This window comes from Miscanthus floridulus, chromosome 10 (assembly GCF_019320115.1).
Source record: "Miscanthus floridulus cultivar M001 chromosome 10, ASM1932011v1, whole genome shotgun sequence".
Classification (NCBI taxonomy): Eukaryota; Viridiplantae; Streptophyta; class Magnoliopsida; order Poales; family Poaceae; genus Miscanthus; species Miscanthus floridulus.
The window spans coordinates 107,865,401-107,937,489 of record NC_089589.1 but is presented as its reverse complement, the minus strand read 5'-3'; the positions used below and the strand labels follow the sequence as shown (position 1 = coordinate 107,937,489).

At 43.7% G+C, this 72,089-nt stretch overlaps 1 protein-coding gene and 2 long non-coding RNA genes across 5 annotated transcripts; 1 reads left to right on the top strand and 2 right to left on the bottom strand.

Moving 5' to 3' along the window:
- The first annotated feature begins 25,224 nt into the window (after nt 1-25,224).
- On the top strand, nt 25,225-29,044 carry LOC136485273 (uncharacterized). Of its 2 annotated transcripts, none has more exons than XR_010766385.1 (5): nt 25,225-25,546; nt 26,675-26,735; nt 27,176-27,228; nt 27,669-27,769; nt 28,767-29,044. It is a non-coding gene; the product is annotated as an uncharacterized lncRNA (long non-coding RNA). The 2 variants fall into 2 exon arrangements; XR_010766386.1 differs by having other exon boundaries at nt 28,764-29,044.
- Nucleotides 29,045-34,000: 4,956 nt separating this feature from the next.
- LOC136485491 (uncharacterized) lies at nt 34,001-35,575 on the bottom strand. 2 transcript variants are annotated; one of them, XR_010766461.1, is made up of 4 exons: nt 35,177-35,575; nt 34,694-35,009; nt 34,223-34,562; nt 34,001-34,128 (listed from the first exon to the last, which is right to left on the bottom strand). It is a non-coding gene; the product is annotated as an uncharacterized lncRNA (long non-coding RNA). The 2 variants fall into 2 exon arrangements; XR_010766460.1 differs by having other exon boundaries at nt 34,694-35,575.
- Nucleotides 35,576-45,358: 9,783 nt separating this feature from the next.
- Nucleotides 45,359-45,757, bottom strand: LOC136489234 (3-ketoacyl-CoA synthase 6-like). The gene has a single exon (XM_066485930.1). It carries the CDS (start codon nt 45,755-45,757, stop codon nt 45,359-45,361), a length of 399 nt encoding a protein of 132 aa, XP_066342027.1.
- Nucleotides 45,758-72,089: the final 26,332 nt, after the last annotated feature.

Here is a 72,089-nt window from a genome sequence, read left to right as displayed (position 1 = left end):
TCATCGAGAACGTTGAGCCGACAGAGTCAGCTACTACATTTACCACTCACTCAGCAGACTCAGACCATACAATATTGTTATCAAAGGAAGAGCACTGCGCACATGGAACATTATGTAGCTTTCCATCAGTTGACATCTGAGTGATTGCACCGCTACAACCAGTTTGGATATTGGTTAACTAGCTTGTCATACCCTCAAAGGACGTTTACCGTTTATGATCACCTCCTTTACGAGAAGTTGTGCTCAAGCCACTTTAATAGAGAACTGCTTTTCGAACCTTGGGAGCAAATATAGCACCGTTGCAAGGAATATCCGTCAACCGACTGTGGTCTAGTGCAAAGTCCATAGGTCTATGCTATATCCACTAGGGAAGTAGATGTTACAAGTATTTAGTCTATGCTGGTATCACTCTTTGTACATCGAGGACGAAGTACGTAGGACAGTGCTATCTTGGATTCCTTCCAATATAACAATGCTTTCTGGACGCCAACGAAGGAGATTCTTTAGACAACAGCTTACGACGAAGAGCAAGTATCAGAAAGTGTCGTGACCAAATTAGCCTCTCTGATACTCCGAAGTTAAGTAGCCTAATGCTATCACTGATGTTGGAAACTGGTTGACATGTTTCTCTTCCCTTAAAAGTCTATTGCACCGAATCTCGGGACGCGATTCCTTTAAGGGGGGAGGGCTGTAACACCCGAGGTGTTTGCCACCAATTAAGCAATGGGTTGAGCTCAAACATGACATGTTAAGTGGTGATGACGGTGTCAAGATCAATTCTACAAGAGCGAGCTCCAACTTAAACTTGGGCAACACACCTTTGCTTGCTTATTGGCCCTTTTTAGATATATACCTAAGTAATGTTGAAGGTGCTTCTTTCATGTGCCTCACATCAATTTCCACCCACATGGATGATTGGAAAAGTTTCATAAAGTTTGGAATCAAGAAATCACATAAAATGACAAGTTATGTCCTCGCCTGAATTACTTTATTAGGTGAATAAGAACATGTAATGACAAACAAACATTGCAACCTTGCTCAAACAACTCTACTTACACTTGTGAATAAAAGTCATGAAGGGTTCGTGTTGAGCGGAGGACAAGAAAATACCTCCATCGGTCTAAAACTTGGATTTAAGCTTTACCGTGATGCTACTTTGACCTGTGTTGACCAATCACTTATAGTGCTTGCATGGAGTTGCACCTTAAATCAAAGTTGAAGTTTGAGTAGAGTAGAGAAAACTTTGTTTAATGGTCAAGAGCTAGATCAGCTTTGAAGCAAGTCAAACCGAGCCCTCAAGTTGGAATCCATGGTTGTTTTGGAGCTCAAAAATTTGGCTAAGTCCTTAATGGACTGAAACTGAGATTTCAGTTTTCGTTTACCCTTCTTTGGAGCCTTGTATCTCTCCAACCAGGCCGAATCAGACTTTGACGCTTTAAGAAAAGTTGGAGATGTCGCGTAGATCTACAACTTTTATTAATAAAGTTTTTGCTAACTCGTCGTGGTTTAGAATTACGGAGGCACGAAATATGAGTTTCAGTGGTACGTTTGAGGTAGAATTGGAAATTTGAATTTTATGAACATGTCGTCACCATCACCGTGCTGGCTGTTCGCGCCGCGTGGCTCGCCTTTGCTGCCCCCGCTGCCACCTGCCGTGCCCTCGCTGCCACCTTGCCGTGCTTAAGTCCAGGACCAGCACCCTCCTCTCCACTCTCTCCCTCTCCTTTCCCCATCTGCCGCCAGGAGCCAAGCCAGGCAGTCCGGTTGTACGTCTGCTGCTTGTTCGTTCTTGAGCTAGCTCGGTAGTCACCCTACTCCTAACCTCCTCCTTCCTCCAGCTGCTCTGCCAGCCGCTGCTAGCCACACAGGACCGCAGCCAGCCACCACGGCCTTGACTCGTCGCGCCTCGCCGTTCCTTGCACCGAGCCCGGTCGGCCGCAGCAGCTAGCTAGGGGTTGCCGAGCCCAGCCAGCCGTGGCCTGGCCACGGCGTCATCAAGCCGGCTGCCAGCACGCCTCGTCGACCGGTGCACCTCAACCTTGGCCTGCTCCTCGTCGACGAACAGCCCGGCCACCTCCTGGTGACCCCCGACCGCGGCCGTCGTTTCCTGCGTCCAGCGTCCAGAGGAAGAAGAAGATGGGGTGAATCGTAAATAGAAGCTCTTTCATGTGTTCACTTTGCATAAAAGCCAGACACATGTATTTACATATATGAGCTTTGTTGGTTTCTAAGATTTCCAGGGTTCCTAATGCAAAAGTATTTTCCTTTTTTCAGATTAATCTTTTCTTTTGCAGATTTCTGTGCTGAACTTTGGAAAATCGTAATAATTAGTAGAAAAATCGTAAAATAACAAATGTGGACTTTTTGGAATCCTTGTGAAATTCTCTATGCACTAGATCTATAATATGGCATGTTTTAGTTTAAATATTGTGCTGTAAAAATAAATCTATGCAGCTAGGTTCTTGATACTTGCCATGTCTTGTCTTTTTCATAACTGCAGTTTTTATGCTCAAATAAATGTGAAAATTTTGTGGAGTGCTACTAAGGTGCTTGTTGTTTTCTGGTAAAAATTTCAGGGGTTTAGGATTTACAGTTTAAGAGTTATAAAAATAACAAATGTCCTGTTTTGATTTGCTCTTATTCTGAACAGTTCTGCATGTTTGAATTAATTGGCTCAGTTAAGTTATGAATCATGATTTGATGACAATACATGAGTTTTAGTACTTTTCTTAAGCTTTTCAAAAAGATAAATATCATAAATTTTGGTTAAGTAGATCTTGAGTTATAATTGCTTGAATCTCAGTGGCTGTTTTTGCCCAAACCCAGAGAGGGGTTTCCTTGTTCTTACTGTGAGGCATTCTTAATAGTATAATTAGCTTGAGGTGTTTACAACAAAGTTGTTTAGAATTTGACAACCTTTCTAAAAAGTCTAGAACCACATTTATTGGACATATATAACTCCATTTATAGCTGTTTAAAGTGGCATGTCAGTTTCTGTCTATGTTTTGGATAGAGATGCAATTATTGGATTAATTGACCCTTCTAACTGTAGAATCATCTTAATATGAGAATAATAAAGTTGTAGGTAACTTCCTAAGCTTTTCAAAAAGTTATGGTTCATGTTTGTTGGAGGTCTAGAACTCCAGTTATGCTTCTCTGAAGATGCTATCAGTTTTCTATACCACTGCTGTTGGGCTGGATTTGCAGTTTTGCTTGTGCAATTATTTTCGTGGTGTAAATGATGTTTGCTATGGTTGTAGTGAATACAAAAGTTGTAGAAAATTTCATAATCTTACTTGTGTTCAAATTGTAAGACCATAGGCCTGATAGTTTAGGAGTTACATGACTTTTAAGTCTTCTGTCAAGTTTTAATTTTATTCTGAGCAGATCTGAAAGATGCTAGTGTTTGATCTAGTTAGGATTTGAATGAGTTTTTGGTAATAATAACAAAGTTGTATATAATTCATGTATCTATATTCTGTTAAAATTTGGTGGTATTTGGCCAAGTAGTTTGTGAGTTATACCTGTTTAAAGTTGGGTTACAGAATTGATTACTCTCTATCTTGTTTAGACCAGTTTCTGTAAATGGGTATATTTGACTTAGTTAACTTGAGAATCATGCTAAGATGATTAAATATGAATTGTCGAAAATTTCATAAGCTTTCCATAATGTCTTCTTACAAGTCATTTGGATTTGTGTAACTCCAGTTATAGCTAAATCTTGTAGCTGCTGTTTGCATGTCCAGAAATTGACAGATTCCAATTATAGTTGTTTGCTTGTATTTTGCTAAGTGTGGCTCATACCTTTGATGATGGTTGAGTTAGAGTACCTGAGATCTTAGGAAACTTGTGTCATGCTTGGTGTTGTCATCTTCTTTGCTATCATGGCATTATAAATTGTGCGATATTTAAAGTAAGCAATGCGAAGTGCTTATGCATGTTAACGTAACCTTGTGCTTGTCTTACTTACTGCATGCGCTGCATTATCTATTGCACTTCCATGTATTCATACACCTGCATCTTGCATCTCATTTAGGTACGCTAGATAAACCACGTGAAGGATGTGATGTGGAGCCGAACTCGAAGATTGGGTTTGGTGGATCTATCCCGAAGATGGAAGGACTAAGCAAGTGCTAGGACCGGAGATGTCACCAAGTCGGTGCAAGCTAATTGAATTGACTTGTGTCGGATCCCAGGCAAGCCCCAGAGCATTTTAAGTCTCCCAGTATTTTACAAATGATTACTTAAGTACTTATGATTGATGCATTAGGTTATAAGAGTTGAATGGAACCACTTGATGCATATAAATTCCTTGTCCAGATATTACACCTTTAACCGGTATAGGTCCAGGATCGAATATATGCTTAGCCATGCTTAGACCGGTAGAAGTCGGGTGATATCCTGTCACCTGCGAGATATAGGTGGATACCGGAGCACGGTTGGCTATATTTGCTATCGTGGAACAGAACCATGGGGTAAAAGAAAATCGAGGCCGGGCGGAGTCTATGCGTAGGATGACTCATGTGATTCCGTCTGTGCCGATCAAGGACCGTACCGTTGTTGGAACTTCTGACAAGATTGAACGCATGCCTATCACTTAGCTGGCCGGATAACTCGTTCCGACCGTGAAGCCGAGTAGCTCAACTCAGGCCGGGACCTGTTTTGTTGTGCGCTCCTTGCGAAGGGCGATCAGACTGAGCCCAAGGGCAGGCTAGGCCTAAACGTCCTGGCATCTGGTGTCCTAGATTGTGCGGCGCAGTACGGACCCGCAAAATGTGTACCTGAGTTGTACCAAAGGTGACCTAAGGCTATCGTGGCTGGTAGACCTGGGTTTGTGTTAGGAATAAATTCCCAGCTGGTTGAAATCGATTCGAATCGCCGTCTCTCCCGGATAGTGAGAAACTTGGCTAGCTCCAACATCGTAGTAACTGTGTTATGGAATATGATGGTTCGAATGAATTTGGAATTTCAATACCTGCTATGGTTACTATTGTATGCTCTAAAAAGATATACCACATGTTTGGCACAGGATAGTTGCTAATCTAGAGATGGATAGTTATAATTAACTTGATGATAGAATTATAATTGTATAATTGAGTTAATCGCTTTTTATGCAAATTGTTGTCAAGCTACCTCCACTTATAAAGCCTTGCATACTCCTTGGAGTCAATTTTATTTCTGGTTATGACGTGTAAGTCTAGCTGAGTACATTCGAGTACTCAGGGTTTATCCCACCATGTTGCAGGTAAGGTTTTGACCTGCTGAGGATGGTGGCTAACCACCGGTGGGCTCGGTGACTCTATATTCACTTCTCATCTACATGCTTTTGTCTGAGGATGTCACTTATGCTAGCAATGTATTTGGAACTCATATTAATGAAATCCTTCGAAAGCAATGTTGTTTTCACTAATCGGTTTTGAAATCCAAACTTGTATTATTATTTATGAACCTATTTGTAATATTATTTCCGCTGCAACTCTGTGTATGTGATGTGTATTTGCTTAATCACGTGATCTTGGTTGTGATGTTGATTTACCGAGGTCCTGCGTGACACTCGGCGGACTACCGGGTTTATATAAGTGAGAGTATGCGCGTGTCAACGTGTTAAGCGGGGACAGCCGTACTTGATCTTGTATAAATTGGGCGATTCTGTCACAGCTGGTATCAGAGCGAGATTAAGCATAATACTGTCATGTACATAGTTTTAAAAGCCAAGTTTTGGTTTTAAAAAGCCTATTTTAACTAAAACTTTAGCTACAGGCAAATTTGTCAAAACTTATTTGCAAAACTATGCTAGCGACATCCTCCTTTATGCCCAGTTAAGAACTATTAGGTGGCTATCTAAGTACTAACTGTGGGGGTTTACTTCTTGCAAATTTTACTTTCGTCGTCCATACGGCGTGCTATTGTATGGATGCCATTCACTTGAATGGTAATGTATGGATCAATTGCCTCTACGCCCAGGTAAGTGTGAGTTGTGAGAGCATGACCGTCCAACTATCGGTCTAGGGGAGAGTTAGCTATGGTTACTAGAATATTTACATGTTACACACATGTATATATAAAGGTACTTAATTGCGGGTATATTTATTGGGTAGCTATGGATATCAAAGTATATACATCTGGGGATGTGTATATGGAGAGTATCTTAGTTTACCGCTTTCATTGTGTGCTTATTTATCTCTTGTGGGGATGGGCTACAATGAGTTTGCCTGTAGGTATGCTAACCACGAATGCGTAGATTGAATGTAGCTGACGACTAGCTATATATAGAGAGAGTACGTGTTATGCCACCGACATAGAACGTGATTGCCGCCTTAGGCTGGCAATTTTGTGAGGACGAATAGGACGAGCATGCATCATGATTGTGCTTGTGCATAAATATGCTTCCCTCACCTTGTTCTAATACTAAGTAACTTGTGATCAATGTGATGCTACTATCTTCCTTGTGTGAAGCTAGACAAAGTGCCTTGTTCTATGCCGCTTGAATAGCTGTGCTTGAAGATAGTGTGTGATTAGCTTTACCTTGTATGTTTGCTTCCAAAGGAAATAGATGACAAGTTCTTAATTAGCAAAACTTCACCCCTTCAAAGACTAAATTGCTAAATATAAGACTTATTTTGTAGAGATATCCACCTACTCGGTAAAAAGGAAATAAAAGATAATAGTACCTTACCACTAGGTTCGCATGTTTATGTGTCGAAAGCAATGTTGTTTTCACTAATCGGTTTTGAAATCCAAACTTGTATTATTATTTATGAACCTATTTGTAATATTATTTCCGCTGCAACTCTGTGTATGTGATGTGTATTTGCTTAATCACGTGATCTTGGTTGTGATGTTGATTTACCGAGGTCCTGCGTGACACTCGGCGGACTACCGGGTTTATATAAGTCAGAGTATGCGCGTGTCAACGTGTTAAGCGGGGACAGCCGTACTTGATCTTGTATAAATTGGGCGGTTCTGTCACAAAGCCCTCAGCCCTTAGGTGAGGCGGAGCCGTCCTCCAGCCATCGGGTGAGGCGGAGCTGGCCCACGAGCGTCGGGCGAGGCGGAACCAAAACTCCCATCGTTCGGGCAAGAAGCGCAGCAGTGCTCTTGTTCATTCGGGAGTTTTTAACATTTGATGGTTATTAGTTCCACCTCCTTAGGTAACCTGGTATTAGGTCCCCGACAAGTGTCAATGCCAACCACGTCCCGTGGCAGGAGCTACAACCATTCCCTATGCCAGGCGATGGCCTCCTCTTTCGTCGGGCTATCGTGCATCAACCAGCGGTATAGCCCGTCAACACAATTCTTCATGAAGTCACTCAGGGCCTGGTTCAATGACTACAAGGACAAAATAGGCGTCCACCTAGTGATCAACCTATGGAACACGTCGTATTCTAGATGCGGTGGGATGATGACCACGCTCTGGAACCAAGATGCTAAGTATGGTACAATGAGCTTGTCGATGAACTCCTTCCACCAAATCCAATGGACCAAACGTGAGCTCATAGCTTAAGACCATATTGTTGTCACAGTCATCTGAGAAGAGCCACCTGCACAAGGCACCCTGCTAATTGTTTACGTAGACTCCTAAAAAGGTGAACCATGGTGTCTGGCGATAGCTCAGTGCCCCATCTCATTAGACCATCAAGACACGCCGCCGCATGCACCATTCTTGACATCGGCTTGTCATGGAACTCCTCTAGTGCATGCCTCACATAAGGCATGATGACCCGCTCCAAACGTCATCCCAAGCAGCGTTCTTCCAAGGAACCATCATGTCGTAATTTATGTAGGCACCTTTGCTGGTAGACTTGGTGAGGAGGTTCTCGAGGGATTTTAGCACCATGTGTACCAGTGGCTCGAGGAATTGCCACCTAATGATGGACATCCACGGACGCAGCCATACCCATCCTAGTTCTGCTTCTGACGCCGCATTGAACCTCTTAGCGGACTTGGATAGCTCTGGCTTCACCACATCCTCCAGGAATGATATCATAGGCAGGAGCTACGGCAGGAGCATCAGCAAGAACAGTACTAGTTCATCTTGTCGTCGGTAGTTGATTGTCAACGACCTCCTCAACTCCACAAGATTTGGGCCGACCATCAACTCCATTAGCAACACGGCATACGATGATGAGGCAGACCTGTCGTCCAAGAGTGTTTCCTTCAGCTTGGTCACAACCTCCATTTGCCACTTCGGGTGCTCGAGCGGTTCCTACAACTAAGCGAACATGTCTTGCAGCATCAGGACCAACTCCTCGCGTGCTTTGTTCGCGAGGGAGCGGTTCATGTAATCCTTGGGATTCTTAGTCTTCAATCCCTGTACTGCCTGATAAGCTCATCTAAGTTCACCTTGGCCTGACTGTTCTTCTGCCGCCTTCAGGATTTGATGACCTCGTCGGCATCAGGAGGATTCCAAGAACTTCCCACCTGAATAGGATGGCCAGGTTGCTGTGCCAGACGATGAAACGGGTTTGTTGGTTGCCTAAACCCACGCACTAGTGGCATAGTCATCCCTCGATGCAGTTGATGTCCCCTTGATGGTGCCTGCCTAGGCCATGGCCACCCTTGTATCCCCAGTGTTTCATCATTTGCCACACCGCTATGTTCTCGAAAAGGGACGGTGGCGTCAAAGTGCCTTCCGTCGAGGTAAGTGTTGTCCAATGGTTGGAAGATGACTCCAAGCAGGACTGCAGATCTAGAATGCCCCCCCCAAAACAAATTTGATGGGTTGATTATAATCCATACCTATGGCTACCACGACACCAGAGATAGCCTCTGGTCCCAATAGTGCCAGTGCCGCATAGTCGTTGTTGCCATTGGCATCATCGTAGTTGTACTCCGGTGCCACCGTATGCTAGAAGTTGCCACCGGTGAGCTTGTCAAAGTGCATGAGAAGAGTCGACTGAGGACTGAGTGGGATGTGACTCCTCAGTGACAGTCGTGTAGCGGCAGTTCCCAACACTAGGTGAAATGATGGCTAGAGTAAATGCCTAAAGCAATGCGGTCGAATTGAGATTGGGGCTTTTCCCCTTCTCGCACAAGGAGACACGTCTCCTCGGGGATAGCCTTGGGCTCTAGATCCATGGAACAGTGATAAATATGAATAAAATAATCGCCGACAGGTCATGTCGTGATAAATATGAATAAAAGTTGACAAACAGTCTGCACATTTGAGTCATACCAATGGGCTTGCAAATCTTTAATCAGATTCATTACAGATATTGTTCAGGAATGGATGCAAATCTTATTAAAATTCATTACAAACAAAAAGCTTATACTACAACAAATAATCTAAGAACAACACGTCTCAAAACTGGAAACAAATTGACAAACTCACATACAATTTACATAGTTTGTCACAAAAACTGATAATATAATTAAACAAAAAGCCGATCAAAAAAATTAGAATCTTCAAACTGGCAGACGTTGCTAGCTTCACTCCCCTCTGAATATACTTCATCAATTACCTATTCACCATTTGGTTCAACAATAGTTGTAGTGGGTGTCATCGTCGGATCTTCACTCACCTCTGTATGTGGTACTTCACTGTTCACCTAAACTTGTTTGCTCTCAACTTTAGACGTATTGGGCTTCATCACCGGTGCATGACTCCCCTGTGTATGTGGTACTTCAGTATTCGGGTCAACTTCTTTGTTCACAACAGCAGTCGTATTGGGCTCCACCATCGGAACTAGACTCCCCTCTGTATGTGCTACTTCGCTATTCTCCTGAACTTCTTTGTTGCCAACATTTGTCTCCTGGTGCATCTCACCTGAGGATTTCTGTGAATGATCGTCGCAAAGCATAGGACGAGGAAAATGTGACAAAGGCTGAGTACTGGGTGGCATAGGCACAGGCGGCAGCATACCAGTCTTGTTGAAAATGTATGCAAACTGATAGTCATTTTGCGCTCTGTCCTCCCTCATCTGCTCAAGCAATGTCTGCTGGCCTAAAAATAACGAAGCCAGTGCCTCATCGTGCTTCTACGATTTGCTCATCACAGCATCAAACCTGTCTTCTTTTGACTTTCTTATATGGATTAGTTCCGCTTGTAAGGATTGCATAAGCTCAAATTGTGCCTGTGCCGTGTTTGGCTCAGTCGGTGGCCTAGAACTAGATCCCACAGTATCATCTCACAATGTATAATCCTCGTCATCGCTGTCGCTAGCCAGTAGTGCAGCACTAAGTAAACCCTGAAGCCCAGAACGTGCCTCTGCCTCTCGCAAAGCTAGGTCAGATTCCTCATTGTTGGCTATATCAGCTGGTGTCATGTGGTCATGCAGCGCCCTCACAGTACGCCCTCCTCTACTTCTATTTGTCGGACCGGGAGGTTTATACTCAGGGAACATCTTAGTACCATCTCCTATTCTAGGAAACCAACAGTCTTGGCCAACAGGTAACAGATGACATGAGCATAGGGGATCCTCCTCTTGCCCTTGAATCCATTAGCGATCCAGTCTTCCCACTCACAAATCAGCAAGTCTACCCAATCGAATGGGGTGTGCCCCAACACCAAAGATAGCAACCACTATTGCATTACTGTGATTGCCTCACCAAATCTAGCTCTGGAATATAGCAACTTCTTGAAGGAGAGTAGGAGCACAGCTGCTAGTTGAGTGAGTTCTCCTAGTGACCTCAGAGAGTCAGGACTGAACGGCTGTCTGAAAAGAACAGATACAATTTCAATGGGTGGTGGCGTCCCGCCTATAAGGGCACGACAAGGAGGTACTGCTCCTGGGTAACATAATTCATGGACCTGAGTGGTGGGAACTATATCAACACCCAGAGCTTCAGCTATTTCTTCCCTGTATAGGCGATGGCAATCCCCTCTGAACATAAATTCAATGTATTGCCGTCCTCGTGGTATCCACAAAATTGCAAAGAATATCTTCACCCAATCTGGCACATATTCATGCACTCTAGTCAATAGGTCCAGCAGTCCTGGCATGTATGTCAAATGGCCCTTCATCTCTTCCTCGGTGACTCCGGCTAACTTTGCCAGGCCTTCGACTGTAATCCAATGATGTGCACAGAACTTGACGCCTCCTTCTTGGATGGCCATCATAAAACTTGCCTGCATTGGAGTCCAAAATGGACCTCGTGCAATGGGTCTTGGTTCCGGGAACCAATCATCTAATGGAACAAACCTCAGTTCCTGAATCTTTCTACCTCTCATGCTCAACAACTAGTCAGCACAGGGAACAGGGGGAGTAAGATAAATCATGTGGCCTACCTCTAGCTTGCCTTGTGCGTCCCTCGGTTCCCTATCGTCCAACCTTATTGTTGAAGCTGAATGAACGTGGCAACTTCAGACATGGCGTCATGAACTGCGATGGTGGGTGGTATGCCCTCCATTCTTAACGTCAGCTGCTCCTAGTCCTCCTCATAATTGAACCCTTGTTGACCTTCTCAAAGGCTTGGTTAATTTTTTGAATGGATACAAGGGACTCACATACTTTCTTTGCCCGCGGCGATGACCTTTGTCGGCATGATGTCCGCGACTCCCTCTCATTGCCTAATGCACGCGTGGGTCCTTCCCCAACCATAGTGATGAATAATCCTAAAGTACCAAAGATACACAGAGCATACAATTTACAAACTGATTCATTTTTTATTTCAATATATAGTTGTGGCCAAGGGCAAGGATCGGATCTTACCTAGAACACAACCCCAGCTGCACAGCTATGCCTTGCTCTAGAGGTCAAGGGGATAGCAGAAGGGGGCGTGTGTACACATGGCGATATATGGAGGTAAGGCAGCAGCACTCAATGCGCCGATGCGGCAACAACTGCCGTGATATAGGGTTTCCCTAGCTATGAACTCAGGGTTCCTAACTCTGATTGCAGATCAGTGGACTCGAAACGTCAGGTCCGCCATCAATCAGATTAGAATCAGGTCTATTCCCTTAGAGTTCGAGGTCAGCGGTGGCGGCGGATGGTGAGATGTAAGTAGACTATGCTTTTAGGGTTGGCCGGTTGGGTACAAACGGATGGCCGAGATGAATCGAAGAACGATGGACGGAGTAGATTTGGGCTAGGGTATAGTTGTATAGGAACACCAGATCATACGCTGGTGTTGCCATAACATGAAGAATATTATATTATCACCACAGTACGATGGTACCATTTGTTACGTTGGCAGCTATATCCATAGTACAAAACCTCAAGAACAACAAAATTTAGGTACAACAAATGTTTTCAAGGCACGATGATCATAGCCTCACCATGATCCACTCTCACATACACAGGTTACATGCCCTCTTCAAATAGAGGTAGGTTGACATATGCTCTGACTGCAGGCATGTCCTGATATCTGTTCCCTTCTTCCTCAGTTGTATTGTCGACACCGATGATCTTCCGTTTACCTTGAAGAACTATATGTCTTCCCTCATTATTTCCTAGGTCTGGTGCATAGAATACTTGGACTACATCTTTTGCCCATACAAAAGGTTCTTCTCTATAACCCATGCTGTTGAGATCCACTATAGTAACACCATTCTTGTTCACGGATATAGCTCTGGGTCTAACCCACTTGCATTGGAAAAGTGGGACCTTTAATTCTCCATATTCTAGCACCCATATTTCTTCTATGATTCCATAGTAGGTGTCCATTTGCTTATTTTGTTCATAACAAGCATCGATCCGGACACTGCTATTTTGGTTCGCACTCTTTTTGTCTTGTTTTCTAGTGTAAAATGTGTATGCATTTATGTCATAACCTTGTTACATCACCACTGAATCGTTCAGTCCCATGGATAATGCATCAAGGTCAGGGTCATCGGATGTAACCTCTAGCAGATGTTGTTCTAGCCATTTGGTAAACTTTTCTCTGTGTTGCATGTCGAGCCGCGCCTAGGACCTAGAAATGTTAGCTACAGCTAATTCTTCCTTGTGCTTTTTGACATAGGGCGAAACTACGTGTGCTTGTTGTAGGACTGTGAAATGGGCTTGCATTAGAACACAATACTCACAAGCATGGAGATGCTTCTCCCTGATAATCCCGTTTCCTTGTAGCCTTCCCTCATGCCATGACACAGGAATGCCGAGACTAGTGTGACCCAAATACTGAACGCAAAACTCCGGTGCTTCCTTTGTTGACCATCCTTCTGTCATGCACCCTTTAGGCATGTATCTGTTTCGAACATACTTCCTAAGAACACTCATCAACCGCTCAAAAGGAAACATCTGGTGCAAGAAAATGAGGCCAAGATATTGTATATGATGAACAAGGTGAACAATGAGATGCACGGACATATCAAAAAATGTTGGTGGCAAATGCATCTTGAGCCGAGCTAGTGTGTGGATCAAATCGTCTTGTAGCTTTTTTAAGCTCCATCGGGTCTATGACCTTGTGTGAGATCGCATTGAAGAATGAGCAGAACTTGATGATCGGCTCCCATACCTTCTCCGAAAGAACACCCCTGATTGCAACAGGAAGGAGTTGCGTCATGATAACATGGCAATCGTGGGCCTTCAAGCAGCTCATGTTGAATTTCAAATCATTCATGTTTGCTATCCTCCTTATATTTGATGAGTATCCTGTAGTTACTTTTAGTTCATGGAAGAACCATAAAAGCCTCTCTTTCTCCTTTGTTTGTAATGGCCATGATGCAACTGGTAGTTTCTTTTTGCCATCAGGTAGTGTTAAGGGATGCAGCTCTGTCCTCACACCCATATCTTCTAAGTCCATACGACATTGAAGTGAATCTTTCCCCTTGCCCTTCGATTGCACTAAGGTACCCAGCAAGCTCTCTGTGATGTTTTTGGTAATGTGCATCCCATCAAGTGCATGCCGAACATGCAACGTCCTCTAATAAGGCAGCTTCCAAAACACAATTTTTTTCCACGCAAATTTCACTAGAGTAGGTACGCTTCCTGCACCCTTTCCTAGGATGACCTTGAATTTGTTTACAATTTTGATGATCTGCCTTCTGGTTTTGAACTGAGGCAGATGTCATTCCTCTACTGTCCCATCGAAGGATTTTTTGTTCTTGTAGTACAGGTGCATAGATGGTAGGAACCTACGATGACCCATGTAAACCATCTTCTTGCTATGTTTCAGAAATTTAGCGGAAGTGCCATCCAAGCAAACCACGCATCCTTTGTAACCCTTTGTCACTTGTCTAGATAATGAACCAAGGCCTAGTAGGTCGGTGATTGTTAAGAACAGCAGCGCTTTCAATTTGAAGTGCTCTTTCTTGTACTTGTCCCACACTTTCTCACCTTTCCTCCACAATTGTAGTAGCTCCTCCATCAACGGCTGTAGGAAGACGTTGATGTCATTTCCAGGCTGCCTAGGCCCTTGGATCAGTATCGGCATCATAAGGTGTGTCCGTTTCATACACAGCCAAGGCGGAAGGTTGTATATGCAAAGAGTCATTGGCCAAGTGCTATGATTGCTGCTAACCATGTTAAACGGGTTCATCACATCCGTGCTCAAACCAAAGCTTATGTTCCTTATTTCATCGGAAAACGACTGCTTATAACTGTGATTAATAGTTCTCCACTGGGCGCCATTAGCCGGGTGCCGCAACTTACCATCATTCGCTCGACCTTCCGCATGCCACCTCATCAGTTTCACTATTTTTGTTGTGGCAAACAAATGCTTCAAGCGAGCAATTATAGGGAAATACCACATCACCTTCGTGGCCGGTCTTTTCTCGTGGCTAGCTTGCATCATGGCATCATTGCTAGTTTTGTATTGAATGCATGGCACCAAGGACACGAATCCAAGTCTTTCTAATCTCCGCGAAACAATATGCAGTCATTGGGACAAGCATGTATTTTTTGTACTTCGAGTCCCAATGGGTAGATCATTTGGTTGGCCTCGTACGTGTTCTGAAGCAACTCATTTGGGCTTGGAACAAACTTCTACAGCAGGGAGAAGACATCATTGAACCCAATGTCTTACATTCCATTCCTTGTTTTCATCTCCAGAAGCAAAATATTAGCTTCCACCTTTGTCATAGTTGAGCCATTGTACAGCGGAGTTTTTGCATGCTTCCTCATCTCCTCCAACTTCTTTCGGTTTTTTTCATCAAGGAAATCTGGCTTCCCAGCATCAATCATCTGGTCTAGAGCATCTACCACTTCATTATATGCCAAACTCTCATTCCCCGGGATGGCGATGGTTTATTCGACACCTTCATTCATGGTCTCTAGGACCGTCTTGTTCACGTGCCCTATTTCGCCTACATTTGTATCCCTGTTGCGATTCCGTATACCCGCTGAAGCTTGTTCGTCAGGTGGGTTCTTGCCTTCTTCCCCATGTTTCGTCCAAACCATATAGTTTGGCATGAAACCCCTCCAAAGTAGATGATCCCTGATCAGCTCCATGGTATCCCATTGCTTAAGATTTTTGCAATCCCTGCATGGGCAATTTATGAAACCAAGAGCCTCAACATTATGCTCCATGTAAGAACTCATGGCACTGATAAACGAGTCAAGACCTTGCACGAATGCAACTGAACTGCGATTTGTATACATGCATCCACGATCCATCTGTGTACAGCAAAGGCAAATCTTATAGCACGAAGAAATCAAAAATGAATGCGGAGGTCCCGTTGAGCAAGAACATCAATAACACAGTAATAAGCACAATAGCAAGAATCAAATAATTGAATCTGTGAAGAAAATTTTGCGGACCTCGGATTAGTTAAGTGATGAGCCAGCTTCGATTCAGACACAGCCTTCAATAGATATTGGGGAACTAGCAATGGTCAAGAAAAAGGGAACAACAGGATTTGCTTTGGGTATGACTATGGCAGCGGATGGCTTTAAAGTAAGGCAACCTACGCCATCGACCCGGTGGTGGAAATACTCTTTACCGCTGGCTTTCGGCATTAGAAAGAATGGACACCGCACCAAACATCATTATATTAGGCGTAGGGGCTGTACGAAAGTGTGAGCAGCATGGCTCGTCAAGCACTGGTCCGTTACGACCCTGTTTGGACCTGTTTTGAATTCTTAAAAACTAGCCTGTTTGGATCCCACCTAGTTTACAAAGCCAAGATTCTTAAAAACTACCAAAAACTAGAGGGATCCAAACAAGGCCTAAGTTGATAGATTTGTAACGAAATTATCATCAATTTGCTCTATTGCTGTGCATTCTTAACAAATCGGTTTATAGGCCACCAAAAACATTGGTCTAGCGACATGACATAACACTAAGAGCGATGACAGCAAAAAAAGAAGCATTGGTCGGACTAGAATTTTTGTTTATTACTTAGTACTTTATAAAATATATAGATACATTTCCAACGAGTGGTTGTACTCATCCACAAAGATAATACACCTAAAAATAATCCTCTTAGAGCGAGGATGATGGTCGCCTTGGTCGCTTCGGAGGAGGCCCGTTATCATTAATCGTCGTCATCGTCCTCGAGCTCATCGTCGTCATCCTCGTCCTCGTCCTCGTCCTCGTCCTCCTCCTCCTCATACTCCTCCTCAGTGTTGGAGCTCCTGTCAGGAATCAAATCAGGATCCATGTACTTCGTGGAGGCCTCCTCAGATGATGAGTGCTGCTGGACCTCGTCCTCATCGGAGGATGAGTCGTAGCTGGGAAACTTGAAAAAACTATCCGCCGACATGGTTCTAGTTTGATGCAAGAATGGGATGAACAAGGAAGAGGGGTGGTTTCAGAGGGCAATGGGCTTGAAGAATATATGTAGAGCTAGCCAGCACGGGGGGTGTTGGTATATAGTTAGGCATTGGGACATACTCTCATTTACTCACCTTCAATATTTAGTTATTTACCGCCGGTTCACCAAACGGTCATGTAGGTGTGGTGGCCATAACGCGTATCTCAGTCGGCTCGGCGTTCCAAACGACGGTCGAATTCAACCCCACTACCACCGCCGCATTGATGGTTTTCAACTACTGGTTTCATTCCTTACGAGGCCTTCCTATCGGTCTAACCGACGGTGGAAGTATCACACCGACGCTTTTATCGCTACGGCAGTGAAAGTGGCGACAGTGAAAAGTCAATCTGTAGTAGTGAGAGTCTGTCATCTCCACAGACTGTCTACCAATTGGATACTTCAAGCGAGCAATTATAGGGAAATACCACATCACCTTCGTGGCCGGTCTTTTCTCGTGGCTAGCTTGCATCATGGCATCATTGCTAGTTTTGTATTGAATGCATGGCACCAAGGACACGAATCCAAGTCTTTCTAATCTCCGCGAAACAATATGCAGTCATTGGGACAATGTATTTTTGTACTTCGAGTCCCAATGGGTAGATCATTTGGTTGGCCTCGTACGTGTTCTGAAGCAACTCATTTGGGCTTGGAACAAACTTCTACAGCAGGGAGAAGACATCATTGAACCCAATGTCTTACATTCCATTCCTTGTTTCATCTCCAGAAGCAAAATATTAGCTTCCACCTTTGTCATAGTTGAGCCATTGTTAGTCAGAGTTGAGTTTTTGCATGCTTCCTCATCTCCTCCAAACTTCTTTCTCGGTTCAAGGAAATCAGGGCTTCCCAGCATCAATCATCTGGTCTAGAGCATCTACCACTTCATTATATGCCAAACTCTCATTCCCCGGGATGGCGATGGTTTATTCGACACCTTCATTCATGGTCTCTAGGACCGTCTTGTTCACGTGCCCTATTTCGCCTACATTGTATTATCCCTGTTGCGATCCGTATACCCGCGCTGAAGCTTGTTCGTCAGGTGGGTTCTTGCCTTCTTCCCCATGTTTCTCCAAACCATATAGTTTGGCATGAAACCCTCCAAAGTAGATGATCCCTGATCAGCTCCATGGTATCCCATTGCTTAAGATTTTTGCAATCCCTGCATGGGCAATTTATGAAACCAAGAGCCTCAACATTATGCTCCATGTAAGAACTCATGGCACTGATAAACGAGTCAGACCTTGCACGAATGCAACTGAACTGCGTTTGTATACATGCATCCACGATCCATCTGTGTCAGCAAAGGCAAATCTTATAGCACGAAGAAATCAAAAATGAATGCGGAGGGTCCCGTTGAGCAAGAACATCAATAACACAGTAATAAGCACAATAGCAAGAATCAAATAATTGAATCTGTGAAGAAAATTTTGGGACCTCGGATTAGTTAAGTGATGAGCCAGCTTCGATTCAGACACAGCCTTCAATAGATATTGGGGAACTAGCAATGGTCAAGAAAAAGGGAACAACAGGATTTGCTTTGGTATGACTATGGCAGCGGATGGCTTAAAGTAAGGCAACTACGCCATCGACCCGGTGGTGGAAATACTCTTTACCGCTGGCTTTCGGCATAGAAAGAATGGACACCGCACCAAACATCATTATATTAGGCGTAGGGGCTGTACGAAAGTGAGCAGCATGGCTCGTCAAGCACTGGTCCGTTACGACCCTGTTTGGACCTGTTTTGAATTCTTAAAAACTAGCCTTTGGATCCCACCTAGTTTACAAAGCCAAGATTCTTAAAACTACCAAAAACTAGAGGGATCCAAACAAGGCCTAAGTTGATAGATTTGTAACGAAATTATCATCAATTTGCTCTATTGCTGTGCATTCTTAACAAATCGGTTTATAGGCCACCAAAAACATTGGTCTAGCGACATGACATAACACTAAGAGCGATGACAGCAAAAAAGCAGCATTGGTCGGACTAGAATTTTTGTTTATTACTTAGTACTTTATAAAATATATAGATACATTTCCAACGAGTGGTTGTACTCATCCACAAGATAATACACCTAAAATAATCCTCTTAGAGCGAGGAGGATGATGGTCGTGGTCGCTTCGGAGGAGGCCCGTTATCATTAATCGTCGTCATCGTCCTCGAGCTCATCGTCGTCATCCTCGTCCTCGTCCTCGTCTGTCCTCCTCTCCTCATACTCCTCCTCAGTGTTGGAGCTCCTGTCAGGAATCAAATCAGGATCCATGTACTTCGTGGAGGCCTCCTCAGATGATGAGTGCTGCTGGACCTCGTCCTCATCGGAGGATGAGTCGTAGCTGGGAAACTTGAAAAAACTATCCGCCGACATGGTCTAGTTTGATGCAAGATGGGATGAACAAGGAAGAGGGGTGGTTTCAGAGGGCAATGGGCTTGAAGAATATATGTAGAGCTAGCCAGCACGGGGGGTGTTGGTATATAGTTAGGCATTGGGACATACTCTCATTTACTCACCTTCAATATTTAGTTATTTACCGCCGGTTCACCAAACGGTCATGTAGGTGTGGTGGCCATAACGCGTATCTCAGTCGGCTCGGCGTTCCAAACGACGGTCGAATTCAACCCCACTACCACCGCCGCATTGATGGTTTTCAACTACTGGTTTCATTCCTTACGAGGCCTTCCTATCGGTCTAACCGACGGTGGAAGTATCACACCGACGCTTTTATCGCTACGGCAGTGAAAGTGGCGACAGTGAAAAGTCAATCTGTAGTAGTGAGAGTCTGTCATCTCCACAGACTGTCTACCAATTGGATAACTGAACCCTGAGTAACTGCTAAGACCCTTAACATTATCGGACCATCCGTCGAGAGAACCAGACTATCCGCCAAGAAGACAAAAAGTGCCCAAGGATTTCGCTTCCCGATAATTCAAGGAAACAATCAAAGTTCTAACCTCGGAAATATACTAAGATGAGATAAAGAGTCCCCGACAAACAAGAATCTACCATAGCTTAAGGATCGGAAGAAACCCTCCCTCCCTTTTTGCGACCCTTAGAGAGGGAAGAAGTCGTTGGAGCACAAAAGGAGTACATCTCACGGTGCATAAGTGGAACCCTGACTTTCCTCCCAGCCCGCAATACCCAATAGTGCCTCGGGAAAGCTCGAGGATGAGCTTTTTATAGGGAAGGGAGGATTGTAATGACCCGAAATTCGGTACACCCTAGGCAGTCATTTTGGACCATCAAGGAAAGTTACCACCAAGTCACTCTCTGAAGATTCCTAAAGAGTTATGCGAGGCAAGACATCAAAACACCTTGTGCGAAAAACTCCGAGTAGTTATCGATCAGGCGTGCACCCGGATGCGAAGGAAAAACCTCTACATGGATTAGAGTCATCCTATCAACATCATCAACACCACTCAGTCCAAGAAACTACTCAAGAGCAATGCGTTGATCACCAATAACCAACCATCCAATGACTTAGTCGACTTCAGCAAGGACAGAGCACTACCGGACCGTCAGCCAGGTTACCGGACCATCCGAACAGAAAACTGACCAGAGCAGACTTAAGTGGAAATGGGCTATTTCCCAATTGTGGAAGTGGACCCACATGTCAGCATGAGTTGGGATCTTTTGCTAGCTGAAACACACCCTCTCACCCACTCTCTCCCTCATCCATTCATTTGCAACCCTCTCCCTCTCTCTCTAACTCTCATGAGCAAGGAAGAACCCTAGAACTAGAGAGAGAAAGGAGGGGAAGGGAATGAGGAGGAAAGTAAGGAGAAGAAGAGAAGCATCAGCACCCTCCTTGGATCTCATCAGCATCTTCAACCCAATCATGGTGAGCTCAAAGAGATTAGCTCTTATTTTGTGGATTTTCCCCAAAAGTCTAATTTGTGGATTTTGGTGGAAGCTTGGAAATCTCTTGCTAGTGGTGGTTCAATCCAATGTAGAGTAAGTCCAAGTGACCCTCATCCACCTCCATCACCTTGTCATCTCATGGATCCACTTTAAGGTATTTGTTGGATATTGCAAGGAGAGAATGATGGATGGCAGACTTGCATGTTGGGAAAAGAAGGAGCTTGAATGGAAGAAGAGTTGGATCTTCAATCTTTTGGCTACAGAAGCTCTCAATCTCAGAGCCAAGGATCTCTAGCTCAATCTCAAGGTTTATCTCTTTTCTCATGAGTTTTGGTTTAATTCCTAAGCCTTTAGCCACACTTAGTATAACTAGCTTAAAACCTAGCTATCTTGAGTCCTAGTAAGCCACCTAAGCTACCCTAGGAATGTTTGGCACATGCAAGATGCACAACTCCACAAATCTAAGCTTGAAGCATAGGATTCTCCAAGAGTATAGGTTCTATCGCCTGATTGACAGAGTGCCCGTCAATTCGACGGAGTGTCCGTCAAACCCCCAAGAAGCCACTAGAAAGCCTTATCTATAGTCAACCGAGACCACCAGAGTGTCTGCGGTATCCAGCGGAGTGTTCGTTGAATTATAAATACTTATAGCCAATGAACCCGAGAGCACCAAGCCTACACCGAAGCATCCATCATTCACGGCGGAGCGTCCGATGATTTATAGAGAACAGTAACCCAGCAACCCGAGAGAACCTAGTTCCTACCGAAGAGTCTGCCGGTCGATCGGACTATCTGATGTCGATAGTAAACCCTAGAAATGCCTATGTCCTAAGTCTACCGAAGTACCCGTGACCTCCACGGAATGTCTGTCAACCTGAACAGAGCCAACCCAGGAATAACCCACCTCAGCACCCAACACAGCGGAGTGTCCATCATTCTGAATGGAGTGTCCATCAAACCACAGAGAGTGTGAGATTGTCTAGCAAGCTTACTCGAGAGGTCAACAATACTAGTTTATATCCATTACCAAATAGTGCAACCGTAGAGCCACAGTTAGATGTCCCTTCCCAAGTTTCTAAGTGTTGAACTATGCACCCACACCCCTTTCTCGTTATCTCGATCGTCGAGTATCTCCTCAGTCGCGTCTCCCCATCCTTTCAGGAATATCTCGAGTAAGGATCGCGTAATTGTACAAGTTTTCAATCGTCAGCTTTGAGAGTTAGGACGACGACAAATCAGCAGGCACCCCACTACTATGAACCCTATTTTGGATACTTATGAAGTTCCATTATGAGTTAATGCATTTCATGTAGACTTTAATAGCAATCTGTTCACCTTACACTTAGAGTCACTCTTTAATCTGTTAGAAGCCCTCTCATCTAAACAATGGGGATGGGAACGCTTAATTGCTTATTGCTTAGTTGCTTAGCAACTGTAGAAGTCAAGTATGAGAAGGGAACTCATCTTGCTTGTGTAGGATGCTACACTTGGATCAATTGATTACTAAAATCAATGAGGGTACAACCTGACTTACTTCATAATTGTTAAGGAATAACTTCACTAAAGGTTATAGCTTGAACACCACTTTGAGTAACTTCGCTCATGCGAGGGGTGGGTCGTTGTGAGTGTGGTATCTCAAGAGACGTAGCTCGTGAGAGCAGTTAAGGACCGTTTATTGGGATACGTGAGTCCGAGTAACCACCCGTACAGACCGCATGTCGCGGATGGGGTTGACAAGCCAAGTAACTAATTGCAACCGGTTTATCCATGAAACTGGCAAGGGGTGGCGTCGGTCAGGAATGTCCGAGGCATTGACCGGGCACTAGTCGAACCTTTCATAGGACACTCGGGCCGGATTAGGGAAAGATTGGAGACATGAGGCAACCCTTACCTCTAGTGCATGAGGTATGGTGGTTAGTCCCGTTCTCTGTGTGGGTATAGTTGTACACCTCTGCAGAGTTTGAAAGCCTGAAGTCCCCCGTGATAGAACCACTCGGTTGTTCTTACTTTCTATACCCAAGGTAGAGTAATGATGGAACATGATAATGTTGCTGCTTATGTGTGCTAATCACTCTTTTGAGTATCATACCTGGTTATGTGTTAACATCTTAAAATGAATGTATGAGCATGTCATTAAGAACGCCATGTACTGCTTCGCAATTATACAAATAACTAATAATACCCTTTGCATCCCACCAAATATCTGTGTTGGAATTAAGTCCTACGAGTACGAAATGTACTCACGGTGCTGCCGTTAAGTTGTTTTGCAGGTTGTTATGGCATTCCTCCGAGACTAGCTCCGATGAACGCCAAAGTTAGTAGACCTTGGAGGTCGTTTTCCCAAGAGAGGCTGCGTGTAACCCGATGAGTAGAAGAGCGAAATGAGTTGTAAAAACCTAGACCGAAAGTATTAGATTAAGTAGAGAGTTTAGTGTCCATTAGTGGTTCCCTTTTGTCAGGAATTATATTTTTTTGGGTCAATGATATTTTAGCTAAGTGTTGAAGGACCTAGAGTGGTATCTAAATTGAGGTGTTCGGCATGTCCTTGTATCGGGTATGTGGTGTGTAACTCAATGCAAGGATCCTGAAGAGGAGTTGCTGAGTGCGCTCCTGGAGGCCTCGCAGTGGCAAGTTAGCGACAAGACCCCGCTCCGCGCAGGCGTTCCCCCACAAAAACTACTTTTACACAATAAACTTGAAGTTACCTGGGTGATCTTTGCCGGTGGCCACAGATAGTGCACTGCCTGTTGTGGCCGTTGTGCCAATGCCAACATGGCTATGATTCCCATGTGCATCTGGTGGGATATTTTCGTTGTCCAATATAATTGGCATGTTTTGGTCCATCTTGGAGTAATTAGTACCTGCATATATTTTTGTCAGTTGTACAAAAGTTGGTTTTATTATATAGAAATAAAGAAAGTTACTAATACTTAATAAACTCGAAGTATAGTTGGGTTGTTATTGATGTGCCAATGCCAACATGGCTATGATTCCTGTGTGCATTTGGTGGGATATTTTCCTTGTCCAATATAATTGGCGTGTTTGGTCCATCTTGGAGTAATTAGTACCTGCATATTTTTGTCAGTTGTACAAAAGTTGGTTTATATTATATAGAAATAAAGAAAGTTACTAATACTTATTAAACTTGAAGTATACCTGAGTCTGTTATGGTCATGTTAGCAATACCAACATGGCTATGATTTCGTGTAGCTAGTTGTGGCCTCACCTTGGTCTGCATTTGCGTCATTTTCTATGATTGGTTTGCACAATGGTTGAGCATGGGATGGGATTAGTCATCAGGGTTAATGGTGTAAATGGAAGTATCGAAGAGATTAAGTACCCGTGGGTGATGATGTTGGAACTGTTTCAGTCAAAGTATGGGAAGTGCTACTATTTTGGGAATGCAGCCTTCTTCTGCGCTCGGTACTCACGTTGATACTCACGTTGTTTCCTCTTCATCTCTTCACTTTGTTCACTGGACATCTCAGCTCGACGAATCCGTTGGTTCATGTTTCTTTCCTCCCTCCTCCGTGAGGCCTCATCTAAACTGGGTGTTTGGACAAATATCGAAAATCAAAAAGACACCCAAAAAGTGCCGTATACATACATACTGAAAGCATACCTGCGATTTTGGTGATATCGCTTAGCACATCGCGTGTATCTCTCGGCATAGACATTGTCAACTACCAGCGATGGCAATTATATTCTTTTTTTAATTTTTTGCTGAGCTACTGTATGATTCATGTGTTGTATTAGTTACAAATTTTAATAAACCAAGGATGCATCATTGTCAAGGAAACTGCTTAAATGAATGCCATTAATCTGAGTCACTTGCATCACCAGGAAAGCAGTTACTCAAAAATTGAAAGATGAATGAAAATTGAAAGTAGCTGATCATGTAAAAAACAGGTAAGCGATAACTTCGATGTTTTGATAGGACCGTGACTGCTGATTAGTACTGCAACATGATAATCGCAAGTAGCTGATCATTTTTAAAACAGAGAAGCGGCAACAACTCCAGATGACGGGGAATTCAAAAACTGCTTTGAGACCTCACCTTGCTTGGCGTGATGATGGCCGTCTGTATTGAACGTGCCGTGGTACAGCTTGCCGCGTCCTGCTCGGCTGCTCGCTGCGGCCTTCGCATCACTGGTGCCGCGTCCTGGTCGCCGCATCCGCCGTCGTTCGCGGGTCCCTCAGGGAGCCCTGCCGGCTGATCGCAAAGTGCGCCAACGGCGTTTCACGAGCCTAGTCCTTCATGTCCCGGACTATCAATCACACATTAAGCCTCGCATGACCGGGCGGAGGGCGGAGGGCGTGCGGGGTGTGGCTGCGTTTGAAGACTCGCATCAAACGTCAAACAGTGGCCATCGGATTTGGTTTGGGTGTTCTTTAACCTTTGATTTTAATGGGGACAAATTTCTATGTGCATTTTTTCTGGGTGCACAATGGTTGGAGGTTGTCAGCGGGGTACGTTTTCATGAGGAGACCTAATATAATTTTGATTAGTCTATTATAGCAGTGATTGAAAATCTTACATAAAAAATATATTTGGGTCCGTATTTTTTTTTCTGTCGGTTGTCCATGGAACTCACAGAAAATTCAAACATGAACTCAAGAATTCAGCGGCCAGACTCGGGCGCCAAAATAATGGCCCAATACAACAACACACGGGCCCGTCAAGCGCCAAAAGATGGCCCAAATAAAAGCACCCACCCCTCTCCAAACCCTAGCGCCGCCGCACGCCCGACTTCCTCCCGGCTCCCGCAGACCCGCACAACGCCACCATTGTTCCTAGGCCGCTACCCATCCCGCGCGGCATGCCCATCACCTTCGCCACCCGTCCTGGGTCACAATCGTCCCCAGCGCTGAGCTGGAGGCGCAGCCCCCGTCGTCGCAGCGCAGAGTAGGGAGGCGCAGCCCCCGCATACCTGGCCCACCGTCGACATAGTGCTGAGCCAGATTCGAGGAGACAAGGCGTGGGATCAGCGTCCCCACCCCCGACGCCGTCTTCAGTGGCCAGCGGACGAGGCACATTATGAAATAGTACAAGAACCTGCAGGTACATTATGTAAGATAGGCTGAAGGAGTCATAGTTCATCTAGTAATCTTTGTTGCCGTACATCCCTCAGATTCAAATATTTTGGTCTAGTGAAGTCCATTGGAAAAAGATAAGAAATATTTATGTGAATGTTTTACAGTGGTTTTTGTTAGAACTATTGCAAACCTGAGATAGGCTGAAGGAGTCATAGTTCATCAACTACTAATCTTTGTTGCCATACATCCCTCTGGTTCAAATATTTTGGTTTAGCGAAGTCCATTGGAAAAAGATAAGAAATATTTATGTGAATGTTTTACAGTGGTTTTTGTTAGAACTATTGCAAACTTGCTGCAGACCTGCAGTATTTATTAGAACTATTGCAAAGACAACCAAAAGTAGTACTGCTGTTGAGAAAAGAATGCAGGCAAATTTTTTTGTGAAGGCACATTTAATTTTGTTTCACTTTGAGATGTTTTCAATATAGTATCAAGAAGCATGTTTACGTGACTATGTACGATTATTGATACGCTTTGCAACGTGTATAAATTATACTAACGGTTTAAAGCGTGTCTAACTTCGTGTTATTTTGAGACGACTTTAGTATTGTATCAAAAAACATCTTTAATTGTCTATGGAGCGTTCTATGATACGCTTTGTAACGTGTCTAGAAGCTAGTGACGATTAAAAGCGTGTCTACCACCGTGTCACTTTGAGACGCTTACAATACCATCATAAAAAGTGTCTTTAGATGCCTTTTAACACTAAAAACGTGTCTAATATCGTGTTATGTTGACACATTCATAAAATCGTGTTAAAAAGCATCTTTACATGACTATGTAGAGACGCTTTTAGTGTGTGTTACTATAAAAGCGTGCCTAGGCATAACGAGATAGTTTGGGTTGGAGAAAACTGAACTCCTGAAACTATCTGTCGCGGAGCTGAAGACAAGGCAGAGTTCAGTTTCCTACAACTCTTACCTTCAGAGCTAGCTAATGAAATGTTTGGCTTGCGATCATGTGCTGCGTCTGTTCTCTGTTCTGATATTCTCTATCATGAGTATTGCATGTCCAGAAAAAAGTTCTGAAAAACAGTTGTGCCTTCTAACAAAATCTGACCAGAAATAACCTTGCCGTGCCTTTTGTATTTCAGGCATTCTGCTTCCTGCAACTCAGGCCTCAGATAAGATTTTCATCTGGTGTCAATGCTGAAGGTAAACATAACCAAATCCTAAACTGCTGCTATCTGATCTTTAACTTTAATCTTTCTTCGTCGTGACAATGTGAGATGTTAATGCCAATAATTCATATGGACTGCTACGTTAACAGAACTGGTAGTAGCCCTACCATCAATAACCAACAAATAACTAGATTCTCTGAAACCTTTTTTTTATTTTGTGCTGCTTCACAGTAGCTGAAGAACATTATACATAGGGCTTAGGATACTGCCTAGAGTTCTTAGGATACTGAGCTGCAGTTCGGAATGATATTTACTTAACAACTGAAATACAATTTTTCTTGCTCCTACTCTAGCAATTTTGCTTTTCCTATCTGATACTTGCCTTGCTGAAACTATAAAAAGCATGTTCTGGGTTCAAGCTAGAACAGCTCATGTTGATTTTTTTCATCCCCTTTTTTTCCCCTTGAAATGCAGGGTTTCCATAAGGTCGTTCGTAGTTGGGATTCAAAGAAGTTCATGACTGGATGGTAAAGAGTCTTGCAAAATTAGTCTTTTCTTGCCTCTTGATTACTATCTAGCGTATATCAACAAAACTTTAATAGTGTGATTCCTAGTAGCTAATGGAGGATAAGTGTGACAAATGGTTATTTGAATTTTCTGTAACTTGTGTACCAAACCACTAAATGGAAGCGATCATAGATATTTAATGGGTGCTTGTGGCATAACGTCAAAAAAAAATCAATGGAGATGCATTACATTATTTCACTATGCTCTAAGTAATCTTGAGATTGGATATTTCAATGGAGATAGTAGAGATTGACAATGATAAACTTACCCGCAGCCCCAGAACAATCATCTACATTCCATGGAAACAAGAAAGCAACAGATTGGATATATGGATATAAATTTGTTTTTGTTTTCCAAGATATATACATGTTTAACCTGATGTGTGTGGTTGCTTTTGCAGTAGAAGAAATGAGAGTGAAGCTATTTAGAGGTTCCACTGATGTAAATAAACCAAGGAGAACTCTGTGGAATCTTTTTACAAATTAGTACAATTTTGGCAAGGTAACCTCATCAATTTGCATTCACCATGGTTTTCCTGCGTGTGCAAGCTAACTATAGGTCCAATGTAGCATGCAAAATCAACTGCTGCTCATATGAAAGGTAAGCTGATGTAGAGGCAAGTTAGAGGTCTAGTCATCCTATAAATCCTGTGTTTTTTCTCAACCTTTCTTTTTATTTTGGAAGTAACAGACACCATGTAATTTCCCCTTTCTTTTTCCTGAGTGTTTATTATCGCTTTTTACTACAGGATAAGTAGACAAACTTGATATTTTTAAGAATGATTCAGAAAAATTTGCTTCCATTTCACAAGAACTTGCAAATGCAATGGAGAACAGGCTCATTGAACTTAAATTGCTAATTTCAGAAATTATGTACCTAACAATGCTGCTCTACAGGAACCTAATAATGATATCCTTATTTCCATTAAATTTTATTGTTTTATAGTTCCTACAGACACCACAGCCTCACTACTGGTCATTCCATACTCACGTATAACATGTAAATAAAGACACAAGGACACTATATTAGTTGAGCTTATTAGTAATTAATAAACTATAAGGTCATTCCATACTTACCATTCTGTTTGCCATTTATTCATGGTCATGCTTAGTAAGTTAATTCATGTGACATGACCACTACAAAGTGGTCGGGGTTAGATTTAATTTAAATAAGACAATTTTTCCTTGTATGTTGCTTTGTTTATATTGACTTGGGTAGAGGCAATAAAAGGAGACTTGAAAGGATGGAATATATCCAAAGACTTAATTAGCCTTAGATAGGAGTGCTTGGAAAACAACTATTCACGTGCCTGAACCTTGATTGCTTCTACTGGGTTTCAACTCTAGTCTACCCCAACTTGTTTAAGGCTTTGTTGTTGTTGCTTTGTTTATTTCATCTCTCCTATTTTACCAAGACGCTGATACATATGGTAATATGTTGATGCTTTCATTGAGCTGGATGATAGAATGAGCTAAACTTGATGCTTTTATCTTAGTAGGAAGATACAATTTGATCAAAGCACACAGACTCAGGGCATCAAGAAATTCTACATGGCAAACAAGCAGGACCAATGAACAATCAATATTACTTTTCTTGTCATTATTAGTTGAAGACTCTATAGAAGTTCGGAGAGTAGTAGTGACAATTAATTATGTTTGTTTGAATATTCTATTTCAACCAGTTGCCTATTTAATGAATGATTGATTTGAATTAGTATGGGTGTGGATTTGATTCTAATATGTTCTAATTCTTTTGTAAGCCATGTATCAAATGCTATATAAGTTGTGACAAAAATTCCTATTGCAATAAAACCTTAATGCAACGATTGTGTTAAGTTGTTATTTTATCAATTGCCACCATAATCCATCGATGCTAAAAATGGTATTTACAACTTAAAATATTTTGTTGTGATAACAATAGATTGCAACGGAACATATTGGTGGGGAGAAAACCTATTGCAAGGAAATATTTTGCATGGCGACACTATCTCTGGCAATGAATAAAATTGCGTGGCAACATTATCTCTGGTAATGAATAAAATTGCGTGGTAAATGGTGTAATTGCTACGACATGACGGTCTTGTGGCAATAACACCTTAGGCAACAAAATTCTAGCGTGGCAATACAGACTATTGCAATGATGTTGTGTTTGTGGCAAATGTCTCTATTGCTACACTATCGATCGTTGCATGTACCACCTATTACTACGAAGACGGGCGTGGCAAGTGCTTATATTGCCACGACCGTGAATGTTGCGACAACGTCCTATTGCCATGCTTAGCAACGGACAACAATGGTTGCAAGAAACCCCAACAGCTGCAACGCCAAACTAACAACGGTTGTAATACCTTATTGCAACGTGCCTTTTTGCAACCATTGGCAACGAACACGATTTAGTTGCAACATCTACCTTTTGCAACCAAATTGGGCCTATGCAACGTTTTTTCATATTGCGCAAGGGTTAGAAGTTAGTAGTGTACGAGTGGTTCCAAATAATTCTTGGAGATGTCTAGTATATATGCTTGACTAATGCTCCTTATTAGAAGTGGAGGGCATGTATGTAGGCACCAAGCAGCGACACCCATAAATAATGGTTATAACTAGTGCTTCATATATATTATATGCGTCACGTTCATTTTTATTAATCATGTCCTAGAATGGATGTCCAAGAATAGGAGGATTGGATCAAAAGTTGTGGTCGCATTAATCCATGACCGGGATGCTACATGCCAGTACTGGGAACCATATATATCCACACATGTGTGTCAAGTATTGCTCGCCGATTTCTCATGACACAATTGTGCCTAAAATGACTATATATAAATACTTCACCAGACAAACGTTACTCAACACAAGACATCTCATTGTTTATTATTAGATATATTGAGTAGGGCACTACTCATCAGATTCATCACATGCACATACATATATGAAATCAACCACAAAAGGAACTTCAAATGTCACACTCGCTCACATTATTCACTTGATGCTTGCCTTTCATATATCAAGGCATAAAAAAGTAAAAAGGTAGCCTTTGCTAGGCAACCTAGCCAATAGTTGGAGCCGGAGCCGGAGCATTATTTCCATACATAACATACGGAGCCGGCCAAACAATGGTACTTTTATGGTTTTCGTCGACCTTGTAGAGGACAACAAGACGTTTCCATCCTGATGAAAGGCCAGATATAAATGATTCAATTGTATATCCATCTATACAATTGAATTATTTATATCTGGCCTTTCATCAAGCATCATGTCAATATTATCCATAGTAATCTCCTGACCAATCATGTTTCCCATACTTCTCTAGGGGCAGGGGCAGGGGCAGCCATGATCACGTACTATCCTTAGTTTTTCTCCCTTTTGTAACTGTTATAACACCAATAAGAATCAATAATCGAGCAACATTGATATAATCAATAGAAACATAACATGTCATTTCGAACTAATGATATCATACTTTCATACTAAGCAGATGTCTTAATCGAATGCACTACAAACCAACCGAGCAGCAAACAGTCTACTGAAATGTTAAAAGGAAATTTTTTGAAAGCAATAACTAGCAAATAAATACATGACAACCTCCGGAGAAGAAGAAGAACGTCGTAGCCTATGGTGATGATACGTGCTCTAAGTATATGTTGTATATATACACACAAACATTTGTATAGTAGCTTGGTTCTTCTCGGTGAAAACAATGTAAGCGTCTTATCCACCATTAATAAGGAAACACCATTAACTTGTCGTTAATGACACCAGCGAACGTGTCGTGTATCGGCTGGCTGTTACAAGAAGGAGAAAATGCCACACCATCCATATAGAGAGGGTATAGCCAGTTCCATATGCGGGCATCCAGCAGGAATTGAACCCGCATATTCTCTTGTGTCTGCCTCTTCTGTGTTAGACGCCAGAACACACATCCAAACACCACAGCTGTTTGTTTCCGCTGTATCTTTGTCCTGGTTGCTAGCATTGCACCTTAACTTGGCTAGGAGTGCTTGAATCCGGTAGCGACAATGACCATTTGTGCCCCTACAACCAGCAATATGCCTAAGGAGTACCGGAGTTATGTACTATACGAGGTAGTATTGTATCTCTTATAAATATCAAAATAGGGAGTTTACACAAGAGATGCTCTTATCAGGTAACGTTTCGTATCTCTTATAAATATGAAAATTGGGAGTTTATATATATCTTAGCAGTTTGGTGTGGTCCAAGATGGGTAACGTTTCGTATCTCCTATAAATGCGGCGCCCGGTAACAGTGATGGGACATTGAATACCATTATTATTCCCCAGTTATATTACATAGTTTTTTATCTGAGTGTTCGGCTGGTCTTATCAGCTAGCTTATTCGCTGGCTTATAAGCCATGATACAATATTTTTCTCTCTAAAAAAAATCAGCCATACAAATCAGCACCAGCAGCGCCAGCCAAACAAGCCCTATATTCCGTTCATTGGTTTGGGTCCTCTGCCGAAGGATCTTCGACCACTCATCAGTCAAAAGTTTTAGTGGCAGGGTATATATCCTAGCAGTTTGGTGTAGCCCATGAGGCGTCATCGTACCACCAATGGCAAGAAAAGTAGCATCAAAGCAGTCTTGGGACGCCACAGGACAGCAAGCTATAAAACTCTACATGTATTAGTGGTAAATGGGTCTACAAAACAGTCAAAAGTTTTAGTGGCAGGGGATATTATAGTTTTATTTTTCTCTTACTCTAATTGACGTAGCCTTTGTGGAGTTCCACATGTATCTGTGAATAAACTAATCAATTAGATTTTGACATCCTTATAAAACTCTACAATAGTACTTCAAGAAGTGACCACTATTAAAATATGATTTTGAAAAATAGATGATAAACAAAATTGTAGTCAAAATTAAAAGCTATAGTATTTACATAACATGTGTTATATTAGATTATTTCTCTGTTAGAACTATATAGTAAATACTGAAACATTTTCTTTCAAGTCCAGATGTAGAAATTAAGGGGGTGTCTGGTTGCTGGCCATAACCTGCCATGCCTAACATTAGGTTTGCCACAACAATGTTGGTAGGTGTTTGGTTGATTACCAATGCTAGGTTCACCACAGCAATGGCGGCCTCCCACCACAGATTTCCCCATCAAAAGCGTGACGGGCTATTTCTGCGCCACACCGGCCAAAATGATAGTAAATAAAATATATCTGAGCAAAATGAAAATGGTATGGAAATATTTCGAACCGACCGCTTTCATTTTCTATATTATGATACCATTTTCTATATTATGATATCATTTCCGAATTTTGCCAAACATAAAAATTTGTCATTTTCAATTGGTTTCGCAACTATTTTCAACCATTTTTTGTACTCTTTAATTGCTAAAATATAGAAATATCCCGAACCGACTGCTTTCGGTTTCTATATTGTAATACCGTTTCCGACCGTTTTCATCCCTACCCAAGAGGCAGCACTCCGGCGCTGGCTCACGCACGGAGATGGGAAAAAAATTCTATGGAACTGTATCCACATTTGCACCTTGCATATATGTATGGATAGCTGACACCCGTGCATATATGTATGGATAGCTGACACCCGTTGGCCTTTGTGGTGCATGCGAGCATGCGGCGCATAGATCTGCCCGCGTGAACGAGCTTGGCTGGGGTCGAGTCTATTTTTAGTAGAGGACCACTCCTCGGCTAGCGTTGGATCATTGAAGTCCGATAGGTGTCAAAGTATCCGCACCATGTACGCATCACGTAGCGGTGAATACAGTATTCATAGAATTTTGAGGCTTTTACCTGTGTGCCATTAAAAAAGTTTGCAATTATGCACAAGCCATTAAAAAAGTTGAGCTCCCATAAGTGTCATCGTTCTGAACTTCTTTGCTCTCCAAGCCATTTCGTCTGTGTTTTGTTTGTTTGTTACCGTTTGACAACCCTTACATATGGGCCCGGTTAGTGTAAACGTCCAAAATACCCTTTTCTTGTCCTATCCTCTTGCTTCTTTCTCTCTCTCTAGTGGGGCCAAACTGTCAGCGACCCGGCTCCACCTTCCTCCTCGCCACGCGCCAGCCTCGCGCCGCGCCGATGCCGGGGTGGAGCTCGCTCGCCCGCGCCCGCGCACGCACCGTGGCGGAGCTCGCTCGCCCGCGCTCGCGCTTGCGGCGGCCGGGCGGAGCTCCTCCGCATGCGCGCCCGTGGCGGCCGGGCAGAGCTCGCCTACACCGGCGCCCACGGGCGGCCGGGGCGGAGCTGCCCTCCACGTGCACCCGTGGCGGCTAGGGCGGAGCTCCCCCTGAGCGTGCTCGTGGCGGCCGGTATTGGCGAGCAGGTCGTCGATGGCGGAGAAGATGACGAGCTCGGCCTCGGCACGGGAGGACTCGAGATCATGCGGCAATGGGATGTAGTGTTGCACGTACGGCAAGCATGTCTCCTCCCCAAGCCCGGACCGCTCCAGCAACGACAGTGGAAGGGAGGGATCCGGTAGTCACCTTGATTTCCTACCGAGGAAGGGACGTACAAGAGATTGGTGATAGTTCGACTGTGGAAGGGAGGGATGCGGTAGAAGGTGAGGAAACGGAGGCATCGAAATTTGGATTTAGAACGATTCTTGATGTAATAATTGAAGTCTTGCTTATGATACAATGTCTATTTTATGGTTCTGTAATAAGTTGTACATGTTGAACCCTTTTTATCACTATGTTGCCACGTAGGCATCAAAATTTGGATTTAAAATGATTTCTTGATGTAATAATTGAAGTCTTGCTTACGACACAATGTCCATTTTACGTTCCATTGTGCGGAAGACAAATATACAACACTTTGCTTTCCTGGAGTATCCTCCAACTTTCCTGCCAGCCAAACACAGCTAGCCAGAACTCTCTACAATCATAAATAAACAGGCCTGTTAGCTAGTTTAGAATCAGGAAAGACTATGAATGGTTCAATCTGACTAATTGCAGATAAAGATATTTACCTTAGGCCTTTAGGGATGAGTTGCATCTCTCTGGATATGGTCACTGACGGGTGAGGATCGGATTGACCACGGGAACACCAAAGCCAACACCATCTGCCTTTGGGGAGACCTCCCAGACATCATCAGTTGGCCCTCTGCTCGAAGCTGCCCCACTTTGCATCGCCGAGAGGAATGATGTGCACCCGACCACCCCATCCAAACTAGTTGGACCTCAATGTTATCGTTCGAAACCAGGATATGCAGGCTTTGACATGCTTTGATAAGAAATTAAGGGAAATTGTCAGCACCTGAACATGATTCAGACCTCTCCTCACATACTTGCTTTGTGCTGCTCTTCACTCTGCATCAGTGAATTTGTGTTTTGGTCATTAGCCATCACATAGTGTAACAAATGCATTTATTATCAAATATTTGAGCAATTATAATGTTTAAACAGTAAAAAATGCTTACAGTTACAGGCTACAGCATTACCTGCTAGGTTGCAGGCCTGCTGCGTTACTGCCTTTTGCCTGTCTCTGCCTGGCTCTTGCTGCGGGCTGCAGTCGGCTGGTGGTTGGCCTGCTGGGGCTTGGGGCTGTCAGGTTGGCTGGCGGTGCTGCCGCCTGCCCGTGGCCTGTCGGAGCCGACCTGCTGCCTGCGTGCAGTGCCTCTGCCCTGCCGTTGCCGGAGACCGGAGTGCCGGCTGCCTGTGCCGCTCCCCTGCTAGTCGCCTCGGCTGCTCGCTGCCGGCTGCGCCGCCCCAACCTTAGGTGCGAGGTTAGCTGCCGCCGCTCGCTTCTCCGTGGTCCTGTTCGCGGAGTCGTGTCGCGGTCGTAGTGTTGATTCAGGAGAAGAGAAAGGACGAGGAGAAAGCAAACAACAAAATAAAAGGCCACTCGCTCCTCAGTTGCTGCAATCGTGAACCTTGAAGGAGGGGAGAGATCGGTTCTCTAGTGTCCAGTGGTGGCGGCTTACCGTCGACGCGGGGGCCGCGCTGGTCGTCCACCGCGTGCCCTGCGCGGCAGCGGTTCGAGCTGCCCAAGAACTTGGACCGGGAGATGGCCGACTTGGACCTGGAAGCGGGGTAGCGGCGCTGTCGGCGGCGGGATGCAGGCAGCAGCGAGGCGGCGGTGTTGGCGGGCAAGGGCGAGGTGGCTTACGTGCAGCGCCCATGGATCGGGCGAAGCGCATCACGTCGATCTGAGCAGCAGTTGTCCAGGTGGGAGGGAAGGAGGGGCAGGGGCGAGGTCGACGGCCACAGCGACGACGCAGTGACGCCGATCCGCCTCCGTTGCGGAGATGCCGCGCGCCGAGGCTGGGTGAGCAGCAGCCGGCAATTGCAGGGGCAAGGGAGCAGGGGCGGCGGTTCGTCATCGTGCGCTGGTGGCGGTTCTCTCAAGCCAGGTGCTCGACGAGTGGGGTGGGGTAATTACGAGGGGGGCCGATTAGGAGCGTGGTTAATTACGGAGAGGGGGCGATTAGGAGTGCGAAGACGATAACACACGGGTCTTTTTAGTTGTAGAGATTAGTCGTTACTAATCCACTCTACGGCACTAGTAATGTACCATCTCATTATTATTACCTTGACGACTTGTACATGAGTGATGACGACTCACGCGGCGGCTAGACGAGATGAGCTTCATTTTTTTTTTTTTTTGCGATGTGCTTTTTCTTGAGTTGTTCAAGTTTTTCTTTTTTGATAACTTGAGTTGTTCAAGTTGAACATGCGAGTCTAGTTCCCACTTGCCACCAAGAGGTTAGATAGGTCATAGGATGGTTACACATGCCACATGTCACCAGACAGGGAAGATCGGGATGCTGATGCAGGGCATGCGCATGCGCATAGGATAGCAGAGCGAAGGAACAGCAGTGTGCTCATTTGCCCCTGTTGGAGGACCCGGTCCCATACATTGCGCACAAAGAACCAGCTCCTATAAATGGAACCAGCTCCCATCAAATTAAATAAAAAATATAATTCTCTCTACCAATCTTGTCTACTCCCCTCAGACTTTGCAACTGTAATTGGAAATGTAGTATTCTTTTCTCTTGCTGTGGGCCCACACCTCAATAGCGTTCTTATACAAAGTAAGCATGTTTCTACATAGGATCAAGGGTCAAAGGACGCTTTACTAGCAAAATTGCAAAAAATATCTCCAACGTGTGAAACGTCTAGCACTTGTTCCTAGGATAAATAAAAAAAGGTGTCACCAGAACTTTCCCCACCTCGCTTCTCCTTCGCATTGGGCAAGGTGCTGACACACTGCAGCTTTTTATGTTTGCACCGGGTGCTCAGATAGGCAACAGGTGCTTGCTTGGCACCGGGTCTACAACAAATTGCACCTGTGTTTCTTGTTCCTCCCTCCCGCTAACACCCATAAGTAATGGTTGTAAGACTGTCTCCAACCGCGTTGGCATAAGGCTACCCAACCCCAAAATGCGTCATGCACGGGAGAAAAACGCCCTCCAACCGAGTAGGCAAAGGAAGCGCCCATTTTGCGTACGAGCAGAGAGGCAACCCAAAGAAGCGTCCCCTCTCCGTCGCAACCCAAATCTCTGGCGCCGTCGACATGGTGGGCCCATAGGAGGCGCGGGGCTAGGGCGTGGCAGGAGCAGAGGCGCAGAGCCGGTAGCAGCCGTCTGGCGCTCGCCGGAAACGGCTCTCCGGCGGCCGGCTTTCAACGGAGAGCGGTGGAAGCGGTGCCGCAGTCCATGGCGAACTCGCCGATGCGGGTCTCGACGGAGGGGAGGCAACAAGGAGGGAGATCAGGGCAGTGAAGGTGAGTGGCTCAGCCATGGCGTTTGGGAGCTCCAGCGAGGTCGGGAACATGGGGCTACAGCTGCGGATCGAAGCCGACGAGTAGTCTGGCGGCCGCGGCACGTCCTTGCGGTGCCAGATCAGGCAACAGGGAGGAGTATGGAGGTGTGTGTGGAGATCGACGTGCTCGAACCAGGAGTGGCCATGGCCGCGGAGCTCGGGCGAGATGGGTCCATGGAGGCTGCCAAATCGGGGGCTGTGCTTTTGCGTCCGTTGTTGGAGAAGACAAAGTTTTGGGTGGGTAACCTTTTACTGTGCGTGACTCAAACCAGAGAATGGGTCTCGTGTTTAGGTTCTCTTCATTGGAGATAGTCTAACTAGTGCTTCATATATATTATATGAATTTCGTTCATTTTTTATGACTCATGTCTTAGAAATGATGTCCATCACTAGGAGAATTGAATCAAAAGTTGCGGCAGCATTAGTCCATGATGGGAATGCTTGATGCCAATATTGGGAACCATCCACAAGTGTGTCAAGTATCGCTCGCCAATTTCTCATGACATAATTGCGCCTAAAAGGACTATTCAGTAGATTAACCATACATTATTCATCAACAGACATCTCATTGTTTATTATTACATATATTGAGTAGGACACTACTCAATAGATTCATCACAAACACGTACATATATGAAATCAACCATGAAAGCAAGTTCAGATGTGACACTCGCTCTCATTATTCAATTGATGCTTGCCTTTCATATATGAAGGCATAAAAAAGTATAAAGGTAGACTTTATATGGCAACCTAGCCAATAGTCGGAGCCGGAGCCGGAGCCGGAGCCAGGGCATTATTGGCATACATAATTTGCGGAGCCGGCCAACAAATGGTATCTTGATCGTTTTCATCGTGCTTGTAGTAGACAACAAGTTTTGCCCCTCCTGGTGGGATTGGTGATGAGGGGTAGTTCCATGGATATACTCTTACATTTGGAATATCTGGCCTTTGATTATGCAGCCAGAGAACATTTTGCATAGTACACGGCAGGCCAACCATTTCTTCCCATAGTTCTCTAGGGGCAGGGGCAGGGGCAGGGGCAGCCATGATCACGTGCTATCCTTAGCTTTTCTCCCTTTTGTAACTGTTATAACACCAATAAGAATCAATAATCGAGCAACATTGATATAATCAATAGAAACATAACATGTCGTTTCGAACTAATGATATCATACTTTCATACTAAGCAGATGTCTTAATCGAATGCACTACAAACCAACCGAGCAGCAAACAGTCTACTGAAATGTTAAAAGGAAATTTTTTGAAAGCAATAACTAGCAAATAAATAAATGACAACCTCCGGAGAAGAAGAAGAACGTCGTAGCCTATGGTGATGATACGTGCTCTAAGTATATGTGGTATATATACACACAAACATTTGTATAGTAGCTTGGCTCTTCTCGGTGAAAACAATGTAAGCGTCTTATCCACCATTAATAAGGAAACACCATTAACTTGTCGTTAATGACACCAGCGAAGGTGTCGTGTATCGGCTGGCTGTTACAAGCAAGGAGAAAATGCCACACCATCCATATAGATAGGGTATATCCAGTTCAATATGCGGGCATCCAGCAGGAATTGAACCCGCATATTCTCTTGTGTCTGCCTCTTCTGTGTTAGACGCCAGAACACACATCCTAACACCACAGCTGTTTGCTTCCGCTGTATCTTTGTCCTGGCTGCTAGCATTGCACCTTAACTTGGCTAGGAGTGCTTGAATCCGGAAGCGACAATGACCATTTGTGCCCCTACATGTACCAGCGATATGCCTAAGGAGTACCGGAGTTATGTACTTTACGAGGTAGTATTGTATCTGTTATAAATATCAAAATACGGAGTTTACACAAGAGATGCTCTTATCAGGTAACGTTTCGTATATCTGTTATAAATATCAAAATAGGGAGTTTATATATATCCTAGCAGTTTGGTGTGGTCCAAGATGGGTAACGTTCCGTATCTCCTATAAATGCGGCGCCCTGTAACAGTGATGGGACATTGAATACCATTATTATTCCCCATTTATATTACATAGTTTTTATATTCCATTCATTGGGTTGGGTCCTCTGCCGAAGGATCTTCGACCACTCATCTCCTACAACTAAAAAAATAAAGTGTGGATATTTTTTTGTGCGACATTTGTTTTGGTTCGTCCGCCTGCCCACACCTGCGATTCCACGACATCTCCCGCATGCTGCGTCCTTTGGTGCGAAGAAAACACGGAAAGTCTTGACCGGGATTTGTATGCGCTACAAATACGAAAAGTCTTGACCCTGATTTGCATGCGCTACAAACATAGAAAGTCTTGACCCTAATTGCTTCAAACAAGGAAAGCGATCACCCACGTCTCACGCTCGATCATACCGCCCTCGTGCCACAAATATGAAATTCTTGACCCTGATTTGCATGCGCTACAAACACGGAACACCATCGTCGCTCGTCGTTGCACGATCGAACGCGTCTTCTTGCTAGGACTCAAGCGCGTCACTAGTTGCTGCACGGAGACGATCGTCGCGCGCCCCATTCCTCAAGCCCCTGCACGATCGAGCCGCCCCTACTTCTTCCTCGTCGTGTAGTGGAGAAGCAACAACAGTGGATCATCCACCGTCTGCCTACCAGTGGATGCACATGTGGCTACATCATCGATCGCCGCAATGTCAACGCAAGATCACCTCCCCGTGCGATCTCCCTTCCCCGTGCGATCTCCCCTCCACGACATGCTCCATCGTCTGGTCTGTGCGCCCGCGCCGTCATCCTCCCCATGCGCCACGTACACTGTCACCTCCACGACGTCGCGCCGTCATCCTCGCCGTTCGCCCGCATCGTGCACCTGGAAACACCGCCGCCTCCACGACGTCCGCGTCGTAGTCCTTGCCGTTTGTCCATGCCATGCACCCGAGCCGTCGTCCTCGGCTACCACGCCGCTACCTCGACGCCACCTGAGTCGTGCATTCGAGCCGTCGTCTTCGCATATATAGACCGATTGACGTCGCCCGTCCTCCATCGCTCGCCGTTCGTGATGTTACACAACCATAGTTCATGATGCTGCAGACGTTCTTATTATATAGTTAATCATCTATTTTTTCGATATTGTGTGCCTGCACATTGGATGTCATTGTTTTTTTAGCATAGTTAGCCCTTTGTCTGTACCAATCTCGTTTCAAGTAGCTCGAGCCTTATTTATTTACTGATAGTCTCAATTCATGAGCTTGGTGTACCAATGTTAGATACTTTACTAGTAAAATATATTAGATACTTTTTTCTTGTCAACTTTTTTTATGGCCACTAAATTTTTGCTTGCTATTTTTTTTATTACACTGGATGGTATTTAGATGTTTGGCATCAGGCCTTTGCACCTCTAGACCTCGCTCGCTGAATTGGTGTTCCCGTAACAGCAACACCAAGCCAGGTCATAAAGTTATCTCTGCACTGCAAAATGTATGTGGATTGATCTTTATTTATTTTTGAACAATCTGATGTAGGTAGGCAAGAAAAGGAATGATGATTTCTCACTGAAGTTAAACCTTGAAAAAGTGGGATGTCTCACTGAACTTGCCCTGAATTGTTGCAATTTATTGCCACGGCTTACATTTGTAAACTCTAGAGGATGAGTCAATGGTTGACATTGATCCACTAATACTTGATGCAGAGCACAATCAACTGCCATGTTATTGAGCTTAATATAATGATATTATAACTAAGGTAACTTTTTATATCTTGGCATGGCCATGTTGAGTTCAGGTTATAAATATGAAGCTCAGATAATTTTACTGGCAAAAATAGAAAGATGACAAGCAGTTCAGTTTTTAGATTATACATATAAAGCTCAGATAATTTTACTGGCAAAAATAGAAAGATGACAACCAGTTCAGTTTTCTGAGAATGTGACAATTCATAGACATTGTTTTCTTAAAAAAATTATGGTCCTCTCTCTTCAATTGGATTAGCGATGATGTAAAAAAAAGTTAAAAATCAACAATGTCTCTCCATCACATGTTTTCTTAAAAAAACACAGTGAATAGTCAATAAAAATGTGGCGGGGCATTGCTTATTTATCAATTATCTGAGTCAACAAAAATTTGGAAAGGTCTATATAGTAGAGTCGGTGAGCTTGCAACGCTGTGCTCTTCGTGACCGTGTTAATTTTACGAACTTTGCTTTTTGGATTGATATCATTTTAATATGGGTATTTAATTTCATAGTATTATTATCTTATTGTGCGATCTATGTATTTTTAATATAAAAATTTAGTTGTCCCGTAACAACGCACGGGCACACTGTATATCCCGCATTTTTTGGAACATTTATCATGGTTGGTCATCCGGTTTATGTACTGCAATCACTATCTTCTCAAGCTTTAGCCAGATTCATGGCTATACATTTATGCAAAAATTGCTCCACAAGAAACCAACAAACATATGTATATCCAACAGACATCGTACTAATTTAGATGTATGTGGTTGTCTGTCTAGACTTACTCCTGCTCTCATGAAATGAACTTTGCTTTTTGGCACTGACTAGGTAGTGTGCCCGTATGTTGCTACGGGATAATTAATAATTTATACTAAAAACACACGGATCGCACGATAAGATAACAATACTATAAAAATTAAATACAAACGTTAAAGTGACATTTAATAAAAAAACTAAGTTTATGAATTTAACACAGTCACGGAGTGCGCGGCGTCATAGGCTCACAAACTCTACTTTATAGACCTTTCCGTGATGCGGCTAAGATAGTGTTTTGTATTGGTAGGACGAAATCTCCGATATCCATTTCTTTCATTGTAATCCATTTATCTGGACAATGTTTGAGGTGAGGGTACGGTTACAGTTTTTTGTAGCTTTGCGATATTATCCGAAGCTATGAGATGATTGATGTCTTGCAATGATCCTTTCATTAATTTAGTTTTTCTATATATGTTTAATTGTTTATTCAGTCTATTTTATAGGCACACCGGTAGATAGTGGATCACAAAATTCAAGCATCTATAATTTATCTCTTTGACTTTGAGCATGAGTTTTGTTTTTATTTTTTATTGATATATTGTCCTTTTGTTTTTACCGTAGCGTTAGCACGGGCATGCATGAAAAACGAAGATGTCTTTATACTGCAGAAATCTTTCAAGAAGATCATGCATAGATTATTCTTGTATTGAATATTATATATATACAATCACCTAAATATTCTAATTAAACTACAAAATTTTGAATTAGGATATGAGATAAGACATGCAAACAGATATTTCAAAACTACCTGTAGAGTCCAAAGAACTTAATAAATAAATCCTTCTAGAGGCAATGCAAATTCTCTCTAATCTTTTATTTGGTGTAGTTAGTGTTATCTAGTACCCGCATGTATTCATGGAAAATAAATCATGGACAAAACGTGGACACTTTTTGGTGCGACATTCCAACATGGGTCTATCGTCCTGCCAATATCCTTGAGGCAGATCACATAAAGGATGAGAGTCCCTCTGTGAGATTGCTTACAAGAGACATAAACTTATATTTGATCATGGTAATGTTTTAGTATGCATAATGGACATTAAACGGGGACATAGGTTTTAGTATGCATAGTGGAGAAAAACTCAACCTTGGCCTTCTCAGTAGCTTTTCTGAGCCTTTGCAGTGCTAACTTGTCCTTACTTAGATAGTCAAGAGGTGCACCATAAAATTATGCACCACTAAGAAAAGTGTCATCATTGGTTGCCTTGACATAAAAAATATGTCGAAATTAAGAATTACAACACCTAATTCAACATCTTGGAACATACACTCAAGTGGATACCTTATTCTACAATATATGTCTGTGTAAAATAGTCCTAAAGCCACACATATTTATACGGCGAGTATAACATACTTTGTTTTAAAATTTTATGAGAGATTTTTTTAAGACACGTAGTATTATCCATGTGACAGTCACTAATATTTACATATATACTCGAACCTGTGTATACATGATTATATGGAGATGCAACGGAACTTATTCATGGATTTATTGGTGTATGAAAGAAATGGATATCGGAGAATTCTTTCTGCCGATATAAAATATTATCTTAGCTATATCACGAAAAAGTTTATACAGTAGAGTTTGTGAGCCTGCGACGCCGCGCTCTTCGTGACTGTGTTAATTTCACGAACTTTGCTTTTTGAATTAAATGTCACTTTAACATCGGTATTTAATTTAACAGTATTGTTATCTTATCGTGCGATCCATATGTTTTTAGTATAAAAGATTTAGTTGTCTCGTAGCAACGCACGGGCATGTTACCTAGTCAGTCAAAAGTTTTAGTGGCAGGGGATATATTCTAGCAGTTTGGTGTGGTCCATGAGGCGTCATCGTACCAACAAAGGCAAGAAAAGTAGCATCAAAGCAGTGTTGGGAGGCCACAGGCCAGCAAGCTATAGTTTTATTTTTCTCTTTGTGGAGTTCCACATGTATTTGTGAATAAACTAATCAATTAGATTTTGACATCCTTATAAAACTCTACAATAGTACTTCAAGAAGTGACCACTATTAAAATATGATTTTGAAAAATAGGTGATAAAGAAAATTGTAGTCAAAATTAAAAGCTATAGTATTTACATAACACGTGTTATATTAGATTATTTCTCTGTTAGAACTATATAGTAAATACTGAAACATTTTCTTTCAAGCCCAGATGTGGAAATTAAGGGGGTGTCTGGTTGCTGGCCATAACCTGCCATGCCTAACATTAGGTTTGCCACAGCAATGTTTGGTAGATGTTTGGTTGATTACTAATGCTAGGTTCACCACAATGGCGGCCTCCCACCACAGATTTCCCCATCAAAAGCGTGACGGGCTATTTCTGCGCCACACTGGCCAAAATGATAGTAAATAAAATATATCTGAGCAAGATAGGTCTTTTATCTAACATGTTCCACTAGTTTTGGTGCTCGAATTTGTTTTGCGGGATATACTCAGAATGCGCGTTAAAAGAACATTAAACAGTACACATACATCTCGGCGGAAATTAGACAAGAAAATATATTAAAATATTGGATGCTGCAAAATAGTCTCAAATAAATATTTGGACTGCACCAATATGAAGAACTTGCCGAGACAATCAAAATGGATAAAACTTTTGTCCTATTCAGAGCACGAAATATAAAGATATTAATTTCACATATTATATATAAAAGAAAATCGGGAAAGTCACAAGAGCAAGTACTTCGGACATACTACTCCTATGGTCGTGTCCGTCCAATGCTGCTGGGCCCCACCGGCTAGCCCAACACTCGGCCAGGCCAGCCCATCAGCAGGTGGCGCGTGGCACCCAGGAGGCAGCACTCCAGCGCTGGCTCACGCACCGAGATGGGAAAAAAATTCTATGGAAAGCCCTTGTTTAGTTGGAGTAATTTGGATTTTGGGGCTACTATACCACGTTCGTTTTTATTTGGCAAATAGTATTTAAACATGGACTAATTAGGCTCAAAACGTTCGTCTCGCAATTTCCCACCAAACTGTGCAATTAGTTTTTCTTTTCGTCTACATTTAATGCTCTATGCACGAGCCGCAAACATTCGATGTGACAGATACTGTAGCAACTTTTTGAAAGTTAGGGTAAAACTAAACAAGGGTCGTATCTACGTTTGCGCCTTGTATATATATATGTATGATAGCTGACACCTGTTGACATTTATGGTGCATGTGAGCTTAGGCGGATGGGCGTGGCCGCCTGAACGAGCTTAGCTGGGCCGAGCCTATTTTTTTTTTTTTTTTTTTGCAAAGGACCACTCCTTGGCTAGCATTGGATAATTGAAGTACCACAAGTGTCGAGCATCCACACCATGTATGCATCGCGTAGCGGTGGATACAGTATGCAAAGAATTTTGAGGCTTTTACTTGTGTGCCATTAAAAAAGTTTGCAATTACGCACAAGTCATTAAAAAAGTTGAGCTCCCATGAGTGCCATCGTTCTGAACTTCTTTGCTCTCCAAGCCATTCCGTCTGTGTTCTGTTTGTTTTTTACCGTTTGTTAGCTCTTACATATGGGTCTGGTTAGTGTAAACCTCCAAAATACCATTCTCGTGTCCTATCCTCTTGCTTCTTTCTCTCTCTGTCTAGTGGGGCCAAACTGTCAGCGACCCGGCTCCACCTTCCTCCTCGCCGCACGCCAGCCTTGCACCGTGCCGATGCCAGGGTGGAGCTCGCTCGCCCGCGCCCGCACCGAGGCGGAGCTTGCTCGCCCGTGCTCGCTCTCGCGGTGCCCGGGCGGAGCTCCTCTGCACGCGCGCCCATGGTGGCCAGGCAGAGCTCGCATGCGCCTGCGCCCATGGGCGAGCAGGACAGAGCTACCCTCCATGCGAACCCGTGGCGGCTAGGGCGGAGCTCCCCCATGAGCGCGCTCGCGGGGGGCGGTCTTGGTGATCAGGTCGTCGATGGCGGAGAAGATGACGACCTCGGCCTCGACGCGGGACGACTCTAGGTCACGGGACAATGGGATGTAGTGCTGCACGTACGGCAGGCAAGTCTCCTCACCGAGCCCGGACTGCTCCAGCAGCCATGTCATGAACCGGACACTGTGCTCGTCGAAGCCCGGCCCCACGCGGGAGTGGTCCAAGAACGTCGCGAACGGGACACGGCAGTTGGGTTTGGTGCGGAAGCACGCGAAGTCCACTAGGTACACCGCGCGCGGCCGGAGCATCAGGTACAGGGGCTTCAGCCGCTTGAGCTGCATCGAGGAGCCACAGTGGAGGAGGGCGCGGGGAGGTGGCATCCGTGATGCGCGGGTGATCTCCACCAGGCGCGTGAGATGGTGGCTATGGCGAGCTCTACCGGGACACGTGCAAGACGATGGTAGCCTCGAGCATAGCTGGTAGCTGCGCCTGTGGAGGGCCATCCAGGCCGGTAGCGGCAGCATAGTCGGGCACGATGCGATGCTCGGCAGTGGCCGTGTCGGTGCAAGGCAGCGTGAAGCAGTTAACATACGCTTCAACAATGGCGTTGGCAGCGACGTGATGTCGCTAGGGTTAGCAGCATGGGCAGAAGTGCGATGCCTTCTTGTATTCGAGCTCATCGCTCTAGGATCGCCAGTTGAAGGGACATGAGCCGGGGCTCATCGCTCTAGGCGTTGGCGTCTCCATGTCTCCGTCGACCTTGGCCTTGGCCTCCTGCACCACTGAGGCTCGCCGCCACGCCAAGCTGGGAGCCAACCCCACCGTCTACGATCTCGTCAAGCTGGTGTTCGAGCCTACGGCCGCACCACCTCAAGCACTCGGGACGGCAATGAGGGTGAAGAACCAGACCGCAGCGCAGAGCTCCCTCGACCCTTCATGTACATAGGAAAGAGAAGAGAAAGAGGGAAGTTTGGGTGGCTGACAAACGGACCCCACTGTAGGGTAAAATGGTCATTTCACTTGTCTGTTTGACATCGTTAGATAGAAAAGCGGATGGAATGGCTTGGAGAGCAAAGAAGTTTAGAACGATGGCACTCATGGGAGGTCAACTTTTTTAATGACTTATGCATAATTACAAACTTTTTTAATGGCACATAGATAAAAGCCTCTAGAATTTTTTTCCCCGGAGATGACCCTGGCCAGAAGAGCACAACATCGACTTTGGTACTCTGGGAGACCGAGATGGTCGAAGACTCCAAGCGCTCCCGCGCGTACATCCAAGTGTAGAGAAGGGAGGCCCAAGGCAGCCCACGACAGTCTACGCGAGGCATACGAAGTGGCATCAAACCTACGTGAGCAGGTTCCTACTTGCCAAATGAAGGAGGGATCCAGGAATATTCCTGGGAATATCTCCATTCTTCCAAGGAAGCTTTCACCTAGAAATAGAGGACCTCTCTACACTTGGAACACATCACAAGGGCTCTCCTCCATTTCTAAGATGTAAAAGTAGTATAGGCTAGTTGGTCCTCCATTTCCAAGATGTAAAAGTAGTATAGGCTTAGTTGGGAGTTACGTGAGTTGCTTAAGTTCTAGAGTTGTCCTCAGAGGTCTAGTATATTTTTTATCATACCTTTGTAAGACTCAAGATTCAATATATTTATCTTCTCTAATTACTTGAATGTTTATCTTGGTGATCTAATCATGCCTTAGTGTTTAGCTAAGTGTGGTAAATATAATTGTTCTACACCTTAACATGGGATCTCCACTCGCATCGAGTGCTCTAGTTATAGATCATGACTAGAGTAGTAATCTATAAGCTAGACGTGGTGTCTAGTCTATAGGTTACCTGAGATGGCACCCAACCCCAGGATAGCTGTGGTAGCCCTAGGTGGTGATAGTCGTAACGGTCGATGTATTCCACCACGTTTGGCTTGGTGTTTGTAGGACTGTAGTCGGAGATACCTAGCCCCCTTCTCATCCCTGTCCATGGCTAGTGTTCTGATGTCCTGAAGTATTATGGTGTGATCGCTATGTCAGACCTTTGCTTAGTTATCCCTCTGATATGCTCTAGAATGGAACCGTAAGTAATAGAGAAGTATATAGGAGCTTGAACTCACCCGTTGTCCTCCCAACATGACATGACTACTGTTATATCTTACCATGGAGTTCTCCTGTGTGTGTCATTTATCCATCAATCATATTTGCACTTACCCCCACATTAGTCAGTCGGTATACTAGTTACTAGATATGTGATGGTTAACTATCAACTTCTTTAACCATTGCTTCCGTATGAATAAATATGATACCGTGGAATACTCCTAGGTGAAAGCTACAATGGTATTCGTGCGCTTACGGATTTCTCTGTTTGCGTTAACAAATACCAACAAGCTTTCTGGAGTCGTTATCAGGGAAGCAATTGATGTAAAGATTTTGATATTGACCATGATGTCTACTAACCTAGTTTACCATTAGCTTTTGTAGGATTACCCTCGTCCTGTTGAGTGTGGAATAAACAGGACAACACCGGCTTTTCGACCTTCCGGCACAATTCCGCAAGAACAAAAAGAAAGAATCACCACGAGCCTAGGGTGCCCAATCATTTATGAACATTCAACACCTCCCCCCTGTCATCTCATATAAAGGTATATGTATACATATGGTTAACCATATGCAGATGGAGATAAGGTCGCCATCAAGAAAAAACAAAACCATAACATGTGATGGAACAAATACTCACAATTCCATCATAAATTGTGAGTAATGTGAAATCAATCAAGGTATGAGAGAACCAACCCAAAATTTTCTTTTCACCACTGCATGTTTGCTTGATTCATCAAATATCTAGTGCTTTCTGCGGGTGGCTCCTAGATTTTGAACTATATTCGGGGACCATGCCTAGTCTAGGTAGATGGCAATTTCTTTGTTATCTACCTATTTGATGCTCTTAGTGTAGCTTCATAGTAGACGTATGTTAAACGGGACCATTAGATTCATATGTTGGCTTTGCCAGTCCGTATGATATCGACAGAAGGTCCATGCTACGAGAAAAAGCTAAAGCCTAGACTTTCATGCATTTTACTCGTTCAATTAGATTTCCCTTTTCAAAACCATGGCATGTTTGTTTAATTGCATGCATCCACCCCACTTGCATTGCTTTGCATATAAAAAAAACTTTGGTTCTCTATCTAATTCACCATTCAAAGCTCTCACTTCCGTTTGAGTGAATCTCATGTTTACTTTCATGCTTCATTTTTTATTCTAGTATGCTTTGGTTTGGGAGAACTCGACATGCTTCCATAGGCTATTAAATTAAGCATGGTGCTTAGGTTAAATAGCCTACCTTAATCAAAGTGTACATAGAGTCTAGTTTGATTATTGAACTAAAACTGCTTGTGCAGACATTGGTTGTATGCATGGACTAACCCCACAGGAAATTGTCAAATTCATGAGGGTAAGTCCTTGAGATGAATTTATAACGGAGGAAAATCAAAGTGTGAACATTGAATGAAACCTTGATCAAAAGAAAGATGAATCACACACCTGCCAAGTCAAACCACATGAAGATCACGATGGCATGGCAGAAGTAAGAAGGGAAAACTATCCATATCCTCATCACCAGGAATGGATAATGTGAATTCAAGCTAAATTCAATAGAGAAGTCCTGCTCAAAGGACTTAAAACGGTGAGTCCTTGCTGATGGTAAATCGACAGTTATCACACATTTAAATTTAGATGCATTTTTAATCTCAAATCTCAATTTTTTTAAAAAAAATCATCAATGTTTTTTCTTTAAAAAAATTCAAAAAGAATTGAATTATTTGCCTTGCATAATAAACTCATTTTAACTTAGTCTTGTTTTTAAGAATAAAGCTATGACCTCCAATTCTAATAAAATCTCCCACAAGAAACAAAAATATGGTGCTAGACTAGTTCCCTTCTGTATTCTTGGTCACTAACAATTACAGGAACGAAGGATGAATGATGTCTAAGTGCATGGGTGTTGTAATACACTATGAGGTGATGCTACAGATGTCCACACTTGGCTTTTAGCATAAAAATCCAAGTGTGGGGGAACCGACCCTACTATGTTTTCTCTTGGGGGATACGCTGGTTTGCACTCCATTTCATCACCCATGTTTTGCTCTGATAAGTTTGATTGTGTTTAAAATTGCCATACATGTCAATCAAACTTAAAATGTGAAATAAAATCTTGCTAAATTATGAACTTGACTTTATAAAGATTGGCCGGCATAAACTTTATTCCTAGTTAATATACTTGTTACCTGTGGATACATCTTTATTAGGAAAACATGTCAACTAAGTTATTGTGAAGTGAGATATGGCAAAGACTAAAGAAGTCCTATCTTTTCTACGAACGCCCTTGGAGATTTCTGTTTTAATAAAACATCAAAATGTATAGCAATACTTCTCCTCATTGGTCAAAATTCCTACCAAGGCCAAAATACCATGTTGAAAACCTTCCACATATGTTGCTTGTCTTTGTATTGAGCTTTGTCAAACTCTGTTGACCCGTGTTGAGAAATTTATCATGCTCCCAAGATCAAGATCACGTACACTGGAAGTAAGCAAAACATGCATTTCCATTTCCACAAAATAAATACTCCATGTGTTCAAACATTTCTCCATAATTCTTACAAATGAGGCATGGGCTATGAGAAAGTATTGAAAAGAAAAAAATGTGGACACATGAAGGTCCATAGTTTAAAAAAATTGTGGAGACGTGAAGGTCCATAGTTAAAAAAGAGAGAGAAAATAACCATGCTCTCAAATAAATATGGAGAAAGAATCATGTCATACTAAGGAGTAATCATAACCACCACATTTTCACACACATGCATATCTTGATCTAAGAGTATGACATATTTCTCCATGGATCTATTGTTTGACTTAGCAATACATGCAATGCAAGTATGCCTTACTCTTATCCAACCTGGAGCTCCACATAAGCTTATTAGAAGTAGGATGTAAAAGCAAAGCATCAACGCCTTGGTAAGAATATATACACTATTGAGTGATTTGAGAGTACCATTTGAGGAGAGGTATAAGCTATGTTTTAATTTGCAAAAGTTATAAAAACTCTAAGTATGCTTCATAGTGGGATAGTGATGACTAGGTGTCAAAGCCGTTCCACTTTTTAACCGCCCAAGGCGACATGGTAGATACTGCAAAATCCACAGGAATAAGGAATGACATGGAATATCTTTTATGCTTGCAAGTGTGGGGAGCTTGTTGGCGGTTATTAACTCAAATATTTTGGCCACCAAAGTATATTAAAATAATAGTAAATAAAATATATCTGAGCAAAATAGGTCTTTCATCTAACAAGTTCTACGAGTTTTTGGGCTCGAATTTGTTTTGCAAAATATACTCGGAATGCGCGTTAAAAGGACATTAATCAATACACATACATCTCAGCGGAAATTAGACAAGAAAATATATTAAAATATTAGATGCTGCAAAATAGTCTCAAATAAATATTTGGACAGCACCAATACGAAGAACTGGTCGAGACGTTCAAAATGGATAAACCTTTTGTCTTGTTCAGAGCACGAAATATAAAGATATTAATTTTACATATTATATATATAAAAGAAAATCAGAAAAGTCACCACTCCTATGGTCGTGTCCGTCCAATGCTGTTGGGCCCCACCTGCTCCCCAGTAGCCCAACACTCGGCCAGGCCTATACTTGCCCATGCAGCCCGAGGCACGACGGCACGGCACGAAGCCCATTTTTTTAGCCCGACACGAGCAGGGCACGGCCCGGTGACATGCGGGCCCGGGCTGGCCCGGCCTGACGCAGCAGGCCGTACCTGGGCCGCTGCTCAGGCACGTGGGCCGGCACGGCCCCGCCCGGCCTGAGTCAGCCGGCCCGGCAGCGGTCCGGCCACCCACCCTCCCCCTCCTCACTCCACTCCTCTCCCCGCGGCCTAGCGCACCCCAGCGCGGCCGGCCCACCAACCCCGCCTCCCCCCTCCTCATACATAAGCCGCACGCCTGCACGCCCAGCGGCCAGCGCGGTCGCGGCTCTCCCCCGTCCCCCGTGGAGCCCCACGGCGTTGCTCCTCCTACCCCCGAACTCTAACTCCTTTCCCCTCCCCCTCCCCGCCGTTGGCGCCCCGAGCAGTCCCCTCCGCCGCACCGCAAGCCCAGCGGCCAACGCGGCCGCGGCCGCGGCTCTCCCCCGCGGAGCCCCACGCTCCGTCGCTCCTCCCACCCCCGAACCCTAACTCCTTTCCCCTCCCCCTCCCCGTCGTTGGCGCCCCGCACAATCCCCTCCGCCGCGCCGCAAGCCCAGCGGCCAGCGCGGCCGTGGCTCCCCCCACGGAGCCCCACGCTCCGTCGCTCCTCCCACCCCGAACCCTAACTCCTTTCCCCTCCCCCTCCCCCTCCCCCTCCCCGCCGTTGGCGCCCCGCGCAGTCCCCTCCGCCGCGCCGCAAGCCCGTAACCGCACGCCTCGTCTTCCTTCCACGACGCGGCGCGGACGGCCTCTCCCTCCCTCACGGCCTCCCGACGGCGGCAGTGACACAGTGTTGAGCGCTGTTGTGGCGACGTCGAGCTCGGCAGCAGCAGCAGCGTCGAGCGGGCGGCCTCATCCATCCTCCACGGATCCGGCCTCATCCATCCTCCTCCTGGCTCCTGCCGCCAGATCCAGCGGTCGCCGCCAGCCCGCTACCTCCCGTGACTCGAGCAGCTCGCGCCGACGGCCTCCCCTCCCCCGCCTCACAATCTCTCTCTCTCCTCTTCCTGGCCACCCGCTGCCGCCGCCGCCGTTGGAGCACGCGGCCGATCTGAGGACCTCGTCTCCTCTGTCATCTCTTCCTTCCCCTGCTGATGCGAGCCTCGGGCCGGCCTGGCCTGTTAAAAAGGCCGTGCTTTTCGGGCCGGGCCGGCACGGAAAGTGGCCCGACGGGCCGTGCCTGGGCCGTCGGCTAGGCACGGTGGACTGGGGCGGCACGGCCCGGCGGCCCATCGTGCTCTGCCGTGCCGTGCCCTACCGGGCCGTGCCTGGCACGGGCCCGTGCAGGGCCGGGCCGGGCGGCCCGAATGGCCATCTTTAGCCAGGCCAGCCCATCAGCAGGTGGCGCGTGGCACCCAGTAGGCAGCACTTCAGCGCTGGCTGACGCACGGAGATGACCCTGGCCAGAGCACGACATCGACTTTGGGACTCCGGCACGGTGGAAGACTCCAAGCACAGAGACGGGAGGCCCAAGGCGGCCCACGACAGTCTGGCGGTGGGAGACTACGCGACGCGTACGAAGTGGCGTCAAACCGACCTGAGCAGCTTCCTGCTTGCCAAATGAAGGAGGACCAGAATATTCCTAGGAATATCTCCATTGTTCTGAGGAAGCTTCCACCCATAAATAGAGGTTCCCTCTACACTTGGAACATATCACAAGGGCTCTTCTCTCTTAATTTCCAAGATATAAAAATATTATAGGCTAGTTGGAAGTTAGGGAGAGTTACTCAAGTTCCAGAGCAGTCCTCGGAGGTCCGGTATATTTTTATCATATCTTTGTAGGACTCGAGATTCAGTATATTGGACTGTCGTGGACATAGATTCTTTCAGCAATATGGAACACCCGAGGTGCTTCCTGATCCTATCGTAATTCTCACCGAAGTTTGCCTCAACTGCTTCACATATCTGTTTGCCATTGCCTCAAGTGCTTCCCATATTTGTTTGCCAATGAGAAGCAGCACGCATGTTGCTGCAACTGCAAGCAGGCATGATGGTATGAGTCCATTCGGAGCTAGAGAATGAACACGTACGAAGTTCGACAGATGGAGTCTGAGATCCGAAATTACCGGAGCCCGCGACTGGCGACTCTTAAGACGATTCCTTCCTTGACCCGTTCTAGTTCGTTCCAACGACGATCTGGAACAGCGCCGCCGGTGTTTCCCTTTGAGCACCGATGTCCACGCCCCGCCTACCAGTGTCCAGCCAGCGGGAATTTTTTTTTAATTTTAACACTTTTTGCACTTTAATTTTAAATCTAACACCGGCTGTTTTTTATTTCTAAAACTAATACTTTTGGCAGCGCCTATTTCCATGGTGCGGCCAAAAGCCTGTGCCGCGCCATGTATGGTGGCGCAGTGGGAGGCTGACGTGGCGACGACCGAAAAGGCTGACCGTTGACGTGGCAGGGCCTGCCGCGCCACGGATCATTGTGCATCCGGATAAAATTCATGCGGTTGAAAAGCATGTGGCGAAAAAAACTCAAAGGCAACCAAAATAAAGTGCTTTTATATACTCCATAGTGACGATGGTGGAGGCGAGCACTCCCTTATTGGCTATTCAAAAGTTAAATATTTTCAACTTTGACCACATGCCTATTCGACTGGTATTAAAATCGGCTGAAGCTAATTTATTGTGAAAAGAACAATACTGAAGATTCTAGCTGATAAGCCGGCTGATAAGTTCAAGCGAACAGGCCCCACATATACATAAGTTGAATAGCTAAACTTATTGTATATACAATTATTTAGAGATATAGATATTACTAATATTTTTTACCAACCTAGTCAATTTTAAAAAAAGTGAACCACATACCGATGCTCTTTTCTACTCGCTGCGTTGTAAAATAGCTAAAACTAATATTTCTTAGGAGTCAAACAATCTTAAATTTAATTAAATACTACATCTATCTCTATCCAGAAAAAAGGACGCGGTTCTATGTACATTCTTGGTTAAAGTGTCGAATGTTTGACCAAAAATATAGATAAAAGTATTAATATTTATAAAGCCAAATAAGTATATTATAAAAATATATCTGATGTCAAATCTAATGATACTTATCTCGATAAAAGCCTCCGGTTATCGAGGAGCAGCGCATCGAGCCTGTCTTTTGGAGTCCATACTACCGATTATTTTTTTTTACGATTAGTTTGGTTATTTTTTTAACGCATGTCTTTTGGAAAAAAAAAATCATATGCAACCTATTCACTATGTGAGATCTTGTTTGGAAGGATTTATTGTCAGAAACTCAATGGTACCATCGGAATTTAATTTGGATATTTGGTTAAGAAGTTATGATTTTTTAGTTGGTTGGAAGTCACTGTGTACATACGCAAGCTGACACGCCTACAGTGCCGCTCCGACCGCACAAGCCACACACAGGCTGCATGCGACTCACCTCACTGTCACTGTGTTGTTGTGTTTGTTTTGTTTTATCCTTTAATATAATAATTTGCCTCAATGCGAGCGCCGGGGGGCCACGTACAGCTGTGATACAGGAGGCCGCGACTGCGACGTCGGGTTTCGGCAGCAAAGCAGAGCGGCCTGGCTTTGCCACGCCACCTATCTTGGCGCAGCAGTGCCGCGCCCTGATCCGTGGTACGGTAGGCCCTGTCACGTCAACGGTCAGCCTTTTCGATCGTCGCCACGTCAGCCTCCCGCCGCGCCACCATACATGGCGTGGCACAGGCTTTTGGCCGCGCCATGGAAATAGACGCGGTCAAAAGTGTTAGTTTTAGAAATAAAAAACAGCCGATGTTAGATTTAAAATTAAAGTGCAAAAAGTGTTAAAATTAAAAAAAAAATATCGCCAACGGCGGCCACCGCATATCGATGGTTAGCCGTTTCAGGCGCCGTCGACCACAGATTCCACTAGGGTTTAGCGCCGCTAGGTCCCTGCTGGGTCAGGAGTGTTTTGATTTGTGTTCGTGCCTCTATTTGCGTGAAGCACATCTTCTGTCTCCACGCCGATATATTGCATCCATGGCTGCGATCGGGGGTGGAAAACCGGGTCAACCGGATGAAGGTGTCGCTGATCTGCTCAAGAACCTGAGTCTGACTGTAGAAAAATGGGACGTAGTGGAGTTCAGCTATGATGAGGAAGACATGGAGGCCGCGGTTGTGGAGTGGACCATCGTTGGGACTTGGGAAGGTTCTGTCGCTGGCCACGGTGCACGCCAACACGATCTACCGGGTGATGAAGCCGGCGTGGGGTAATCCTTTCGGCTTAAAAATTAAAACGATTGGGGAGAAGGAGGACAATCTTTTTGTGGTAGAATTCAACTTCCAGCAAGACATGGAGTGGGCACTTGCGGGCTCGCCATGGATGGTTGGAAAGCTTGCCCTAATTTTGCAACGTTATGATGAACATCTAAGGCCTTCGGAGATCAGGTTTGACTGCATGGATATCTAGGTGCGCATCCTGAATCTTCCGTTAGGATGGATGAATCGACACCGAGGTGAGCGGGCGATGGGCCTGATCGGTGAGGTGAAGAAGATGGATGTGGACAAAGATGGGAAAGCAAGTGGCTCTTTCCTTCGGGCTCACGTTGCCATTGATGTGGCAAAGCCGCTCCGTAGGGGAGTGTTACTAAAAACAAGGAGAGATGGAAATCCTGAGTGGTTTGACATACAGTATGAAAAGCTTCCTTTCTACTGTCTGTCATGTGGAGTCATGGGTCATTCGGAGCTGGAATGTGCTCAGCCGCTGGTCCATAATGATTGAGGGAAATTGCCCTATGATCTCAAACCTAGAGCACCAACTCTTCCAAGCCCAAAGCAGCGATGGACAATCAAAGGTGAGGAAGAGGAAGTCCAAGGGTTTGGGTTCATCTCAGACACCAGACCTCAACCTACCGGTGATAGACACAACGGCCCTGGTTCCTACAAGCCTGGTGGCGAACCGTGTGAGCCAGATGGCCAAGCAGGGGGAGGATGCAAGTGGACATGATTCAGCGGAATTGTCCAAGAAGCAGAGGTGTTTTCTAACCAATCACATGCGGGATCGGCGGCGGCTGCGGATGGTAGCCCCGCCGGGCACAATGAAAATCATGTGCCTGAACTGCCGGGGCTTGGGGCGGCCCGAGGCAGTTCAAGAAGTCCGGAGCCTCATTCAGTTGCACCGCCCATTGATGGTGTTTCTATCAGAGACTAGAGTGTTCAGCAACAACGTGGAGAACCTAAGAAGGAGTCTTAGTTTTCTAAATGGGATTGGTGTGGGGAGTTTTAGACGGGGAGGAGGGCTCGCTCTTCTCTGGATGCATGACGTGTGTGTGAAGTTGCAATCTTATGACAAACTTCACATAGACGTGGCGATGGTGGATCCCACTTCGAATGCTGTCATGTGGCGGTTCACTGGCTTCTATATATAGAGAAGCGCGGTGAGAGCATAGGCATTGAAGTGGGGAACTTATGGAATTCTTGAGCATCCAGAGTAGTGCCCCATTGCTGTGCGCGGGGGACTTCAACGAATGTCTGGACGCTCAGGAGCAATTTGGTGGAGTAACGAGACCCGAGAGGCAGATGGATGGATTCCGCGATGCTGTAAATACTTGCGGGTTCACGGATCTTGGCTTCCTGGGATTACCATATACTTGGGACAATCGACAACACGGGGTAGACAATCTTATGGTTCGGCTAGATCGAGCTTTTGCTAGCCCGGCCTTCACTGATATGTTCAGGGAGATAAAGGTGTGACATGTGTAGACTACCGAATCTGATCATTGTTGCTTGATTATTGAGTGCCACCGACACAAGAGTAGGATGGGGAAGAGAAAGAGCTTCAGATATGAAAACATGTGGCGCAGAGACCCTTCCTACATGCGTCTGGTGGAGGAAAACTGGGGGAGGCAAATGCTGTCCAAAATATGGGCCAGCTGCAGTCCATGTTAGGACGGATGTAGTACACCTTCCTGGAATGGGAGCAGTCTATGTTCGGGTCGGTCAGGAAGGACCTGGCAAGACTAAGACGTGAGCTGGAGAGCGAGAGGCGGCAGTCTCTGTATGCTGGGCCGTCACTGAGAGAGAGAGAGACAGATCATGGCAAGAATTTCTGAGTTGCTTGCTCGAGAGGAAACGATGGAAAAACAACGATCGAGAATTACTTGGCTTAAAGAGGGTGATCGTAATACAAAACTTTTTCAAGCGAAGTCAAAGGAGAGGGACAAAACTAATTAGATCGTTGGTTTGCAAACAACAGAGGGTGTTCTAGTCACTGAGCAGGGGCAGCTGGAGAACATGGCTTCAGATTTCTATCGTGATCTTTTCTCGGCCGAGCCAGAATTGTCACCAGAGGAGATCCTGGCACACGTGCCTCGGCGACTTACTGATGACATGAACAAGGTTTTGGAGGCCCCTTTCTCAGCACAGAAATTAGAGCGAGCTCTATTCATGATGGGCACAAATAAGGCCCCGGGTCCAGATGGCTTTACGGTGGGGTTCTACCAAACTCACTGGGGCACTATTGGAGCCAGGGTTTACAATTTCGGCAAAATATCGCCGAAATTTCTGAAATATCGCCTTTTTCGCTGAGGTCCGAAATTTTTTTTATCGGTTAAAATTTTTCGGTTAAATTCATCTTTCACTCTAAAATTACACCAAACCACACTAAAATGACCCTCCATATCATCTAGTCTTATCAAAGTCCTAAATTTCTTCAAATTTATTTAATTTTCTCACTCACACATTGGATGGCACTAGTATATGCAGCTCGCCCACCGTCAGCACACTGTATTACCGCGGCTCTACTTCTGTGATATATTATGTTATTTCGTCGATGTTATATAAATTTATGATGGATGATGGATTATAGAGTTTTTCTAGTGAAATGATGCCAAATTTGTTTAAAACTCAATTTAAATTTATTTAAATTTGAACCGATATTTCCGAAATTTCCGAAATTTCATATTTATCGCTGGGACCGAAATTTTTTTCTTACCGGTATTGTAAACCCTGATTGGAGCTAGTGTCACAAATGCAGTACTAGATTTCCTTAATGGGGGACAATTACCAGAAGGTGTTAATCAGACGACAATAGTGTTGATTCCAAAGATTAAACACCCACAAGATCTCAAGAACTTCAGACCAATCTCCCTATGTAATGTTATTTACAAGATTTGCTCTAAAGTTCTTGCTAACAGATTGAGAATGTTTTTGGATGAGATCATTTCTGAAGAACAAAGCGCGTTTGTCCCTGGACGAGTCATTACGGACAACGTGCTAGTTGCGTACGAGTGTACTCATTATCTCAAGAGGAAGAAGGGAAAATCCGGGGCGTGTGCCATTAAATTGGACATGGCAAAAGCAGACGACCGGGTGGAATGGAATTATTTGCATGGAATTATGCTACGACTGGGTTTTGTGGAAAGCTTTGTGGACACCGTGATGAGATGTGTCACTTCAGTTGCATTCTCAGTACGGGTCAATGGCAATCTGTCAAGCCCTTTCAGGCCGAGTAGGGGAATTTGTCAAGGTGATCCGATATCCCCATATTTATTCTTACTGTGTTCAGAAGGATTATCTTGTCTACTAAAAGGAATCGGACCTGTACATCTGTCAAGGGGAGTCTAGGTGGGCATCCATGCTCCCTGGATCTCTCATCTTCTTTTCGCGGACGATTGCATTGTTTTTTCAGAGGCGTCGCGAAGGGGGGCCGAAAGGCTACAAGATATCCTGAACAAATACAGTAGAGGATCGGGAGTTCGGGACAGCTAGTGAACAAGGAAAAATCTAATGTCCTTTTCAGTTCTAACTGTGATGATGCCGCCAAACAGGATGTGCATTCGGTGCTGCAAATTGAGACGGAAGCTCTGGCTGAAAGATACTTGGGCTTACCAACGGCACTGGGGCGGTCGACGAAGGAGACTTTCGAGTATATGCCGAACAAGCTGAGGGGATTAGTGAGGGCTTGGAGTGGTCGCGAAGCCAGTTGTGCTAGTAGAGAGGTCTTACTCAAGTCTGTTGCACAAGCAGTGCCTACATACCCGATGAGCTGCTTCCTAATTCCAAAGGACACCTGTCGGAAGATGAAGATAGTGATTTCAAATTATTGGTGGGGAAGTTCAGCTGATAATAGACATATGCATTGGCAACGTTGGGAATTATTGACTAGGCCTAAAGTGCAAGGAGGCATGGGTTTTCGAGACTTAAGACTTTTCAACAAGGCTATGTTGTGGAAACAAGGCTGGAGATTAATAGAGAACCCAAATTCCTTGTGTGCGAAAGTTCTTAAAGGGCGATATTACCATGATGCTGACTTCCTGACAGCTACCCGGAAAAAGCATGCCAGTCATACTTGGCGAGAGATTCTGGAGGGTAGGTAGGTGTTGAGGAAAGGCCTTGTGCGGAGAATTGGAGATGGGAGTATGACGAACATATGGCGTGATAGATGGCTACCCAACCATTTCAGTGGGCTGCCGATCACTACACCGGCTAACCGCCAAGTTCAGTTGGTGGCTGATCTAATGCTACCGAGTGGAAGCTGGAATGAGGAGCTTATAAAGCAAACTTTCTTCAACGTTGATGCCCACGCAATTCTGAGTACTCCAATCAGAGGCGCGGGGGCTGATACATGGAGTTGGGAACTAGAGCGGCATGGTTTGTATTCGGTGAAATCAGCATATAGGAAACTCTATGATGAGCAATGCCAGCAAATGATTGAATCGAATGCATCATCATATGAGGAGAATATCTGGAAACGAATATGGGGAATGTGTGTGTCGCCTAAGGTGAGGGTGTTCTGGTGGAGGGTCATCAATGGCTACCTACCGACGAGAGGGATCCTGCATGGGCGACATATCGAACATACCCCAAATTGTGAGGTGTGTGGAGCAGATGAATAATCGATCAAACATGTCTTGATGGACTGTACAATCGCCAAAAACTTTTGGGCTGAGGTAAAGAAACTTAGTAGTGTTAAACTGCCAACTTTGCATCCACATACCTGGGTGCATGATCTAGTTGACCCTGGTCTGTGTCCTCCAAGGAATGCGGCCATCATTCTCTGTGGCATGTGGTCACTGTGGATGGCGAGGAATAGAAGAAGGCATGGGGAGAAAGTTTGGCCAGTTCAGGCAATAGTGCAATGGGTGAAAGACACTGCTTTCGATTTGTGGTAGGTAGCTCACCCAGCAAAGGAACAGAGGACCGCAGTGCATGATCGTCAGCACTAGAAACCCCCCGCTCATGGGTGGATGAAGTGCAATGTGGATGCAGCTTTCTCTGATGGCGAGTCCACGGGTGCAGCGGGTATAGCTCTACGAGACCATGATGGTAGAACCTGTGGAGGGAAAGCAATATGGTATGAACACTGTCTGAACGCCATTACAGCTGAAGCAATGGCGTGCCGGGATGGCATGCAGTATGTGCGGGACCACGGAGTGCGGAATTTGATTGTGGAAATGGATTGTCAGATATTGGTGAAGCTTTGGGAGAAGCGGTCATTGCAAAGATCGAAAGTTGATCCCATCCTGCATCAAATGGTGGATCTTAGCCGGAGTTTTGAAGGTTTTAGCTTGTCTTTTATTAGCCGAAATTGTAATAGATTAGCTCATGAATGTGCTAGATTGGTTAATCGTGAACAATCGGTGGTGGAGTGGCTTATAACGCCACAGGGGTTGCGAGCTACCATAGATGATGATTGTAACCTTGCTCATGGCTAATATAAAGCTCCGGTGATTCTAAAAAAATAATTACTTGAATGTCTATCTTGGTTATCTAATCATGCCTTAGTGTTTAGCTAAGTGTGGTAAATATAGTTGTTGTACACCTTAACATGGGATCTTCGCTCGCATCGAGTGCTCTAGTTATAGATCATGACTAGAGTAGTAATCAATAGGCTCGACATGGTGTCTAGTCTATAGGTTACGTGAGATGGCACCCAACCCCACGGATAGTTGTGGTAGCCCCAGGTGGCGACAGCCTTGACGGCCGACGTATTCCACCACATTCGGGTTGGTGTTTGCAGGACCATAGTCGGAGCTTCCTAGCCCCCTTCTCATCCCTGTCCGTGTCTAGTGTTATGATGTCCCGAAGTGCTGATCGCTATGTCTAACATTTGCTTAGTTATCACTCTGGTCTGCTCTAGAATATATGGAACCGTAAGTAATAGAGAAGTGTATAGGAGTACTAGTTAGTAGATACGTGATGGTTAACTATTAACTTCTTTAACCATTGCTTCTCTATGGATAGATACGATACCATAGAATACTCCTAGGTGAAAGCTACAATGGTATCCATGTGCTTGCGGATTTCTCAGTTTGCTTTAACAAATACCAACAGCTATAAGAGCTACTAAGGGTGGCCCGGCTGGCCACGACCCAGCAAAACACGGCCTGCTCCGACCTCTGTCGCCCGAGCCGTATATGAAGCCCAACTCGACCTCTCCCACCTCTCGACCATGCACCGCGCGGTGCCCTCGACCACCTCTTGCCTTAGCCACGAAGAAAAGGATGAGAGGTGGGTGGATGCATTGAATATGCCTGCCCGGACGGGATGCGCACGCGTGCACTCCGCCGAGTACAAGAGGATGGCAGACCCTCTGACCGTCTGGCCCTAGGGCAGAGCGTCACCTCGGTCAGCGCCCTGCTGATAGATAAGACCACACCAGGGTACAGCTGCACCACTACTACAGTAAGCATTTGTAGGGGCGGCTGGCGATGGTTTGTAGAGGCAGTTTTGCCAGTCGCCCCTACCACACCGTCTCTATAAATCAAGGGTTTGTAGGGGTGGTTCCCAAGCCGCCTCTACAAATCGATTTGTAGAGGCGGATTATGTCACCAGCCGCCCCTACAATTGTATTTACCAGCCGCCTCTACAAAACTGATTTGTAGGGGCGGTTGTAACACCAGCCGCTTCTATAATTTCCATCAGTAGGGGCGGTTCACTCTAGGACCACCCCTACCGTATATTTTTCCACCAAAAAATTGAAATTTGAAAATTCAAATCTGATCAGAACATATATATATATATATATATATATATATATAATTCACAAGGACATTATATCAACAGCTATTTCACAAGAAGATATATATATATATATATATATATATATATATGTATGTATATATATATATATATATATATATATATATATATATTTCAAACACATAATAATTTAAATTTGTTCATTACAAACCATAATAATTTAGATCTCTTCATTATTACAACCAATAGTAATTTAAATTCCTAAAACTTTCCAACGTCGTACCACATACTCGAAGAAGTGCAGATCATTCATTTCATATGTCCGAATGTCACTGATGTAGCGCAATGTAATTAATAGTGCACTCTCCCTTACTTCACATGATGGTTCACAAGGTCTACTGATGACGATCCGCAATGGCTCAGAACATCTCCTGCTGGTCACAATAATTTTTTCCTGGATTCCCTCTGAAGTGAAAACAGGGCCACCATATTCCCATTTATAACGACCCAATTGATACATAGCCTGGTTTATAATGGCTTCAAAGCTACAACTTGCGTATGTTACGTCATTCTGCTGAATCTACAAGTGTTAAGAAAAATGTGGTTATCAAAACCATGCATATATATAGACATAACAATTAATCTAGATATAAGATATGAGACTGACCACATCATTTATGTTGTCCTCAGCAAGCTGTGCTCAAAATAGTCCAATATCATGGTGGAGGCCCACATTCAAAGCTCTAATCCTCATGGAGGAGTATGTAGAAATATTGTACCCCAAAATATCTGTAGAGGTGTTTTTAAAACATGTTACTTACTATGCTTGGATATGTGTGGTTTGCCATCCCCAATGTTGGATGGAAGCCTAGATAAAATGCATAATTATTTGGCAGATCTGGCGAAGGGAGTTCGGCCATCTCTTCTTCTAAATTTATGTCAAGAAAAACAGTTATAGTAGAGGAGGACAGGAGAGAAGAGGAGTAGGAGAAGTAGGAGCAGAGGACAGGAGAGGAGAAGAGTAGAAGTAGTAGGACTAGGAGAGGAGGGTCTACAAAGCAGCTGCTGCCTGCTAATGGAGAGTAGTAGTAGTAGTAGGACAACAGTAGTAGTATTAATAGTAGGACAACAACAATAGCATTATTAATAGATGGAGTTGCATTACAACCAAAATATAGCTGTCAACATACAATTAGTGTTATCCAAACTAATAGGCCTCAGACACCATAATTAAATCATCATACAATTGTGTTATCCAACTACATCGACCATCTAATTGTGTCATCACAGGCCTAAGTATTGCAGTTGCATTCGTAGCTCATGGAAAGCCTCATCCAAAGTCCAAACACCATCACCAACAAATTGATAATCACCAAATTCTTCCAAGAACCAGTCTTACCACCATGAGGGAATGCTTTCACCACAATCAGCTGGGACCAGTTTAGGGGAGGGAGTTGTTGCTCCAACATAGGCATTGAAATCTCTAAGTGCATGGTCATAGTTGTTGTACGTTTTGTGTATAGCATTTTTTAACCCAAGCACTTGTTCACTACACTCATGCCAAGACATGTAAATCCTAGGTTTCTTCCCGTTGAAAACAACATAGAGGAGAGGAGAGGAGTAGTAGAAGTATTAGAGGAGTAGTAGAATGGTGAATTAGACACATCAAGATTCAAGAATTAGGTGAGATCATAGACTAACATGACAGTCATTAATAGTAGAGGAGGAAAGAAAAGAAAACCCAATGACACTACTTGACTGTCATGCTGTCTCACTACACCATTTTTTATCATCGAGCCATAAATTCATCCGATATAACAGCAATAGATCACAAAACGAGTAAAGGTAGAGGCCTTAGAAACATGTAATCATCATTTGATCATGAACTTAGAGCATAAAGTCATCATAACAGGTAATGTAGGGGCGGTTGGTAATGATGTCAAGTTCCTCACAGGTTCTTGATCATTAGCTCATATTCCACATAATGTATGGAGTTGGACAATTTCATCATAGGCAAAAACAGAGGAGAGGAGAGTTGGCCAAAAAAAAGTAACTAGTGCTTGCCAAAAAAAAAAAATAGAGCAGCTGCTGCCAAACATAGAGTAGAGGAAACCAACTAGTGCTTGCCAAATAAAATAGAGTAGCCACTGCCTGCCCAAAAAAATATAGCACCTGCTGCTTGCCAAACATATAGGAGAGGAGAGAAGAGTAGGAGTAGTACAAGTAGAGGAGAGGAGAGGAGTAAAAGTAGTAGGATAGGAGAGGAGAGGAGTAGTAGAAGTAGTAGAGGAGAGGAGAGGAGAGTAGTAGTAGAAGTAGTAGGATAGGAGAGGAGAGTAGTAGAAGTAGTAGTAGTAGTAGGAGAGGAGAGGAGTAGAAGTAGTAGGATAGGAGAGGAGAGGAGTAGTAGAAGTATTAGTATTAGAGGAGAGGAGAGGAGAGGAGTAGTAGAAGTAGTAGTAGGAGAGGAGTAGAGGGAAGTGAGAAGAGGAGAGGGGAGGAGAGTAGGCCAAAAATGCATCAGTTACTGCCATACATAATCACAGAAACAGCGGCAGCTGTTGCAAAGGATATGAGAGCAAAGGAGAGGAAAAATAGCAAGTTAACTAAGGATATAACACATAGTAATGCATAGTACCAGGGATATAACACAAAGGGATTAGGTTCACACTTAACTAAAATTAGCACAAGGAAGCATTGCTGCACAAACACGCTAATTAATATTTAATACACAGATAGGTGGCTAATGAGCTGAGCCAACTTTCCTACTGGGAACATGTCCACGTCTACAACTCGGATCAGCCAAGATAGGTGGCAGTGCTAGACATTGGTTTCAATCAGTCACAATTATGCCAGCATGCATAATCAATCAATATTTCAGTTGAGGAATGTTGCAGGTGCAATTGACAATTCAACAGCATAGCAGTAACATGACTGACTCAAAATTTTAATTTCATGATTGCAAGATCCACATGCTTAGACCTGATAGTTTAGCAACCATTCAGAAAGATTACAAATACTGCACAAGCACATACATTTAGTTCAGATAAAAATAATTTGAACTAGGCATTTCTATTTTAGATATTGACCTGAAATGTATCCAAGATATTAACCACAATAACATTCAGTTATCCACTAGTGTCGAAATGGATGTACAATTGAGGCAACATCATGTGTTGGTATATCTTAACGCACACAGATAAATCCACAAGCGCACGGATACCGCTGTAGCTTTCACTTGGAAGTATTCAAAGTATTGTTTCCATAGGGAAACATGTAAGACTAACTACGGTCTAACTTAAAAAGAGGTTGCGACTAGGTTAAGGTTTAACTTAACTAGGAGTAGCAACAAGGCTAAGGATAAATAGGAGCATAGAGAAGATAACTAAAGTTCTCTAGTTCTGACTTGGGTAAGCTTATGTCTTCTACTATTCAACTAGGGACATTACTAGGGAAAGACACCAGCAAAGGATGCTTTCCTTCGCAACCGCGTCCTATGTGCACCTACAGACATGAGGTGGACTACAAAGGATTCAACGGGGCTATAAGAGTCACCCTCGTGAGCTACCACCGATCTAGAATGTAGGGTGCAACCATAATTAACCTAAGTCTAAGCACCACGCTTACACTTACAATTAATACTCTACTTCCTCTAGAATAGGAATAAAGCACTCAAAAGAGTCATTAACCTGAAGAACAATATAAACAAGATGCTTACTTGAATCAGATGTTGATTACTAGAGATATCTCGAAGGCAAGTTCATGTAGAACTTGGATCTATCAAGGTACAAGTCGTAGAGTGAGCACCGATAGGCCAGCACCTCCTCCAAACTCTTCCCTCAGTCTCTATCTCACTATTTCTATTCATAGAACTAGATCCTATAGAGGACTAATATTCTCTTGATAGCTGACTCTGATCCTGATGAGGAGAATATGAATTAGGGTTTTCAGGATGGCTCTAGGGAGGGGGGTTTGGGCATCTTTATATAGGTCGAGGTGGAGTAGGGGGCAAGGAATCGCCACATCATCATTTCGCGTTAACTCCCCCGACCACCGTTGCATAAACTGACCTAAAACTGCCTTAGAATCAATGGTGTAGATTGTAGGAAGGAGTACGAGGTGGCAGAGGGTGAGTGGGCTCTATGGCAGGCCGAGTGGCCTCCCTAATGGGCCAGCCGGTCCCACTATTGTGGCCTTTTGGCCCAAGCTTCGGTGTGGTGTCTTCTAGAACCTTCTAGAGTTGTCTTTCATAGATTTCACGCGTTGAATCACTTGTTGTCGTCGGTTTGCTTGTTTCGAGTGTATGACAGTGATCCCAGGAGCTTGTTTTCTAGATAAATCCTCTAGGCAGTCACATATTCATCAAAGCTCGTGGAATTCATTAGTTTAAACCCCTACACCTATGTTTGGTGATGGAATTAAGTATAAATATAGGTTATGTTGATGGTTTATCATTGGTGGTAGTGGTCGTCAACAAGCTCCCCCAAGCTTAACCTTTGCCAGTCCTTGAGCAAAGCTAAACTCAACAATGGATCAGGAGTTGCTACAGTGTTTTCACTCCTCAAAAGTCACATGCATTCAATCAAAAATTCTCCTCCGAATTAGAATAAACTGATCTGACTTTTAAACTTACCCGTATTACCTTCAATTATGGGGCTTTTTAGCCTTCACTTGGGTCTTGAGTAATTGAAAGACAGAACGATCAAGTCAAGCACTATGTCTTAAGTTCTTTGTTTCACCATTGTTCCGGAGTTTTTATAAGTTTTTCAAAAATAAAACTCAGAGATTCCATTGTATGACACTCTCAAGTCTCTCAATATATGTGGTATTTGTGGATCCTTACCAAGGCAATAAAGATGTTATGCCTTTTTCTTTTCCTACTACTACGGCTTATGTGGAGTTCATAGGTAGGGAGAAAGCTAGAGCATACTTGCAATGCATATATTGTAAAGTCAAACAACGGATCCAAAGAGAGTTGAGTCATACAATCAAATGAAGATGTGCATGTGTGTGGATATATGGTGGCTAACCTAATTCTACTATGCTCCTTGAAAATTTATCTCTCTTTTGAAACTTGGAAATAATTTTGCAAGAGAACAGGGGCTATCTTATTTATCTCTTTCCTTTTTTCAGGCGGGCATCTAAGTACCTATTGTTTTGAATATCTCGGACACTTGTCCATTTTTTCTCAACTTTCTTTTTTTCCTTTCTTTTTTTATGAATAACTTTTGCATAGCCCCATGTCTCTTTTCTGCAACAAAACTTTTGAGAGATAGCAACAAGATCTTGGAGCATTCATTTGGTGGATGAGAAACCTAACAAGCATGTTTTTGGTGTTCACTCCTAGTGTAAGAGTAGAATATTTTTTGGGTGGATCTAAATGGAAGGCATATTCTTGAGCCTACCCCTAGTGTAGGAATAGTGCATATTTGGGTGGTGTGTACGTGACCTTGATTTTAAGAGCATGACAAACCTCTCATAAGGGTCAACAAAGCTTGACAAAACTTAATGCAAAAGCAAGAAGCATATATGTGGAAGTTTTCCTAGCCTAAATAACATGTATGGCTCTGCTAGGAATTCAAGCTTTGTCATACAGGAACTCATCATGTAGTATTTTTGTGTTTTTCTAATGATAATTCTCTAGAACTTTAGTGTTACTTGGAACAAGATAAATAGTAGCTTAGACCTTCTCATATCATATCCATCAATTGCCTAGACTTAGATCAAGCATTCGCTACCCACGAGTTTCAAGTTCAGAGTAAATATTTATATCAAATCAGTCATATCCAAATCTCAGGAGAATTCGAGGCTAAAAATAAGGTACTTAACAGGAATTACAACAGAGCAACTATTCATCATTTCTATTTAAGAGATTATTATGAGTCCTCTTTATTTTATTTAGCTCTTAAAAATAAATTAAAGCAAACAGGACACATCTTTTATTTTATTTTCAATTTTACTAGATCACACATTATTACTATAACTATATATATTTATTATATAGATAACTTTTTATTTTGTTTTTCATTCACCATTTTCTTAACTATTGAAAAGAAACTAAAACTAGAACAAAAGGAAAGCATACTTACCTAGATATACGAGAGTGCTTCTCCCCCAAGCTAGCTCTTTTGGTGAGGGTTCGGTGTTGTAAGTTCTTCGATCCGGACTTCTTCTTGTGAAGTTCATTGATCAAGTACCTCGGTTTGTTCTGAAGACGAAGATTCTTGTGATGACGTCTCTAATGGTGATGTCACCTTCCGCCAATCCTGTCTTGGTTTTGAATTTTGATTTTAGTTTGATAGGTTCAGGACCTTCACTTGTAGAAATTGGGGAGTTGACTATCTTTCCCTTACACTTTGCTTGAAGTGTGTCCTGCTCATAAGACAAGGTAGAGATCAAGTGCATGGGCTCTATTGGTGGGAAAACACCAACATAACTAAAATTTTCTTATTCCTCTCTATCCTGAGGCACATTGAACAAGATGAAGTTGATGTTTATGTGCTTCGTTCAATTATGTCATGGGTGATAAGATCAGAAGATTCAACTGCTTAACCTATGGAAGGATTGTCCATAAGGTATTAATCTTTACATGATTATGACTATCATCTTCCAAAGTTAGGATGTGCACTATTCAGCTTATTTGGTTAAGACTATGGGATCAAGAAAGTGGTGCTAGGAACAAGCTTAAAGAACAAGATAGGTTGAGCTAATCAGGTTTGATCAGGTAAATTATAACTCAAACATATTTTGTTTCTTAATTATGTGCCTATCAGAATCAAGGAAAATCTTTTTAAATAATGACCATTTACCTTAGGATGTTGCCTTTGTTATTGGAGCATAATGTCACCATATGACGAAGGGTAGATGACTCGTGATGGTCCTTCTCTTTTGCTTGAAGTTTTCCTTGTTTGGCTAGTCTTGTAGCTTGAGCTATTCATGAGCTTCTTGTTTCCTAGTTCACATCTTTTCTTTCTCATCCTTTTGTCATGCCATGTTTCTACTCATCGATCTTTTTACACCTTGTTAGACCATTTCCCTCACTCATTATTTTATGCCTGCAAAGGATTAGTGGACAACGCATACCCGAAGGAATATACAATTTTAAAACACGGGTTGTTTGTCTAGAATTTTGTAATTTCCCTCTATGCTAATAAAAAGATGGTTTTGGGATTACTTTAGCAAAGTTTTTATTTATCATGTTCTACACAAGCATGGCTTCAAGGCAAAAGGTAACTTGCAGCTAAAGACAAAGTGAATGATCTTTGATACTTACAGTTCTTTCATCTATAATGAATGAGCTGTGTCTTCTTTGCGCCATGTTATTAGAGTTCGTCACATGCCTTGCTTCATCTCTGATTTGAATTCATCTTGTGACTTACCCAAATTGAATTGAGAATTTTCTATAGGGGTTAGTCCAACAAAATATCCAGTGTCTACACAAGTAATTTTTTAGTTCAATAACCAAACTAGACTCCATGTCTAATTTGGCTAAGGGATGCTGTTTAACCTAAGCACCATGCTTAATTTAAACACCTATGAAAGTATGTGCAGTACTTCCAAACCAAAGCTTATTATGGTAGGCAAAGGTAGCATGAAAGCATTATGGAGATTTATTCAATTGGAGATGAAAGGGCATGGTTGTTCATTTAGCAAATTGAGTATGGCTTCAAGGTAGAGACAACCAAAATAATCTAGCAACATGGCAAGAGATTTTTCAGAGAAGTCCATCCCCATGCTTGAATTTTACAAATGCAAAATCAAGTTTGGATGGATGTGATTAAATTTTGCATGATAATTGGTTGGACATACCATGCATCATCATCCTTCATTCTTTTTACTTCAAACCTAGAATGGTTAGTGACAAAAATACCCGAAGGAATATTTTCACAATTATGTTTCTATGCTCACTTCACAAGGGCATTACAGCAAAAAGTGAAAGCTCATGTTATCTCCCAAAAGTCCTTGCTTGAGGACAAAAGCTCGTCCTTGGGAAACCTTTGATTTTCACTCAAGTTGGTGAAGTGGTTTCCCCTCCAACATCAACCTATGTGTGCCTATCTCAAGATTCATGCCAATGAGTTTTGCAATATTTATGATAAACATATGCATCTACAACCACCCTTTCAAAGTCTTTAGGAACAGAAAGTATAAGGGGGTTGAAGACCTTGTGTGCGGTAATGTTAGAGAGACCAATTGATTCAGAAGATTTCTCATGCAAGCATGGATTTGATGAGGTGTTCATGAAATAACTTCCATGCTCATTGATGTTATCTTCCTTTTCAAGCTCTAAGGGTGTTTCTTCACGAATGTTTATAGGTGGAAACATTACCTCCATCATTCCATCCCTATGATATTCATTAGATGTTTTATTGTCTAAGATTTCCCATGGATTGGTGGCTCTCGGGTTGATCTTATCTAAGGCCTCCTTCAAACTTGGATGAGTCATGTTTATTAAAGAGATTGATTTAAGCTCACCATTTGGATCTAAGCCAAGTTTGGATTCTACCCATAAGGCTTCGTCCTTATCCATCCATTCTTTAGCAACGGCATATGAGTTCTTCATACATTCTAGCCATTGTCGTTGCACTTCTTGGTCATCCTTATGGTCTTCATGACTCTTATGCTTTGGGTGTCTTGGTGGATTTCTAGGATCATCATGAGTTTTAGGAGAAAGGGCATAAGAGGAATCATTAGGGTCAAGGATGGGTTTGAATGAGACATCTAATGTGGGCATATAAGGGGAGAAGATAGGAATTGCTTCTAAATGACTTGACTCTCCTTCTATGAGTTCACTAGACATGCTATCCTTGAATTTTTCCCAATATCCTACATGGGAATAAGGACGCTTTCTAAGAGATCCCTTCTTGAGAGGAATTAAATTATATTTGCTCGAAGGTCTCTTGTGGAACTGGAAGTTTAAGCTTTTCCCAAAATCATCAAAAAGATCATCCTCACAAGAAATTTCAAAAGGTTGAATTTCTTCTTCCTTTGGAGGATTTGGGTTTTGGGGTATAGATGGTTCGGGATTGATACATAAACCTTGGGATTGAAGTGGTTGTGATTTGGCTATCAAAACTTCCTTTGTTGTTCAAAAGATGATTCCTTCTCTTCCTCGGGGAGTTCATTATGAATGCTAGTGTAGGGAGTCTTTCCACTAATTCTATCAAGCATAGCCCTTGCTTCACTAGTAGACAAATGAAGGAAAGCTTCTCTAGAGGCTGCATCAAGGGATTCGATGGAATCCTTGCTAAGACCCATGTAAAAATATTGAAGGAGCATTGGGTCTGAAATAGCAAGGTTTGGGCTAGTGATGATGAGTTCATTAAAATGATCCCACGATGTAGCAAGAGATTCTTCTTCTAGTTGTCTAAAATTTAGAACCTCTTTCCGAAGGCTAACAACTTTAGAGATGGGAAAGAAACGTAAACAAAATTTTGAGCATAGCATTTCCCAATCTCCTTGCATATTTCCTATGGTACGACTGTACCAATGTTTAGCTCTTCTCATCAAAGAGAACGGAAACAATTTCCATCTTAAGGTCTTGTCAGACATGCTAGCTATACACAAGCATGCACAAGTCTATTCAAACTCTTGTAGGTGTGAGTATGGATTTTCGTTGCCTTCTCCCGAGAAGGATTTATCTTGAATCAGTTTTATAAAACAAGGGCGCAACTCATAGCTAGGAATTAGGATGGGCTCTGAAGATTTTGGTGGCTTTAGGCTTGCACTCGTGGGTTTAGCATGTTGATAGATAGGAGTGGAATCCATGCTAAACAAAAAAGTAAAAGAAAGAATAAAAGATAAAAGGTTAAGCTAGGCTTGTAGTTAATTCAGCAACCATTTCCCCGGCAACAGTGCTAGAAAGCTTGTTGGTATATTTTAACGCACATAGATAAATCCACAAGCGCATGGATACCACTGTAGCTTTCACCCAGAATTATTCCAAGTATCATATCCGTAGGGAAATGTGTGAGACTAACTACGGTTTATCTTAACAAGAGGTAGTGACTAGGTTAAGGTTTAACTTAACT

Bases quoted from the DNA above. Each gene is read 5' to 3' on its own strand.
- LOC136489234 (XM_066485930.1), bottom strand. From the start codon at position 45,757: ATGCCACCTCCCCGCGCCCTCCTCCACTGTGGCTCCTCGATGCAGCTC.